At 36.7% G+C, this 72,089-nt stretch overlaps 2 protein-coding genes across 3 annotated transcripts in view; one reads left to right on the top strand and one right to left on the bottom strand.

Annotated features, from left to right (window-relative positions):
- Rab39b (RAB39B, member RAS oncogene family) overlaps positions 1–4,162 on the top strand; it is an 11,747-nt gene extending 7,585 nt beyond the window's left edge. Inside the window, exon 2 of the mRNA XM_003462120.5 lies at positions 1–4,162. This exon is cut by the window's left edge and continues 4,131 nt beyond it. The gene's annotated coding sequence lies outside the window, so the exon portion shown is untranslated.
- An 11,246-nt stretch (positions 4,163–15,408) lies between these two features.
- Positions 15,409–45,504, bottom strand: Vbp1 (VHL binding protein 1). 2 transcript variants are annotated; one of them, XM_013141207.3, is made up of 6 exons: positions 45,346–45,504; positions 42,718–42,842; positions 36,000–36,066; positions 34,742–34,840; positions 18,664–18,802; positions 15,409–16,439 (listed from the first exon to the last, which is right to left on the bottom strand). In XM_013141207.3, the coding sequence occupies exons 1-6, from the start codon at positions 45,436–45,438 to the stop codon at positions 16,360–16,362; spliced, it is 603 nt and encodes a 200-aa protein (XP_012996661.1). In that variant the 5' UTR covers positions 45,439–45,504; the 3' UTR covers positions 15,409–16,359. The 2 variants fall into 2 exon arrangements, with proteins under 2 accessions (XP_012996661.1, XP_003462169.1); XM_003462121.5 differs by having other exon boundaries at positions 15,409–16,430; positions 45,346–45,503.
- Positions 45,505–72,089: the final 26,585 nt, after the last annotated feature.

Below are 72,089 nucleotides of genomic sequence, written 5' to 3'. Positions count from 1 at the left end.
CCAGAGGGAGCCTGGCAAACATTAGTTATAATTACTCATAATTGTACAATTGTTATCCATTTCACTGTTTTAAATACAAAGTTCTTCCAATGACTTGTAGGAGAGCCCTTAGAAATGAATTCCATTTCTACACTTATCACTACTGTTACCCTATTTCTTACTGCTGAACCCTTCTTCATTTTACTTCAACTAGTTTCTTGTTCTTCAAATGCACCAAGCACATTCTCACCTCAGGGCCTTCGTACTTGCTCTTCTATCTATCTATAATTCGTTTACCCAAGATACTTAACATAGATTGCTCTCCTTGCATCCATGAAGTCCAAACTCCAGACTCTAGGTAAGATGTGGCTCTAGAAGTCATTGCTGACAGCCTGGAGTCTTACTTTAATATCCCCTGGGAACAACAAAGTTTAGGGTACAAAGGGAAAGAAAACTTAGAAAAAGACAATGGAAACCCTGAACAGTATAGTTTCATAGGAAGAAATGGACAAAAGTATTACAATTCAGCCATTGGTTTAGGATGATAAGAACTGAAATGTACCCACAGAACTTTGGGGAGTCATTTGCCAACATGTGGTTGGTAATATAATTCCTGCCTTCACCAAGCCTCTCAGGAAACTGGTGTTCTCAGTTCTGTCAGAGGACCAATTCTTTTTTATGGCTATTCATCCTCTCCACTACAACCATACCCATTCTCATAACTTCAGTTATTGTCTGTACCTTGCTAAATCTCAAGTAAAGGACTTCAGTCTACTCTTCTTTGTTTTACGCTGTTACAGCTATCTTTCCTATTACACACAACCACAAATTCCTCAAACTTACAATATCCAATACTAAAACCAATATCCATAAAAATCTTCTCTATCCATCCTAGTCTGTCATCTCTTTTCCTCTCTTCCACCATCTATAGCCTTGCCCAACACAGAAACTTAAGAATTTACCCATAATTCCTCACTTGTCTTTACCTCTCATATCTAATTCATCAAGAACTGTTAATCTGTCTTTAAAATATGTCTGTCCACCATTTACCCCCATTTCCATCTTTGTCCAAGCCACTAGCATCTCTTAACCTACTTTGGTATCTTGCTAATTCATCTCCTTATTTCTGCTCTTTTTCACACACTCAGGATTCCTAACATAACAGATTAATCTTTTCACAACATGCCATAGCAAGTCATTGCCCTCCTTAAATTCCACTGATGGTTTCTCATCACATTTGGAACAAAAGCCAGATAAATCTTACATTTCTTCACATGGCTACAAGGCCCAGCATGATATGGCCTCTCATATGAGATCATCTTGTTCACCAGTATTTATCCAAACTATAGCATGGATATGTGCTTGAATAACCAATAACTATGATTTTCTTGTCCTACTTAAATCTGCTGACCTTGACTCTTCACTTCAGTAAAATCTACACATGGCTCTGTCCTGAAGCACTACTAAATTTTATGCAGCCTCTGAAATTCTCTAATTAAAAGCTCTAGTTGTCTATCATCTCCCATGAGCCATGATTTAAGTTTTTTTTACAACCTTCAGGCAATCAACTATTTCCCACTGCCAGTTTATCAATGTACCCTTCACTTTGTCATCCTCCTTCCTTCTCTTGGCTCTTGTCATCAGTAGCATTCATCCATCAGTTCCTAAAGATGATGGTTTAAGGTTTGGTCCATTTCTTTCTAGATTTTTAAATTTCACTTTTCAAAAAATTATTTTACAAATAAAGGGTATGTATTTTGGAGTAAGACTGACCCAAGTTCAAATTCTGACTCTACCAGAAACTATATGTGTGATTTAATATCATTGAGTCCCAGTATATCCACACATATAACTGGGTAATAGTAGTAGTTAACTTGTAAGGTTGTTGAGGATTAATTTATATATTCTATATAAAGGTATTTGTTAAACATCACATGATACTCAGAAAATGTTAGGTATTATGATATGTTTACACCTAAATGAATGTTTTTCATAAATGTAATCATGTAATCCATACTGTTACTACTTTTTTCACATACAGTATATTTTCTGTAAATATATGAGGTTAGGGGCTATTATGCCCATCTTTGCTAATTACTGTAAACTACAATCGGTCAGTACCTGTACATATTTGTGGAATGTGACCAGATGGAAAGTTAATTACCATACTAAAGATAGCAGAGATTGAAGAAAACTGGGTCCTTGATATCATTTTGTGATGGGTTTAACTACACTGGAGCCACCTTCCTTATATGAAGACTGTTTGTAACATGAGATAGTAAATCCCCTTCAGTTTATTCCACTTTTCCAAGTTTTCTGATATAATACCATCACTGTATGAACGTATAGTAGTTTATTTAATCAATCCTCATTAGATTGTAATTCTTTGCTGTTATAAATTACTTTATCAATTCTACAATGATATATATTTGTGTATTTGACCAATTATGTCCTCAAATCAAAATCCTAGAAGTAGAATTTATGAATCAAAAAATATAGTTCAGATTGCTCTTCAGAAACAATTTACTAAATGTCTATGGGCAGTGTAATATTTACATTAGGCATTATTGTCAAATTTTTAAATCTTTGAAAAAACAGAGAAGTAAATAATGTATCAGTATTTTTATTTTTTGTATTTTGGGTACCAGGAATAGAACTCAGGACCTTGTGCTTGCCAGGCAGGCGCTTATGTCACTGAGCTATATCCCCGGTCTTCAGTATTCTTAAATGTACCTATCTTTGTTTTTCTGTTTCTTGCAGCCAAAAGTATTCCTTAAAGGGTGCTTAACTTTTTTCTTATATTAGTAAGATTTCCCTAGATATAAGGAAATTAGTTCTTCATACATCACATACGTTACAATTTTTTCTGGTTTTTCAGACATTTTAAACTTTCAGCTATTTGGCAATATAGAAGTATCTAATATTCAGTGAGCAAATCTATTGTCTATAAGAAATTAGAAACACTCTTTAAATGGTTGGAGGACATAGTATGAAAGAACTTTCACTGTATAAGATTTTCTACCTTTTGATTTTTGTACATGTATCCTATGCTACTTTTCTTGTATCATGTTGTCTTAAAGTTTTGTAACAATAATGTTAGGTGTAAATAGGTCTTCTCTATCCAAAACTTAGAAAACCATTTTTCTATAATTTCCTATAATGAATTTGGGATTCCCTAAGAATTATGTATAGGATGTCGAAATGAGGACAACTATTTTTCCAAGTGAATAGCTACTTGTCTATGCACCATCTGTAAAATACTTCTTTAATGACTGGGAATTCTACCCTTTTGAAATATTAAATTTTCATATATGTCCAAGTTGTTTAAATTTACTAGTCTTTCTACTCCTGCCCTAATACTACATTCTTTTAGTTAAAGTCACTCAACAGTAGGACTTTATCTTTTCTCTTTAAATTGCCTTTGCTATTCTCATGCAGTATATTAAATCTTGAGAATAAATGTGTCAAGTTTCTCCTGAGGTAATGTTGGATTTTTATGGAAATTGCATTAGTTTGTTGACATTGATATGTGGCAGACACAAACATCTTTAAAAGAATTATATATCATTCCATTATTTAATCCTTTATGTCCATCAGTAACTTTTTAAATTTTTCTGTTTAGCCATTTCCTATTTATTCCTATTTTATAACTTCTAGTAATTGAATGAGTTCTTTTACTAGATGCATGTTTTAATTTCTTGTCATTAGTGTGTACAAAAATCTTGATTTGTTTATATCTTATAACCAAATATCTTACTAAGTTTGCTTATTTTAAATGTTTTTTCAACTAATCTCTTTGTTTTCCAGGTAAGATATCATAGTCTAAAAATAATGTTATTCTTTTTAATATTTATACTTCAATTTTTGTTGATTTACAGTGATTACAATTTAAAATTGTGAATAATAGCAGTGATGGTGGGTACTTTTCTTTTTCCTTCTTTCCAGCATTTCAATCGTGTTATTTTTACTAGGCCATACAATTCTTCATTACATCACTACTTTACCAAGTGCTTTTAGAAAGAATGTGGTTTTTTTTTTTCAGTATCTTTCTTGTATCCCTTAAGAAAATCAAATTATTTTCTTTCTTTTAATCTATTTATGCAATTAATTATATTAGGAAATGTTTATGTTTAACCATATTTTACCACATTCTTAGAATAAATGCCTTTGTTCATTTTTAAAATACTGCTTGGCCTTATTTATTAATACCTTACTTATGATCTTTGCACTTATATTCATGTTTTAAAATGGTTCATAACTATTTCCAGAAATGTATTTTATGGGGATTAAGAGGTATCTAGGGTTGAGAAGCATCTACAAATAAATTTGGAAAATTGTGGGTTAAGCAAGACAAAATAGTGTTCTGTAGGACTACACTAATATATATGGAAGTTTTCCACTGGGAGGCAATTTTATACAGTATCCTCTCAATTTATGTATCAAAATAACTCATATGTCCTGTTCAGTGATAAACACATTGAAAATTTTTGATGGTTTGACATTATGGTTATGCTGGCCACATAAGATCATTAATAATGTGGAGATGATCTCTATTTCTTGAAGGTTTGATAGAAATTCACTCAGAGCTTTGGGATTCAGGATTCCTTTCTTTCCTTTTGTCCGTTTTTTTTTTTCTTTCTTTCATGAAAAGGGATATAGATCTTTGACAGTCCTTTGAATTTATTCATGTTTGTGGGTAGATTTGGTTCTCCACCATACAATACTGACTGTTTTGTTTTTCACATTATGTTCACTGCTCTTCTTTGAAGAATTATATTTCATTTCCATGGCTTGGCCAAGTGACTCAAAATGTTCCAGTTAGAGGCTTTTCTATCAGCTTGTATAGAAGCTGAATTCAGGAGTAAAGTCATCATGGAGCATAGCCACCCTTGACCTGCAGTAGACATGTGGTCACCAGGTCTGGTGACAACTACTAAAGCATCATGTAGCCTATATAAATTGACACATAAATTCACATGAGTAAATTTTGGTAACATTTTCCTTGAAAATTAACTACTTATATATTTTCAAATGTATTGGCATATAGTTACAGTTGGTATAATTTTATGGTCTCTATCAGTGGCTAGAAACCTTTCACTCATTTTTCATGTTATTAATTTTTCTATTCAGAATTGTTACAGGCTTATCTATATTTATCAGTATTTTCAAAATACAAGCTCTTAGTTTTTTAAACAAGAAAGAATAAAAATGATGATACAGAATTTCAAAGCAAAGTAACAGATTAACAATGGTTAATATATTGCATATTGTTATCTTCAAAGCAGTTGCTCAGATTACAAGATACAGGCATGAAAATGATCAATGAAAACACAAGTTGTTCTTAATGAGCTAACCAACATTAGTATAATTACCTATCTTGTACATATATATGCAGTCTTTTCCTGTCTTTCTTTTCTCCTTTCCCCCATCCCAGTTGTTCTTTCCTTTTGAGCATTTCTTCCCCTTTCACTTTCACAATATCTATTGTACATTTCGGATCTTACTCTTTCAGTTTTTACACTAGAAAGACATACAACGTTTACACACATAATTCTGATTTATTGCACTTGTATGGTCTCAAGTTGCATCCATTTACCTGCAAAAGCCTTAAGTTTATCCTTCTTTATAGCTCAGCAGTTCATTGTATAAAAATACATTTTTAATCCATTCCTCAGTTGATGAGCATTTGAGTTGTTACAAATTGTGCTGCTATAAACATGAGTGCACATATATTGGTTTCAGTTCTTCTGGGAAAATACCCAGAAGGGGAATAGCTGGATAGAATGGGACCTCCAAACCTAGTGGAATCTCCACGTTGATTCCCACAGTGGTTGCACCAGTCTACACTCCCACCAACACTTTTCTTTTTTCCCCCACCGCCCAGCTAGAATTTGCCATTGATTTCTTGATGGTAGCCATTCTTTCTGGGGTGAGATGGAGTCTGAGTCTTGTTTTAACTTGCATTTCTCAAATGACCAGTGATGTTGAACACTTTTTTCATACAACTATTTGCCATTTGTATTTTTCATCTGAGAAGTGTGTATTCTTCTCAGATTCCCATTTTTGGACTGGGTCTTTGAATTTTGGGGCCTGATTTTCTTCAATTATATGTTCTAGATAGAAGTCTTTTATCTGAGGTAGAGTCGGGTAAATTTTTTTCCCAATTCATAGGTTTTCTTTTCACTCTGTTGGTGATTTCTTTTGAGGTGCAAAAACATTTTAATGGCATCCTAGTTATTGATTCTTTGAAGTACTTCCTGTGCAGTTTAGGTTTTGTTCATGAATTTTCTGCCTAGCCCTGTCTTCAAGACTTTTACCTACCTTGCACAAGCTTAGTTTTATCAATTTTCTGCGTTCTAATTTATTATGCTAGCTACATTAAGTATATATTTTGTCCTTTTTGTGTGAATACTTCCCAGGTTCCTCATATGCCAAGTAAATTTTTATTCGTTAAACATTTATGTATAATATAGTGACATTGTGAAATTATGGGACTTGTTTAAAATACACTGGAGAATCTTGATAGTAGGCAATCAGCCTGGCAAATTCAGGTCTTGAATTGGAGCCTGTCTTCTGTGAGCTGTGACTCCAGTGCTAGTTCATGTTTGAAAGCTTTTCTGTGTTCATGCACCACCCAGTGACCGGTTTTGGAACTGGGTAGTGTTCTAGTCTTTTGTTCAGTTGAGTCTAGGAACATATCCAAGCATGTGGAGCCAAAAGTGAATGAAACATGGGAGTTCATAATCAATGCTATAGGGTGGCTTTCCATAGTTCCTCCTGCTCCATGTACTTTCCATTTCCCTAAGGTTTCTCTTTTGGGTACCACAGGAAAAAATCTGGGACTTTACCCTGCTGTGCTGGACAACATCAGGGTCATGTGGTTGGAAGAATTGAAGGAAAAAACTGGCAAACTCAAAGCATACTCAGTAGTACCTCAAATTCTGTTCTCTTACTAGTACTTTGTTTTCAACATCCCTCAAAAAGCTATCCTCAAATAGCTATTGTTCATATTCTGCCAGGTTTTATAGCTGTATTCAGTGGAGGAGTATAGGTCAAATTTTCATCAATTTATTTTTGACAAAGGTATCAACATATTTTAATGAGCAAAGGAGGATATTTTTAACAAATGGTGCTGAAAGGATTGGGTATGCATATGCAAATAAATGAACCTCAACTTTTTTTTTTGTCTTTTTGAGACAGGGTGTCACTGCAGTTCAGGCTAGCCTTGAGTTCACTTTACAGCCCAGGCTGGTTTTGAACTTGCAACAATCCTCCTGCCTCAGCCTCCCCGAGTGCTGGGATTATAGGCATGTACTACCACATACGGTGAACCTCAACTTTCAAAAAATACTCATTATTATATGTTTGTGATTTATAAAAAATATATTCATAATGAGGTATTGGCACAAATGCATGTGGAATCTTGATCTTTTTACTCCCCTTCCCTGTCCTCAACTTTAACCTCACACTATACATAAAATTATAGTAAAAATAAAACAAAGACTTAAATGTGAGAGCTAAAACTAAACTTCTAGAAGAAAACAAAAAGAAATTTTGATAGGACAAAAACACAAGACAGTTTTTAAAACTGATAAATATAACTTCACCGAAAATTTAAAATCTTTCCAAAATCAATTCTCAAAAGTCAATAATATGTAGATAGCCTAATCACTTCATGTGATATGTATTAATTGGAAAGCTTGTTATTCCCTAAAAGTGTAATTCTGTTTCACAATTTGGAGCTTTATAATTATATAGCCAGAAAACAAATGTGGGAAACTCAACCTAACTATGGAGGTGAAAGACTTCTACAATGAAAATTTTAGCACTCTGAAGAAAGAAACTAAAGAAGACACAGGAAGATGGAAAGACCTCCCTGTTCATGGATCAGAATTAATAGTCAAAATAAGCATATTATTAAAAAACATACAGATTGAATGCAATTCCCATAAAAATTCCAATGATGTTCTTCACAGACCTACAAAAAACAATCCTAAAATTCATATGGGAACACAGAAGACCTAGGATAGTCAAAGCAATCCTCAGCAAAAAGAGCAAAGCTAGAGGCATCACAATACCCAATTTCAAATTTTACTACAAAGCTGTAGTAACAAAAATAGAATGGTACCGGCATAAACCTGGACACATACACCAAAGAAATAGAATACAGGACACAGAAACAAACATATACAACTATAGTCATCTGATTCTGAAACAAAAAATACCCCCATCTTTAATAAACAGTACTAAGAAAACTGGATATCCACTTGTAGAAAACTGAAACTAGATACCTATCCCTTGCTCTGTGTGAAAATCAATTTAAAAGTATAAGATTTATAAGACTTAAAACTTTGAAACCGATAGAAGAAAACATAGGGAAAACACTTGAATTCATAGGTCCAGGAAAAAGACTTCCTGAATACAGGTCTGCAATACCTCAAGAAACAGCAAGAACTGCCAAATGAGAATGTATCAAAAAGGAAAAAAAAAAGTGAACAGAGGGCCCACCAAATGGAAAAAAAATCTTTGACCACTATTTATCCAACAGAGGATAATACCTTAAATATATAAGAAACTCAAAAAGCTATCAATATTAATCCAATCAATAAATGGATAATAAACTGGAGATATTTCTCAAAAGTACAATGGTCAATAAGAAAAAATATTCAGTATCTTCAGTTATCAGGGAAATGCAGATTGAAACTACATTAAGATTTGACTCATTCCAGTCAAAATGGCTACCTGAATGAATGAATGCAGTGAGTGAATGCATGCATGCATGTTGATGAGGATGTGGGAGAAAAAAAACCTTTATATACCATTCATGGGAATGTAAAGTAGTACAGTCACTATGGAAATCAGTATAAAGGTTCTTCACAAAAACTAAAACTACCATATAATCCAGCTATACTACTGTTGTATACCCAAAGGAATAGTATACACTACATAGTATACATAGTATACACTACATAGTATACACTACAATATACAGACATCTGCATACCCATGTATATTATGACGCTATTTAGAAAGAAAAGTGCATGCCTGTAATACCAGCACTCCAGAAGGCTAAGGTAGGAGAATGCGAGGTTGAGCCCAGCCTGGGCAATTTCCTGAGATCCTCTATGAAAATAAAAAAAGAAAGAACAGAAAGCCCAGGTCCTGGTGGTTTTATTGCTGACTTCTACCAAACATTTAAAGAAATATCAATTCTTCCCAAATTATTCAAAAAACTGAAGACAAGGAAATAGCTACAAACTCTTTTTACTAGGCCAGAATAACCTTGGTAATAAAGCCAGATAAGGATACTAAAAAAGAGAATTACAGGTAAATATCCCCAGTGAACATACATCTAAATATAATCAATGAAATGTTAGTGGACCAGATTCAACAGTACACTAAAAGGATAAAAGATAAATGATGAGGTGCATCACAACAGATGCAGAAAAGGAGTATGACAAAAGTTAACATCCTCTCATAATAAAAATTCTCAATAAATGAAGAAGGGATGTTATTCAACACTCCTTACATATTTGGTTACTAACGCATTATCAGGTAGAATTTGCAAATATATTGTCATTCTATACGTTGTCTCTGCTTTGTTGATTTCCTTCCTATGTAGCTTTTTAGTTTGATGCGATCCTTTTTTTTTTTTTGCTTTTGCTGTTTGTCCTTGGAATCATGAACAAAATATTACTACCCAAATGCCACCAAGCTTTCTCCATTTTCTCTTAGTATTTCTTACACTTTCAGGTTATAACCCATTGTGTTGTTTTTTGTATATGGTGAGATGAGGGTCTGATTTGATTTTTGTATTTGTGTTATACCGTTTTCCCAGCACCATTTATGGAAGAGTTTGCAGTCTCCACTTTGTATTCTTGGTATCTTTGCCAAAACTAAATTGCTATAAACATATGGATTTCTTTGCTGTCTATTCTTCCACTAGTCTATGTCTGTTTTTGTTAGTACCATGCTATTTTGATTAGTACAATTTTATAGTGTTTTGAAGTCAGATAGTGTAATGTTATTTTTGTGAATGTTGGAATTTTAATAAATACCATATTGAATCTATAGATGACTTGGGGTAGTATATTTTAATAGTGATTTTTCCAGTTCATTACTAGTTTCTTTTTACCCATTTTCTCCAATTTCTTTCATAGTTTTAAGTATATAGATCTTTCACTTCTAGTTATTCTTTGTAGCTATTGTAAATGGGATTGTTTTCATGATTTCTTTCCAGCTAACTCATTGTTAGCATACAGAAAAGGTACTGATATTTGTATACTGGTTTTGTTTTTGTTTTTGTTTTTGTTTTTATTTTTGGTCTTTTTCATTTTTATCGGTACCAGGGATCGAACTCACGACTGCCTGCTTGCAAGGCAGGCACTTATGCCACTGAGCTAAATCCCCAGCCCCTGTATACTGATTTTGTAAACTGAAATTTTTTTAAAAAATCATCAGCTCTAAGTTTTAGTGTAATTTTTAAAATTGTTATACATAAGGTCCTGTCATCTGGAAAATTAGATAATTTTGTTCTTTTCTAATTGGGATGCTTTTTACTTTACTAATTGTTATATTCACTATGTTGGATGGAAGCATCAAGATTTGGGCATCACTGACTTTTTTTGAAGTTAGAGGAAAAACTGAGAAAAGGTTTCTTTAGCTCACAATTTTGGGTGCTTAAAGTTCAAATGATGTAACACACAAGCTTGGCAAAGGCCACCCCTTACCTGCATCACCTCCTGGAGCAGGGAGCCATGGCTACAGAAAGCAATCAATCACCTCTCAGATCAGAAACAGACAGTGGGGTAGGGCCAGGCACACTCATTTTCATAACTCATCAGCTGGATCTGGGCCACTTTACTAACAAATTATTGCCTAGCCTAATCTAACACATGAGACTTAAGTAGCTGAGGACATGAGAATCAAAGTAAAGACAAGGGATTGTTATCCATTGACCTCAACCCCATAATTCTTAATCCACATCTTTTATTTAGAGGAAATAAATGTATTTAGTATATGATGGATTTATTCGGGGAACTAAAAAAATCTAAAGTTTCCTATATGGTCTTTGTCTATCTCCATATAAAGTGTCTCCATGTCTCAGTCCATTTTCTGTTACAAAATATTTGAGGCTGAGTGTTTATAAAAAGGTTTACTTAGCTCATAGTTCTGGAGGCTTAAGAGCATGGTGCCATCATCTACTCAGATTTGATGAGCTTACCCTTAGCTGTATCACATGATATATGGCATCACAGCAAGAATGTGTGCAAGAAGAGATCATATGGTAAAACAAAAAGCCATAGAGTCAAGGGTCAGGATTACACCTCTCACAAAAATGGACCATGGTGCCACAGAAAGCACATTAATCCAGCCTGTGGGCCATGCCCTTAACGACCTAATTTCCTTGCACTAGGCTCAAGCTCTTAAAAGGATCCATCTCCTTTCAACAATGCCACACTAAGAAGCAAGTTTCCAACACATGAACCACTGGAAGCCATACTCCAACCATAGTACTTCCAAAAGGAAAAAGATTTTCAGATAACCAACTAAAACATAAAATTATTCAAAAACTACAGTTGAGAAGTATGATCTTAGGAGGGTGAGGATATATTCAAGGTCAGATCACTTACTTGGCATACACAAGGCCCTGTGTTCTACCCCTAGTACACCAAAAAAAGAAGAGACACTTACTATCGTCTGTAAAAACTGCTCAAAAATACCATACACACCAGGTCCATCCTTTTATTTTCTGTGGCCATAACTACAACCAAACCTGGCAGAAAAATCAGAGATCTACAAACAAATTTATGCAAAACCATGTGCTTTAACTGAATTTCACATCACAATCCACATATTTTTATGTGTAATGAAACCCTGGACAACCTAACATTCCAAGCAATAAAAGGACTTCTGTGTACATAATATAGGAACCAATTATTCCAGCTTTGGACATTTTCAATCTTAAACTGGAACCTTCTCAAAACTCAGGTCTGAGTAGAGAAAAAGTGTTAATGTACAAAAATTATGGTTAATTAGTTGGCTTATCTATGACACTAATTATAATTGTAAATTTTCAAAATAAAAAATGTAAAAATGAAATGTTATTTATTGAGTAGTTTAGGCCACAAGCCTAAAAAGCTTATACTCTCTAATCATTTTGCAGTTTTACTAAATTTATAGCACCACTTAGTTTTGGGTTAAGGAGAAGTCTTCAAATACATATTAAGAAACTATGGAAACTATTTCAATCTACTAGCTGATGCCTTACTTTCACCTACCAATGGCAGAAATGTGTTCATATTTTAAGGTAAAACACCTAACAATATCTTTTTCTGTAGAAGCAGTTACTGGCTAAGACGCCTTTGAAAAGGAACTGAAAAAGCAAGCAGGCCAGTGTTAAAAACTGGGACACAACCCGGGAATAGTGGCACATGTTTGTAATCTTGGCACTCAGGAGGCTGAGGTGGAAAAACCGCTAAAAGTTCAAGACTAGCCTGGGCTACAGGTGAGATCAGGGCCCCCCTGAACTGCATAGCAAGACTATGTCAAAAGACAAAAAAATAGGCTGTAATTATGCAAGATCCAAAAGGTTCAGAGGGATGTTCCAATCCCCCTTTCTCCTTGAGGTATGGAACTGACTTCTTGGCTTTTGAAATGCTTCCCTGGAAATCTGAAGGTAGACAATTCACCTATGTGACTAGGCAAGGATGCTTCTGGTAAAATCCTCTGGGTGGCACTCTGTGTTCAAGCTGAAAGGGCTGTGAGTTACCATAAATACACAATAGGAGCCACATGGCTTCCTAACTACAGTACACCACTTCTTCCTAGGCTCTGTCCCTGGTTAAGACCTAGGGATGCTATATGCACAGAGGCTGGTCCTTTCTGGGCTCTAAAGCAATGACTCCTGCACCCTGTGCAATCTGTGTGGGCTTGTGTGATAATCCTCAGGGATAAACTTAATGTCTTTATGTCACTCCCTGGCATGCTATCTAGCCTGCCTCCTAACCTTTACAGTTAACTAGTGTCAAACATGGCCATTCTAGGTTTTTGGAGCTTAACTGTATAACAGAAACCAGCACCAGCCATGACGGGTATTGCACCTGCACTCAGTTGTGTCTTCAGAGATAACCTCATCCTACATTTACATGCTATGGCTTAGGTCTGGGGTCTCCCCCAAAAGCCTCATGTGTCTGGAAGGTGACTGGATCATGGGGCACTACAGTGAATGTACTAAATGTGCTGTTAAAATGCAGGGCCCAGTTCAAGGTAGGTCACTGGGGACACGACCTGAAAGGATGTATCTCCTTCCCTGGCTCCTCCTTTTCTGCTTCCTGGCCTCCATGACATGTATGGGTTTTGTCTACAGTAGGATTTTCCACCACATTGGTTCTGCCTTGGAGCCACAACCATAAGCCAAAATAAACCTCTCCTCTTTTAGGTTGTAGATGTCGGGATATTGTGTCCCAGAGACTAGAGAAGTGACTAAGACAACACCAAACAGGCATCAACAGAGTTATCAAATGGGTATGAGATTAGAACTGAAGAAGACGCATCTTTGAAAATTGGGTTAAGATCTTTAAAGGTATCGTGGAGGTTTACAGCTGAGAATAGCAAATGTACAAAGAAAGGGATTAGGAACTGACCTTGAACATTTTCATCACTTAGCTATTAGCAATCCCTAAATAACACAGCAAGTCATCATGGTAGAGAGAAAAAATTCACTCAGAATCTAGAATTGGGTTCTGTTCCGGTTAAACATGTAGCCAGTTTGTGGCCTTGGACAAGGGGCTTTCCCTTACAGACATCTGTATCTCTATATTGAAGAGAGATATGGGCAGCAGGGAAAGATGAGAAACAATATTCAAGTAAGAGAAAAAATATGAATTTAGAAAAATGTTACATAATAAACAATAGCTAGAGGAAAGAAAACATTATTTTTCCTTGTATCTGCTTTAAACTGTCATATCTGCAAAAGATGATCCTGAACATTAAGAATGACAACAAATGTAATTTTGTAAGCTTTTCCCTGTTGATCTTAGTTAAAAGAGCTTCACTCATTTCTCAACATACCTGAATACTCACCAGCCTCTGTGTCAAACAAACAAGCTCTATTTGACAAAACTATTAATTACAGATAATAAAATGCTAAAATCTTTGACTCCATAATTTCAATTTTTTTGGTAATCCAATTTCAGGAAAAATCCTAAATACAAGAAAAAAGCCTTCTGTAAAAACATAAATTGCTAAATTATTTACTTATAATAGATTAAAACTTTAGGTACAACTCAAATGTCTTATATGAGAGTGAGTGTATTATGGCTCATTCATGAAGACAGTACTATGAAACTAATAAAATGATGTTAACAACATTACAAAATAAGCCAAAAAACTATACATAGAAAAAGAAATGGAAGACGTACTGAGGAGGACTGCAAGTGGAACATAAACAGCTTTTCTACCTATTTTCTAAATTTTCTCAAATGGTATTTTTACAATGGAAAATAAGCCACTACACATAGAATCAATGTGGCAGAAACAAGATTAAAGTTTCTTTCTTTCATCTAATTAACCATTCTTCACACACACTGAGCTTATAAATTTGTTGAATAAACCTAATTTTCATCCTGTAACTCTTTTATCTAAAGAGTTTTATTTTTTCATATTCCTCATGTTCCCTAAATCTAGATCCTAGATCTTCATGAACTTTTAAGATAAAATAAATCTGTTCAGAGAAAATCATTCCTGATCTAACAGGGACATTTTGTACCAACATACTTACCATAATAAAGTTTGGGGGAGAAATGGCTCTTATAACAACTCAATACATTTATAAATCTCAAATTCTAAAATATGAGAGCTTAAAATTATGAAAGAAAAATTGAATCAAAGAACTTTAGTATCTTTCAGGTTAACCTGTTAATTGCTTGCTTACCTGTATTTCTTCCAAAGTGATTTTATGTTGTTTCTATGTATATAAGAAGTTCTTAGAATATGCTAGTTATGCACAGATAAATAAATTTTACACATATGTGAAAAGACCCTTGTTAACTTTATAAAAATGGCTATGGTCTGAATGTTTATGTCATTCCCAAATTTAGATGTTGAAATCCTAAGTTCCGGGGTGATGGTAGTAGGACATAGGACCGTTGGGAAATGAGCAGAGCCTTAATGAATGGCATTAGCACCTGTAGGGAAGAGGCCCTTAGTCCCTTCTACCATGTGAGGACATGGCAAGAAGGTACTATGAACCACAAAGAAACCCTCACTACACACTGAATCTATCAGCACCTTGATCCTGGGCTTCCCAGCTTCCAGAACTATGAGAAACAAATGCCTTTTGTTTATAAGCTACCCAGTCTATGTATCCTATTATAGCATTCCAAACAAATTAAAAGAATAGCTATGAAAAAGTGTCAAATGCCACAGTTTCAACATCACTATTTTAATAACATGAAATACAAGTACAAAACATTGTACAAGTATAATTTTTATTACACAGAGATGAAATAATACATTTGTGTTTTTACTCAAATCTGTATTACCCAGTACTTGCCACTGTACCAATGGCTTTCCATGGGGATTTTTTTCTTTTTACTATTCCTATGCAGGTTTATCATGAATAAAAAGGCTCACAATTCTTTTCAAACATGGCAGATTTATATTTATCTTAATATTACTGTTAGAGAACTGTTAAGAAATATAAAGTTACCTTAGCTAAGGGTTTTGAATGTGTAGTACTATTTTACATTGGCAAAGATCTCCCTTATGGTGGCACTGGAAAGACACTGTGCACTTATTTGGTGTTAGAAGTGTTGTAGCAGTAGCCCTCTTACTATGTAGGAAGGCAAATTAGCATTTTCTGAAAAGTTCAGAATATTGTAATAATTATTGTCAAGCAGTAACTCACAAAACTCCAATGATATAAGACAACAACAGTGGACTATAAAGTCCTACAAGGCCTAAAAAATTTAAGTTTACAAATACTGAAACTGCCTGTCTTTTCTACTTTGAAAATGGTTTAACCACGTAAGTCAGTAAGAAAGTGTGCTAATGCCCAGCATTCAGCTTCCATAGTATATCTCAGTTTTCCACTGATTTTAGTTAAGAGTTGCCTTTATAACAGACGGAAAACAAAAGAGGAATGTACGATTAATTTTGTTTGGAAATGTGAAAAAATACTGTTAATCTCATAAAGTATTTGAAACTAATTTTGTTTTTATAAATAAATAAAATGGTATTCATCTTTTTTTAAAGTTTTAATCATTCTTGATCTTAAAAAAAACACTCAAAATTATATCAATCTTGAAGAAAAAATGCTGGGGAATTTAAAGTTACATTTTTGGAAAACTGAATCACATTTTTAATTGCCAAATAATATTATGCTTTGTTCTTGGTAGAATCATCTTTATTTCTTCTTTTGACATCCCAATTATAAACTCTGGCCATATCTGTAAGAACTGTCAAAGAAAATGTAAATACATTTCTAAAGATAACGTGCAATGACAAAATGTCATGAACAAAAAAATACAGAAATCACATACAAATACTAGTAACAACTACTACTGCCAGCTACCTTGCTATATTCACTGCTAAGAAAAAGTCAGAATTAAATTCTACCAAAACTAAGTCAAAACCTCCAATCAATAATTGTTTAGAATATCTAGTTATTAAATATGTATTATATTTAATAAATATGTACTATATACTCTCAACATCATTTTTTCTTTTTCTTTTGTTGGTACTGAGGATCAAATTCACAACCTCACACTTGCCTTTCAGGGGCTGTACTTCTGGGCTATATGCAAGTCCAACTCAACATTATTTTTGAGATAGTTCTTGTTACGTTATCCAGGCAGCCCTGGAACTTACAGGCTTCACTGTTCCTCCTGCCTCAGCTTCCCAAGTAGCTGGGACTACACGTGTGTGTCACCATGCCTGGCTCAACAGTTTTAAAGATAGTCCTTAATCCATAAAATTTCAAAGATCACTCAACTTGTATCCTGCCATGCAATATTTAATAATTAGTACAATTATCAATGACTATGCTTACTCTCCCTTTGGTTTAAGAGGAAAATCATTCAGTTTGTTAAGCATCTACTGTGTTTTAGACTAGGTATACTACAAAGCCTTGAGTAAGACAGGTGAAGTCTTCCACGGAGCTCAGACTCCAATAGATTGGTATATATATCAGATACTGGGTGCCCTAGCTTTCTCTGATGTCTGTACATCACTCTACCTCCAGTACTAGCAATATCATACTGTATTTCCTCTAAGCTTGTAGGACTCACTTTAGATGATGTCCTCTCTTTTGGTTTCTAGAACTAAGTCACTATTTTTCTCTCATATCCTTCCACAAACACCAGCTCTCCCAAGTCCTTGTCACCTCATAGACGAATAATCTCTTCATTACCTGTTAGATAATACTTGTACTTGGCCTCAAACATGCCTGTCTTCTCTCTCAGGTACTAAGCACCTACTACAGTACACATGCTGGAGAAAAAAACGAAAGTGTTCCTATACTTAAAGACCTCACAACTGGGCAAGGAAAACAAAAAACAAAAAACAAAACAAAAAAAAACTGTGCAAAGTGCTAAGTAAGCAGAGAAAAATAACAAACATCCTGAAGAGGTTAGAAAATGTAAGGAATATTCAGATGCTTGAACTGAGGTATGAAAAATAAAGGAATACCCCCAGGTGAAGGAGAGTAAATCATTTCAGGTAGGAAGAACACAGTGCAGAAATGCAAAAGGTATGGTATACTTTAGGGGTGAGGAGAAACACTGACTACAATTATCCGGAACCTACAGTGCAATGGGGAAAAGCCAGGGCAGGAAAAGGTCATGGCATGAGGTAAGACTGGTCAGAGGTACTTGAGTGGCTATATGCATAACTTACATGCAATAAGTAACTGTTGAAATATCAAAATCAGAAGACTAAACATAAGATACATGATTTAGTAACCTCATGCTATAGGTAGTATGAAAGACATACTGAAAATGACTGTGCATGTCCTGGAGGGCTAAAACTAAAGTAAGAGCAATACACAGAAATTTATGAGGAAAATTTGACAAGAACTTGGTGATAGGTTTACTCTGAGTAGTGAGGAAAGTGAAGTGTGAAGGATGACCCCCAGAGTTTTACACTGAGTGACTAAGGCAACCAAAGAAAGAGTCAACGAAGAAATGTTAAAGAGCCTTGTTTCAACATGCCTGCCCACCTTCTTAATCAGAATACTTCACTCATTTTTTCTCTCTGGTGATTCAAATTCTATATGGCCTCTGAAAACGGGCTAAGTTTCATCTTCTCAACAAAGGCTTCCCTGACCTAACTCCAGCTCACATTCGTCTTTCCAAACTTTAAACTGCCTTGGGGTTATACATGATATGCACTGACTTAACAGTTCACTATGCAGTTAACATTTAGCTCTTTCTATGCGCAGCTAAACAGAGAAACACTTTGCAACTCAATTTTCAATATACAGACTTCCACGCTTAATGGGTTACCACGGTTGCAGAAATGCAAAAGAAATTCTTAATAAATGTTTAGTTTCAAACTTATTAGTTTCAAAAATGTTATTAAATCTGCAGACTCACATTAGCCTAAGGACATTCTATTTCAACAATAAAAGAATTTTTAAAATTTCTGCCTTCTTTCTTCTCCTTCATTTTTTTTAAAGGATACTGACTTCTGTTGTAGTAAATTGATCTCGAAGAAAGTCAAGGTCTTCCTCAAGAGAATCAAGGTTCTTCGTGGCAGTTGATAAATTCTTTTCCAACAAAGCCTGAGCTTCATCAATATCATACTCAAGCATTACATTAGCCTGAAGAGAGAAAGTCATGACAATTACTCAACATTTGCACAGTGCTTTATAGGTTACAGTTAGGTGCCTTTAAACTAACTGCCGTCAAGGCAAATCCAATATGCTGCCTTATTCTTCCTGCTACAGGGGCAGACCTGAGAAGTTGGGAATGAAGACTATGTGATCTATAAACCAAACCAAACCACAATTATGTACTACTTTGGCCTATTAGAGTAAGTCTCCTGACCTCCAGGTTAGAGAATGTACACACACACACACACACACACACACACACACATCATTTAATCCTCATTAACAACCCTAGTAAGGCAAAAGTTTTATTCACAGTTAAGAGAATGGAGGCTTAGAGTCATCAGGTTGCCTACACTCCCACAGCTTGTAAATAAATGAAAGAATCAGACCAAAGAATGAGAGATTCAGAATTAAAACCAGTATGTTTAGATATAAAAATCCTATTTTCCTGATATAGTTAATGTAATCCCAATCAAAATATCAAGAGCCTTCCTCACAGAACTAGAAAATAAACAATCCTAAAATTTATATCGAACCAAAAGAAACCCAGAATAGCAAAAGTATCCTGAACATCTAGAGGAAGGCAGGGGGCATCATAATCCTGGATCTCAAAGTTATATTACAAAACTACAAAGATGAAAAGAGCATAGTACTGGCACAAAAACAGATATGCATTATGAATGGGACAAAATAAAAGATGCAGAAACAGACCTGGGCATGTTCAGTTATCCTAGGGGCCAAAAACAAACTTTATCTCAGTGGTGGTGAATCAAGGACACTTGTGTTATTCATTCTTTTAAGACAAAAGATGTTAATTTACTAAACTAAACTAAACCAAACCCTCAGTATTTGGGCTTAAATGCAATGCTAGCACTTTGTGATAAATAAGTGGGTTTGGGATTGCAACTTGGGCATTCATCTCTAAAAGCTTCCATCACTATCCTGGAAGAAAAATCACCTCTTTGTCAAACAGGCCTGAGAAAACTGGTTATCCACACCCAGAAGAAGAATCTAGACCTCTCTCTCTCTCTCTCTCTCTCTCTCAACATAAATCAAAACAGACCAGAGACCTGGATATCAAAACAGAAACAATCTGCTAGAAGATAAAATAAGTAAAACTCTTGAAGACTTAACCTAACCCTGACTGCATCAGAAATAACAAAAATCACCAAATTACATTAAATTAAAATGTGTCTTCTGTATATCAAAAGAAACTACCAAAAAGACAAACTATACAACAGAAAAAAATTTGCCAGCTACAACTCAGAGTAATAATATCTAGAGTATATAAAGAACTCAAAAAATTAGATCATTCAAAACAAAAAGACTCAATCAAAACATAGACAAATGAAATGAACAAACATGTCTCAGAAGTAGGATAAATGGCCAATTAAATACACAAAAGGCCAATTAAATACACAAAAAATGTTCATCATCTCTGGTCATTAGAGAAATGAAAATTAAAACAGCTTGGAGATTTCATCTTATCCTAGAAAAAAATGGCCATCATCAAAAAAAATAATAAATAGTGAGGCTGTGAAAAAAAGAACTACATTTTTGGTTAAGAATGCAAATTAGTACAACCATATGGAAATCTGTATAAAGATTCCTCAAAAAGCAGAAAGTAGAAATATCATTTGACTCAGCTATTCCCTTTCTAGGTATCCTTCCAAAAGAGTTAAAGACATTATATTACAGTGATTCATGCATACTTACGTTTGCAGCAGCACAAATCATAACAGCTAAATCTTGGAAGAGACCTATACATCCATCAACAGATGAACAGATAATAAACAGCTGTCTAAAAGAATAAAAAAATATATATATATATTATGTGTGTGTGTGTGTATACACATGCCATAAAGAAGGATAAATATGGGTCATTTGTAGAAAAATGGATGTATCTTGAGACTATAATGTTAAGTGAAATAAATAGGGGACACAAGCTTAAATACTGCATAGTTTCTCTTATATGAGAAACTCAAAATATAAATAAAGAACAAAATAAAAGACAATAGGAAATAATTAGATCTTTTGCAAAAGGGAAGACAACCAAAAGATTTGGAGGAGGGGCCAAGAAAAAAAAAACTAAGATGTGTTATATACATGTACCAAGTCCCCATAAGGTGTGTAGTCATCATATTCTGCAAACAGATATACAAAAAGAAATACCATTTTCCTACTTCCCTCATGACACTAAAAAATATTAATGTGACTCAATTTTTTTTAATTTTATTTAAGGAGAAAAAGAAAAAAAAAGCAGAAAAAGGGTACAAGTTATACAGAATTTCAGAAAAAAAATAAACAGGAAATCACTAGTTAATAGATTACATATTATCATCTTAGAAATATTTGTTCAAGTTACAAAATTAAAGCACATAAAGTGGACATTCAAAGAGTGAGACTGCAAACAGTTCTATCCAATGATCCAACAAAACTCAGTAATATCATTGTCTATCGTATACACTTAAATATACATGCAGTTATATCATTTAGAGCACTTTCTTTTCCTCTCTTTTGTACAATGACTATTACACTTTTTGGGTTTTGTTACTCCCACAGTTCTTATTACTTTTTTGGAAGAAAGTAAAACCAAATGTGACATAACAGAACAGAGTTGGTCAAATCAAAAGGGTGGACATAATAATGTAAAAACATAATACAAGGTGATCAACAATGGTTAACATAATGCCTCCCGCTATCTCCAATAGAATTGCCTATATAATCAGTTATAATAAAATTGAAAAAAACAGTAAAGAATGAAACCAACAAAACCAAAACATTGGAGACATTACAGGTCTTCAAAAGTAGGTAATAGTCAACCAGAATGGGCATCATAATGAATCCCACTATCTTCACAGCTGTTGCCTAAACTTTCAAACCTGGTACTATCAAGCAAAACAGAATAGAGAAACATCAGTCAAAACAAGATGGTGAGAGCAATACAGGGCTTCAAATCAAGTTAATAGAAAATCAAAGTGGGTTACTAAAATATATCCTGCTATTTTTTAATTTATTTTTCCCTTAATTAAAAGGATAAAAATAAAAAAGTAAATAATAGAGATTGAGATAAAAGAGGGCATAACAACAAAACAGCACAGATCAAAACATAACCATTTAAGCAAAAGTGTTTCACCACAAGATAATCCTGATATACAAGTAGTTACCATATTGTCTCTTTCCTTGAAATCTTTTGAGTATAACTTCATATATAGTACAATCAAATATATCAAAACAATGTAAAACCATTCAAGAGAATGACAGTATTACAGGGTATTTAGAATCAACTAACAGAAAATGAACAATGGTTTCTGTATAATCTCCTTGTCTATAAAAGTTTTTGTTTATACTATCACATATAATAAAATCCAGTAAGATACAACATGTTAAGACCTATGGAGACAGAAGAACAAAAGCTTGATGGGACTTCAAAACAAGATGATATTAAATCAACATTACCTATTATGACATCATTTTCTCCAAAATACCTATTCCTATCGTCCAATCTTCTCTGCCTCATTTCTGTTGAGCTCTTTTTTCTGTCATTAGTTGTCAGTTTGTCTTCTTCATTTTGTTTTCTGCTCCATTCATTGTGGACTCTCTGCCACTATTTCTGGATTCTTTGTATTTTTCTTTTTTAGAATATCCTGCAGTATTCTATGTAGGGTTGAATTGGTGGTTGCATATTCCCCTAGTTCCTCTTTATCCTGGAAGCACCTTGTTTTTCCATCAATTTCCAGGGATAGTTGTGAAGGATATATCAATCTTGGCTGGAGGTTATTATCTTTCAAAGCTTGAATTATTTCCCCCCACACTCTTCGTGATTTGATGGTTTGTGCTGAGAAGTCTGCTGTAATTCTGATGGGTGTTCCCTTATAAGTGATCTGTTTCTTGTCTCTGATAGCTTTTAATATTCTGTTCTTATATTGGATTTCTGGTATTTTGATTATTATATGCCTGGGTGTAGCTCTGTTTGGGTTGTAGGTGGCTGGGGTCCCGTATGCTTCATACATCTGAGTATCTTTACCTTTTGCTAAATTAGGAAAATTCTCCTGGATTATTTCTGCGAGTAGCTTTTGTAGTTCATTTGTTTGTGTCCCTACCTCTTCTTTTATGTTCTTTATTCTTAAGTTATAGATCCTCTTATCATCTTTTAGTCTTTGTATTATTGCTGTTTCTTTGTTATTTTTAAGAAGTTTTTCATTTCATGCTCCCATATTACAAATCTGGCCTCCAGTTCAGATAATGTATCCTTAGTTTCTTTCAAGCTGTTAAGCCAGTTTTCGATAGAGCTTTTAGCTTCCTGGTAATCTCTTTGAACCTGCTTCACATATTCTATGTTTTCTCTATTTTCTCCATCAAACAATTCTGCCCTATTTTTCTGTTCACCCATTCCACCATCTGTTTTTTCCTGGGTAGTGCTTAGCATTTCTCTAACTATTCTGCTTAAGTCTTGCTTCAGATCATTAATAACTTCATTCCTGAACTCGTCTATGAGGCTCTGGAGATAGCGCTTTATGTCTATTGGTACTGTGTCTGCTATTGCCTTTTTCTCAGGATTGGGGGCCGAGGAGCCTTTCTTGTTGCTCCCTCTTCCCATATTCTTTGTTCCTTAAATACAAGTGTATATAGAAGGCCCAGCTTCCTTCCCTGTTGGCCACAGTCTGAATTGCGCTGGCTAGGTGTTCCCGCCCACCGCAGTGCACCAGGGAGTTACAGACCATGCAGCCTATGCAGGGCCTGCCCCTCCAGGTCAACCTACCGAAGGCTTCACCAGCAGGGTGCACCTCTAGGCACTGGGACCTGGGCTGTGCTAGCCTACTGGGTCTCAGCCAGCAGCGTCACGTAGGCTAGGCACTGCTCACCAATCCCGCTTGAGAGGGGGATATGTGACTGAGGTCACTACAGCGCCCTGTTCTGGCAAGTCTGCCTGGTCCCAGAATGTCCTCTGTTGGAGCCTCCTAGACCTTGGAAGAGTCCCAGTTTCCCTCACTCACCGCAGGTCAATGCACAGCTCCTCGCCAGTCCCACTCTCAACTCCATTCACCGATTCCCGTTCTCAGAGCCTTTGAGCATCTCTCTCCCTGCCAAGCTGATTCAGACACAGCAGCGGCAGTAGGAAACCCAAATCGTGTCTTCCAATGGCACGGGCTCCAGCTTCCACGCTGAGGCTTTATCTGTTCCTGTTATAGCACCAGGATTGCATTCCCAGTTGGTTTCTCTCAGCCCAGTTGGTTCTTGGGTCAGCAGGGTATATCTCCTCTTGCTTAGGATTCCTCACTCCACACCATTCCTGGATTCTAAGCTGGGTCTTTCAGAGAGCCTCGGCAGCTGCTGCTATCTGTCCGCCATGTTCTCCTGGAAGTCAGTTGCCTGTATTTCTAACTAACTCAGCCGCCTTCACTACTCCATAGCTTGGAGGTCTCCCAGGTTCTTTCTAAGCAGTCCACAGCAAACAGAAGCCACAAAACGCAGTCTAGCAAACATCTAGCTCTCCCTTTTTTGCCCAGGAGTCACAATTGACGCCATGACACTGGAAGCGCAATTGTGACTCAATTTAAGCAGTTATTTCTGAGCTTTGAATATAGTATTAATTAGAAGTTTTTAAGACTTTTTTACTACCTACATTTGATCAGGTATATAAAGAAACAAGCTAACTTTTACTGGCCCCTTCCTATAACACAGATGCTAGGGGTAAAGACAAACTGATGGGCCTGGAATTCTGAAAATATGTTGTTACTGCAAATATCTAGAAGTGCAGATTAAGTACTTATTTATTGAACACCACAATATAGAGCAATTAGAAAACTATAAAAATTCAAACAGGACAAAAATATTCAATCAAAACAAGTCTCTCCAATTGTAGGTGGATACCTGATCTTTTTTCTTGAGGGTCAATTATTGTTGTTTTTTTATGATTTATCATCCACAGTTTTTCTACAGTTCATTTACTTTCTACAAGCAATTATAGACTACATTTAAAGATATGTCACTTATGACAAAAAACATTCATCATGCATTCAGCAATGCCAATTATTTGTCCTTAGTGACTCTCCTCAAACATGGCCTTCTCAGCCTCTCCACTTGTGATGTGTCAAAACTGACACACCCAAAACATTATTTCTAAGTTACCCTCCACAAACCTGGCTGTTGGCCATTCTTCCCTCTTCGAAAATCATTACCCACCCAATGACTCAAAGCCTAGAGGGTCATACTCCTTGGTTTCTCTTTTTTTTTTTAGCCCACACTCCATAAGTACATGACCTCATGATGATCTGATAAAAAGAGAATGGGACAATAGTAAGCTCTCTAGTAGGAAATAGAGTTGAACCCCACATTACACCCCACAAGAGGACAAATTCTGAATGGATCAGATATTTACAAGGAAATAATGATACCATCGAAGTATTACGTCAAGTCACAGATAAATTTTTTTGTAACACTGGACTAAAGATAGTTTTCCTATCTTTCTGCTGGGTATGATAGTGGCAGGCCTGTAATCCCAGTTAGCCTGGGCAACTCAGTAAGGCCCTGTCTCAAAATAAAAAATAAAATAGCTCTGCAGTAGAATGCTTACCAAGCATGTGTGAGGGCTGGAGGGAGGTCCTATGTAATAACCATAAGCAAAACAATGAACAGGAAAAAATGTAACTAATTCTCCCTAATATATAGAGCTCCATAAATCAGACTTTAAACAAAAGACCAAGCATGTCATAGTCCAACACAAAAACACGGCAAAGTATATAGACAGAGCTCAAAGGGGAAGCAGGGAAGAGAAAGAGGACAAAGGAACAGGGAAAAGAAACCAATAAATAAAAATAATACAGAATCATTATAAAAAGATTAAATATATCTCCCATCACATAACAAAAGCAATGCTAGACAGGAACAGTGGCACACACCTATAATCTCAGCACTCAGAGAGGTTGAAGCAGGAGGATTGCTGAGAGTTCAAAGCCAGCTTGGCTAGCTACAAAGTTAATTCAAGGCCAACCTGAACTATAAATAAATGCAAATCTAATAAATGAAAAAATACTGTTTACCTTCAGAGTGCTTAAAATACTTTACAGTACTATGAATGTGAGAATATAGGTATTAAAATATTGGTAGTAAAAACTGGTAGCCCCTTTTGGCAATTGGGCAGCACAAATGAAAGTCAACTCTTTGAGCTGGCAATTCCATGTACCCTAGAATTACACACTTATGCAGAACTCAAATGGACTAGATTAACCTGTACAACAAAACGTGGAAGCCAAATGGCATAGCTACACAAGTAAGTTATAAAGGCATGAAAAATGGAAATGAGATCCGCTACTCACACTGATGCCTGAAGATCTGCACTATGAAATGAAAAGGGTAAAACGCAGAGCACTGTGCAGAGTATGTTACCATTTGTGTAAATGAGAGGGAAGGATATATCTTCATTTGTCTATGTATGGTAAAAATTTTCTTTAAGAATACCATGAAATGAAATGCTGGTTGCTTAAGAGGGAGATATATTGCACTTGTGAGGAAAAGTAGACTTTTTCACAGTACATCCTTGCTATGGTTGGGATGTTTGTCTCCCAGAATTTGGGTATTATAAATTTAATAACTAAATTTGTATATTAATGGCATTTGGAGGCAGGGCCTTTGAGAGGTAATTAGATAAGGTCATGGGGATGGGGATCCACCAGGATGGCACTGGAGGCTTTGTAAAAAGAGAGAGTCAAGACAGCAAGCTTGCTGTGTCTAGTCACATGTGAGTCCCCATCACATTATGATGCAACACATGGCCCTTGCCAGATGCCAGAGCCACGTTCTTCTAACTTCTTGGCCTTCGGATCCATTAGCCAAATAAAACTCTATTCTTTTTAAATTTCCCAGTTTGCGATATTTAGTTAGAGCAACAGAAAAATGAGTAAGACAGTCCTTTTGGACCTTAATTACATGTAAATATATTATCTAGTCTAAAAGATGTATTAAAAACAAAAAAGACAAACTACTGTTCCCACAAAGAAACAAAGCTAATTTGAAAATGGTTTATCTAATCAAATATGTACTACTGTACAACCATTCAAAAAGTGAATGGACAATTAGCAAAAGGAAATAAATTCCTACAATTTCTATAAAAAATCCTTCAACAGCCTCCTATTGCATTTACCTTGAAACCCAACTACTTACCACAACTAGTTCTACTACCTTTTGTCCTACCATTTAGTAGTCTTACCCTCTTATTACAGTACTGAAACTACACAGACCTAGACTTCTTTCTGTCCTTTCAAGCTAGATTCTGCTTTGAAAGCCTCTACATGTGCTGTTACATTGCCTGGAAAACCCTATTAACCTTTTACATAAATAAATCCTTGTTCATTTTGACAGTGATAAGGAACAGACAGAGTGAAGAAAACCCCAAACTGCCTCCAGGCAGAAAAGGAAACTCAACTGTAAAAAAATGAAAACAATTAAACAAACGTTGCTGGGACTATTAGCTATCCATTTGAGAGAAAATCAAAGCTAACACTTTTCCTTCATGGTATTTATTATAATAAATTCTAGGTCATTGAGAACTCTAATAAAGCCAAACCAGATAGTTGTAGGAATATGATGGCAGCAGTGGCAGTTTTTTAATCTTATTAAGTCATTTTTTCAACATTAAAAACCAGGACAGGAACATTTGTACAGGAGTAAGCAGAGAAAAGCAATGAGCAGACATCCAGTGGAACTCTAAAATAATGAAGTATATAAAAGGTCAATAAGCTTACTAGAGCATAGTAATTTCAAATCAGACAGAAAAACAAATCAAACATGGACACTTTAAAATGTCGATGTGAATAGAGATTAGTAATTACTGAAGCTTGGGAAGGGCAGGGAGTGGGAAGACAGGGAGTGAATAATGGTTACAAAGCACAGTTAGTTCTAATGTTCTAAAGAACAGCAGGGTGACTATAGCTCACAACAATCTATTATATATTTTATGAAAAGTAGAAGAGCTTAAGGTATCCAAACACAAAGTAATAACAGGAAATGGAAATTTGACAGGGACAATGGAAATTGCCCTGATTTGATCATTATGCATTGTATATACACATCACACTGTACCCAAGTAAGTACAATTAAAATAATAATTTTTTAGAAGCCTGAACAGGTCTGGCATGCTCCCACAGCAGGGTGGTAGATGACAAAGTCTGAAGGGGCTGAAGAAATCTAGATACTATGAACTCTCTCACACACAGGGCCCCCACACTGAGGGAAATCTTCATTGTGGGGATAGAATGCAGAGATAGGGGCAAAAGAACAAGACAGAATACTCAGTAAGTATGTTGGGGGGGGTTGGACGACTCAGTATCCCAACTAATACATATTGTTATTGCTTTACCTTACATCTAGTATCATCCGTACCTTCTAAAAAGTCAAGAAAATTAATTTTACATAAAAGTGCTCATATAAATGAAGCAAAGTAAAATCCAATGGAAAGGTACCAGAATAAAAAGAGAATAAGGAACTGAATAGCATCTTTAGAGATAAGATTAGCAAAAAGGAGATGCCCTCAAAATAAATGAAAATAACATAACATGTATCCAAAAAATAAATATCATTAAGAAAATGATACAAGTTATGAAAAAACAAACAAAACCAGAATTAGGAAATCCACAAATAAAGTGACCAATTCAGGAAAGAATTAGAAATAAAAGAAAATGTTACTTCAGAAAATACTAAAATGGAAAAAAATACAGAGGCAAATAATTACAACATACATCACCTTAAGATACAAAGAATATGATGAAATTTCTTAAATTTAAAAAGAAATGAATATCAACAAATGCTGAACATAGGCAAAGACTGAATAAATATATAGGACCCTCCAAAGAAAACCAAAGCTGGGGGCCACAAAAATATCCTCAACAGTTCATTTTAACAAAATGTTATTGAAATGTCACACACAGGAAGGGATTTGCCTGCAACCATATATGCATGCATGGGTGTACCACACACGCACACACACACACAAAATGGGGCACATTGTATGCTAGGGAAATTAAATGAGAAGTTCTTTAAGTATCCAGGCCAAAAGAACAAGTCGTTTAGAAAGAGAAAAAAATCAGTTTTATCATCAGACTTTTTGACAATAATACTTGATGACAAAAGAAAATGAAGCAATGTATAAATATATAAGGTACTCAAAAAAACCATATGAGTTAATGGTTCTATATACAAAAAATTGATTTTCAAGTACAAAGGATATAGAAAAGTTGTCAGTAACACCCGAGAACTTAAGGAATATTGTTCTCATAGATCCTAAAGGAATCCAATAAAGAATGAGTATCAGACAATCAAATTAATAAGACGGACACCAACATGAATGACGTGGATCCAATACATATTTATACAGAGAACAAGGACACATGAAAGGCACCAAAGAGTGACAGCATGCAGAGTATACAATGGTTCTGTGCTCCAACAATCAGTATAACTCTGTAAATAATGGGAAAAGAAAGGAAGAGCACATGCAAAAGTCAGTGGTAACAATACTGGGTGGTGGTATTATAAGAGTGCTTTGTGTCTGGTAATACAGCAAATGAGTAACATATAATTCTATTACTCCTGGCATTTTTAAAAAGCAAAATTCCTGGTATGAAAAAGAAAAACAAATTCAATAAAACTGTTTTCCTGAATTTGAATAGTAAACAACAGCATGAATTCATGAGTTACTACATACAAATACATACATCAACTTTCACCTTAGCACACAAATTAATATTTAGGCTGGCTACATGCTACTAGTTCTGTTTCTCTTATTGAACCCCCTAAGCAACAAGAAGTACATTAATTTACAATTTGGTTTGTACAGTTCTGACTTGTTAATACTCAAACATATATACACACAGAAAAGTATGCACATAATAAATACACAGCTCAAAGCATTTTCAAACCACACATCCACAGAACTGACATCAAAGAACACATCACCAGTAACACCAAAGAAGCCAACTCATGCACCTTTCCCTTACCACAGCATCCTTACTCCAAAGATAACCATTACCTTGAATGCTAACAGTAAAGATTTGCATGTATTTGAATTTTACATAAATGGAATCACATACTACAAGTTCTTTTGTGACTGACTTCTCTAGTGGCAGCATTATGACTCTGTGCCCATGTTGTCTCACTCTAATCACCGGAACCTGTGACTTTATTTGATAAGATACAGTGAACCCTTTCAAGATGAGTGCCCAAACTGCAACTTAAAATCTACTGATTTATTGCAAAGTGACAACACTGCATTTAAACCTGAATACTGAGGTTTTAGTTTAGAAAAAATGACTCATATATTAGTATCTTCTGTCTTAAAAAAGAAAAACCCGTGCCATAGGGTCACCACCACTGAGATAAAACATTTGTCAGAGATGACCCTAATATACAGAGATTATCTGGGTAGGCCTAATCCAATTGCAAGGTCTAACTTTCAGAGTAGAGAACTTGTTTTGGTTGTTGGTAGAAAGAGAAATTGGAAAGATATGAAGAAGAATTAGTTACACAACAGTTGGCCTTGAAGACAGAAAGGTTCACAAGCCAAGGGACACAAAAAAATCTCTACAAACCAGCAAGGAAATAGTACCTCAATCATGTCACCATACAGAATTGCAATCTGCAGACATGAACAAGGCTGGAATTAAGTTTTCCTCTAGGCTGATAATAAAAAGCACCACTTTGCTGGCACTTTAATTCTGGTCTTGTGAAACTGAACAGAAGACCCAACTAGGTCCATTTGGACTTCTGACATAAAGATCTGGTAAAAGAGATGATAAAAGGGTGTTATTTTAACTTCCTCAATTTTGTTCCCCAAACTTTAAAACATCTTGAGCGCTAACATGATGCTAAAAGAGTTGTGGATTTATAGACATTCACAATTTCAGATTTCTGAATCAGGCATCATTACATGCCTATAATCCTAGCACTCTTGGGATTCTGAGGTAGAAAGACCACAAACTTGAGGCCAGCTGCAGAGTTACACACTGTGTTCAAAGCAAGCCTTCACCAAACAGCAAGAGCATGTCTCAAAAAAAAAAAAAAAAGCTAGGTCAGGGTTATAGCTTAGCAGCACAGTGCCTACCTGGCAAAGCGTGAGGTCCTGGTTAGATTCCTGCTATCAAAAAACCAAAAACAGCTGAAGATATAGTTTAGTGGTAGAGTACTTGCTTATCAGGTACAATGCCCTGGATTCAATCCCTAGTACCAGGGGGAAAAAAAAGAACAGGAATTTTGGATTTTGGATCAGGGGTGCTCAATCTGTATTGCCCCACTATTCCGATGGATGCAAGGTGCAAGTGCACCGTGCTTTTAATTTGTAACTCTCCTAACAAAGCTGAGTAACTTTTCATACAGTTATTGGGCATCTCCTCTTTTAGGAGTCACTCACCTCATTATTCTATCAAGTAGCTTGTCTTTTCATGTTATCCTTAATAAGTTCTATAATTTGTTCTTACAAGAATGAGTTTAAAATTTTAACCAGTAAGTTTTAAAATATCAGAAATGAGAAAATGCTAACAAATTTGGTGACAGAAGTGCACTGTTAAAATAAAATTATAACTACCTAATAAACTGATCACATTAAAATTTAAAACTTTTTTGTAAGTACCATAAACAGAGACCAGGAATTTAGCTCAGGAGCACAAGTGCTTGCCTGGCAAGTGCAAAGTCATGAGTTCAACCCTTGGTTGCAAAAAAAAAAAAAAATTATCATAAAAGACAAGTGACAGATCAGAAAGGAAAATATATGCAACAAGTAACAAGACACTGCATCCAAATATGCAATACATAAAAGAAGATTAAGGACAAAAAAAAATTCAACACAAAAATGAACCACGGACATTAGGCAGACAAACAGAAGAAAAATACAAATGAATACCCTGTCAAACAAAAACAGTAAAATACTATTTATATCTACAAAACTAGCAACACTCATAACATGTGGGTGGGGTTGTCACTAAAAGGATAAATACTTCTTTTCTATCTTTTTTCATTTTTTTTTGAGATAGGATCTTGTTATTTACTTCAGGAAGGCCTTGAATTATGTAGTCTAGGCTGACCTGGAACTCACACACTAATCTTCCTGCCAGGATTACAGGCATGCATCACCACATCCAGCTAATGAAAGAAAGGTTTTTTGTTTTTTTTTTTTTTTGTACCAGGGATCACACTCACAATCTCATGCTTGCCAGGCAGGCACTGCGCCCCTGAGCCATATCCCTGGCAAAAAAATGTTATTATATACTGTTGGAGAAATGTAAATTGGTACATTTATTTTGTAGAAAAATTTGATATACCTATTAAAATATTAAATGCGGTATACACATTCTTAGACCCAACAATTTCATCTCAAAGAATACAAAAATGTCTTTATGAATTGATATGTGCAAATATACTTGGTACAGCACTGTTCACTATGTAAGAAACGTGAGAATAATCTCAATACCACTCAACTTCAGAATATTATATCATAGCCCTATCACAGAAGATTAAGAAGCCAACAAAACTAAGTTGGTTCCATGTCTACTCACAAGAAAAAACATGTGATTCTAAGTGAAAAGTCAGGTGGTACCAATAAGGAAGGAGGTTAACTATGACAGGAGAAACCACTGGTGTCCTAGGCAGAGAATAACATGAGCTGACATGTTTTAGAAATATTATTCTAGCAGTTCAAGCAAAAGAAAGAGCCAAAATAAAGGCTCTGAAGCAGGGCCATTCTCATCATGGTCTAGGCCCAATAAAAAATCTTTCTTGAGTGGTCAACGAAGAAGGAATTAGTTAAGGTAAGTATCGAAGAGTACCAGGCTGTGTATAAGCTTGTCAGACAACTCAGGCTTTACCTTGGAATGAAATGAGAAATCTATGTAAAATTTTGGATGGACTAGTGGACAGATTTTAATGTATCACTCTGCCTGCTGTGCTGGAAAGGCTTTAGGAAAACAAAGGCAGAAGCAAGAAAATGAATTAGGATGTTATATATGATGAGCTGAACTATGTCCTCCAAAAGATACACTAAAGCCCTAACTCTGGGTACATGTGAGTGCAAGCTTATGTTGAACATTACAGAATGAACTGTGTCTCACCAAAAATGCACTTGAATTCTTACCCTGCATGCCTCAGAATGTGAGCTTATTTTGAAATAGTCATTACAAAGGTAACCAAGTTAAAATGAGTTCATAAGGGCAGGCTATAAACCAGTGTAGCTGATGCCTTTATAAAAAGGGAAATTTTGACACGTCACCTACATAAAGATGAAAGCAGAGATCAGTGAAACATCTATACATCAAAAAATGCCAAAGACTGACTGTTAGCAAACACCAGACGCTAAGTGAAAGAACTGGAACAGATTTTCTCTCACAACCCTCAGAAGCTAACATTGATCCCAGGGTTGATCTCGTACTTGTGGCCTCTGAAACCCTAAGACAATCAATTTCTGTTGTTTAAGCCATCTAATTTCAGCACTACAACTGTAACTTTGCCAAATTATCTAGAGACCTGTTGTCATTTTTATCTTCAGTAAAATTTTTTTCCCAAGAAAGACAATATTATAATTTTTCTACAGATTGAGCTGACATATTGTGTTCTTAGTTATCAAAAATTACTTTTGTAGCTTTGGGATTTTGAATTGGTGAATATTCATGATGTGTGGAAAAGCATGACATACACTGTATAAACTCAGTCACACAAAATGGCACGTCATATATGTACATATGGAAATTAGAAGAACATTCAGCTAAGCTGCTAATGACTCTGCATAACTTTGTACCTTATTTTTTGTGTTTTTGTTTCTTGTGATGTACATATTAGCAATAAAAATAAATAAGGATTTTAAAAACTCAAAAAAAGCCATCTAAGCAAGAATTAAAATGTGTTATGTAAATGTACAAACTCCCCATGATAAATGTAATCATTATATACTGTGAACATGTACTAATGAAATAAACAAATAAGAGTAGGGAAAAAAGCCATCTAGTTTATTGTACACTTGTACCTTAGTACTTGCAGTTAATTGGTTCTGAAAGGCACAATGAGTACCAAAACAAATTGTTTTAGCTAGAACACAGTAGCAAGTCATGAAGCTGTCAACACCAAGTTCTACTTTGTTCACTGAGTACCAGCTATTAACAAGTACCAGGACAAAATCTTCTCATCAAAGGTAAGATTGGGGCAAATGCTGGTCTACAAGGGAAATCTGGATTCAAACATTCAACTAAGAAGTATAAAACAAAACAAAAAGATGAAAAGAAATAGAATTAAGCAAGGAAAATGAAGAAGAGAAAAACAGTTATGAAAGACAGTAGACAAAATAAAACCAAATAGCTCTTAAGAGAAAATAGAAGGTCACAAGAAAGTGGAAAAGACCTAATATCTAAAAATAGGTAAGACCATAGATATTGAAAACAAAGAAGATCAAATACATGTATATTTATTATTCCCAAAAATGTTAACAGAAAAAAATAGGTGTGAATCTACACACACACACACACACACACACACACACACACACACACACATCCCTTTCCTGAGTGGGATGTGGTGGCCCCTTAAACTCAGGGGCCTCTTTCTAGAACTATTAAACTCTGTCATAGAAGAAACAATGGAAGTTCAGCAGTACTTTCTATTTTACTTCTATCGCTCTTCCTTCTATTATATTTAACAGAGATAAAACAATTGGAAAAGTAGGATTTGGTCAGTTTTGTCTTGATTAGGAGAGACTTCACCATGCTTTTGCTACTATCATTACCACATTCCTAATTCTAGTCAGCTTCTCATAGAGACCACTGTAATTCTGCCCTTTCATTCCTTCTACAATGAAAAGGAGATCAATACTTTCCACAGCTCAAGCAGTCCTTTTTTCCTGGGCAAAATACACTGGTTTACAGACATATCATGAAATGTCAAATATAATTTACTTACCCCCAACCACAAACACACTTTATCAGTAGGAGGAACTGAAGCTTTGCAGTACAGGTTATCTGCCAGTAAGAATCTGGTTTCCAGTGAAGTGGTAGACTCCTTTAAAAAAAATGACAGTACCAGAAATAGGCCAGTTTGATGTTAAGATTATAAAACTCAGATTCTACAGCTGAACCTAAGATATTTAAAATACTACCATCATACAGACTAAGTATAGCTAGAAAAGAAATGAACAGTACCACCAGACAGCTGGGAATATAAATTTGCTCATTTAATCTCTCCATATCTCAGGTTCCTCATCTATAAAATAATCTATAAAGTAACAGAGGTGGGCATGGTGGCCCATGCCTGTAATTCCAGCACTTGGGAGGCTGAGGTGGGAGGATCACCGTGAGTTTGAAGCCTGCTTCAGTTATAGTTAGTTCCTGGCCACCCTGTGTACAGTGAGACCCTGTCTCAAAATAAAAGTCTGTGCGCATCTACCAAGACACTGGTAAGTACTGAGTTCACTAACACACACACACACACACACACAAACACACACACACACACACACACACACACACAACCTCGCTCACAAAGTACTATATGCAAATTATATAAGTGCTATGTAAGAATTAGCTATTACCATTACTTTACTGATAATTCGTTCTCAAACAATCAGTTTCTGAAATCCTCTTATAAAGTTCACCATACTATTATATACTAAAAATAGAGGTAGGTATTTTATCATTCAAGTAATAAATCATGTGTGCACACAATCTTTTGAATACAATACACTTATGAAATTTAACTAGCTATGTGATATTGGTCAAGTGTTAACTAACCTCTCTGTAATTATTTTACTCAACTACAAAATGAGAACCTGAAATAGACTGTCCCTAAGATTTTTCCAGCTCTATAAATTTTACACTCACTTCTAATTCTTAGGGAGGATGACAGTAACCAACAAAAATCCCTACGTGCTTGTTATTTCAAAATAAATATTTTCTTTTTGTACCAAAATGCAATCTCTAATTGAATTAAACTTTACAAACACTACACATAAATAAAGCAATCCAAGTGGGCCTTAGAATTGAACATAATTTTTAGGGAAAGCCTGTTTTTACAGAAGCATTTTGAAACATTAGCGTACATGCTCAAGAAGTCACCCTGGGTCATATAACATAGATTAGATACCAACAACCAATGAGTCGAAGAAGACAAGTCTGCCAAAGTACCCTGGTCTGGTCAAATTTACAAACAAAAATGCACTTACTTTTTTCTTCTGCATGTATTTTAGAATTTCCAAAGTCTGCTTGATTTCAGGAATCTGACTTTTCAATCTGTGAATAAGGAAAACGGGCAGTAGTATTTTGCAGGCAAAAATACCAGCACATACACTTAATAGTTTTGCATTTTCCAGTGATATGTTCTCATTAGGACTATTCACAAATTTAAAAATATCTTATTTCATATGTAAACTCTGACATTTTACTTTCTGAAGTATTTACAATATTTTAGACATTAAGATACAAATATGTATAAAACAACAGTATCTAAAGAGCCAATAAAATCCCCATCAAAATATTAATGAAATTCTGCACAGAACCAGAAAAAAAATCTTAAAATTCATATGCAAGCACAAAAGATCCCAAACAGCCAAAGTAATCCAGATCAAAAAAGTAACACTGAATGTATCACAAAACCCAATTTCAATTTATACTACAAAGCCTTAGTAACAGAAACAACAGTACTGGCACAAAAACCATACACAAATGGAATGGGACAGAAAACAACCAGAAACAAACCTCTGCACTATGGCCATTTCATATACTAGAGTAAAGGTTCAGAACATGGCTGTAATCCCAGCACTGAGGGAGGCTGAAGCAGAAGGATCACAAGGTCAAGTCCCACCTGGGTAACTTAGCAAAACTGTCTCAAAATTAAAAACTTAAAAGGGCCAGAAATGTAGCTCATTGTGAAGATCCTGGGTTGAGTCCCTATAACACACACAAAAAAGACATGCAACAGAGTATTATTCAGCCATAAAAAAATTAAATCTTATCATTTATGACAGCACTGATGAATCTGGAGGACAGTATGTTAAGTGACATAAGCCAGATTTAGACAAAAATCACACATGGCAACTAAAACAGTTGATCTCAAAATAGAAGACAGTAGAATAGTGAAAGGAAGGGAAGGGAAAGGGGAAGACAGAAGAAGGTTGAATATTTGGTACCAAAACAGTTATACAAAGGTAATAAGTTCTAGGGGTTCATAACACAGTAGAGTGACTATAGTTTAGAATATTTTATATTTTATGAAGAACTAGAATAGAGGAGCTCAAAGCCTCCAAACAAAACAATGAGATGGAAATGCTAAAATATTTATTTGATCATTATAAATTGAATACATGTAATGAAATATCTCATTATACTCCATAGATATGTACAATTATTATGGGTCAGTTACAAAAACTAGAAAAAAATTTTGATGATTAGGTTAATGGTAAAAGATGCCCACATGGAGATTATGAAATACTAAGAAACTTTTATACAATTTGAAAGTAAAGTTAAAAGATAGGCTACAAGAAAAGATTTACAACTTAAATAAAGAAAAGATTAGGGTTCAAACTACATACAGCCATCTGCTGCAAAGCAATTAAATCATGCACAAAAATATGACTGCTGCATAGCCAAATCATGTGGGTGAGGAAAATTTCAGAAAAATAAAAAGGGAAAAAAACATAAAAGGTTTTGGGCTGAACACTAAGGACTGGCAAAAGGTAATGTTAGGAGGGAAGGTGCCCATTCCAATTGGGCCTCGTCCTTGCATCTCAGTGGGTATTCTGAGATGAAATACAAGAACCTAAAACTAGGTTCAAATGGTCTAAGGCTGGTATCCCCTCAGTAGCTCCTGGCAAAAACAAAATCTTCTATGGGAAAAGGTAAACTAGACAGGCATCCATAGTTATAGGAAGTTGACATATATTAATTAAGAAAAGCATGAAGATATTCACTCATAGACAAATTATATTGAAATAACAACAAAAGTGGGTGATTTTTAAAGTTCCAAAAATTAGTTTATCTAAAAAGGATGAACTTAAAAACAACCACATGTTGTTCACACAGAACATCCTTAAACGTAAGTAATAAACAGTTTGGAAGTAGAAACTGTAAAAGAAACACACCAAGGCAAATTAACCAAAGAACAACCAAGCATATTATAAGTATCCAACAAAACAAAATTTAAGACAATAAGCCTTATTACATATAGTTAAATCCAAGAATACATAAAAACCCTTAAATTGCATGTATCTAACACACTGAAACATAAAACAAGACCAAAATTGCTTTGTTAAGATGAATAGCTGGCAATAAGCCAGCATTCGCACCTCAAACCATTCCAAGGTCCAGAGGAAATTCAAAATTCCTCTGTTGGAAGAGAACACAGAGCTGCGGGGATGAGGGGGACACAAGGATAAGACTCCTGCCAGGGTAACACACTGAGCAGTGAACTGATTTCCTACAAGTCAAATTTACTAAACAGTACATGAAGTGACATTTCTCTTTATAAAAATAGGCCAGCTTTTTAATAAATGAAAAAAATGAATTTGAATATCATCATTTTCAACTCAAAATTAATGGATGTGTGCATTGAACATCCTAAAAAAGGGACACAACTAGATATTCTCTGCCTCTTCAAAACAGCAAAGAAACAAGCCTAAAAATCACAGCTTTTAGAACAAAACATAAGGACTTCATAAACTTGGGATAGACAAAGATTTCCTAAACAGGCTAGAAAAAAGCACTGAGCATTACCGAATCAGACTACATTAACATCAAATGGTTCCTGGGCATGGTGGTGCATGTCTGTAACACCAGTTATTCTAGAGTCTGAGACAGGAGGATCACAATTTCAAGCCCATCCTGGGCAGATAGCAAGACTCTGTCTCAAAATTTAAAAAGGGCTGGAGATGTTACTCAGTGGTAGATATCACTAAGTTCAAACTCTAATACAGCAAAAAGATAAAAAAAAATGGTCCTGAATCAAATATTTACTTATAGATAAAAAGAAGTTTTAAGGAACTAAGACCTTACATATGAAAAGCAAAAAAACTTTTAGAAGAAAATAAGTGTTTGCTTTTTTGAATGTGAAATATAAGAAAGAATTGTAAACAAGATACTTTTTGTACTAACTATAAAGGAGAATTTTTCTGGAAATATTTAAATTAAGAACTGCTAGTCAGGGGGGTAGGGATTTAGCTCAGTGGCATAAGCGCCTGCCTTGCAAGCAGGTAGTCATGAGTTTGATCCCCAGTACCGATTAAAAAAAAAAAAAAAAGAAATGCTAGTCAAAAAAACCACAAGCAATAAGAAAGGACATTTTACAAAAGGAAAAACACTTTCTCATACATACAACCTATTTAAGCTTGATTATGTCAACTTAATTGGCTTGGAATCCATCTAAGGGATCACACGAAGGCGTGATCTCAGGTTCTGTCTGTCTTGTCCTTTCTCTATGGCACTGCTTCTCTGCTCTGTCTCTGAGATGTCATGAGCTAAAGCACTCATGCTCCAGATGGCCCTTCTGCCACGATGCCTCTGCCTTAGAACTGGCCAACCATGCACTGAATTCCCCAAAACCAAGAGCCAAATTACACTTCTCCTTTTAAATTGTGGGAATCAGATATTGTGCCTCAGCAATTGGAAAACAGACTAATACTTAACCTTAAAGGATTAGCAACTCTTAACCACATTCTCATCATTAGGACAAAATACCCAACACCCACAACTTAAAGAAGTAAAAGTTTTATCTTGGAACTTGGTTTTCAGAGATTCGGTCCACAGTCAGCAGGATCCAAAACAAGAAGGGCAAAATGTTAGGGCCTGACAGAGGAAAGCTGCTCACACATTGGCAGCTAGAAAGCAAAGAAGAGATGAGTTGGAGAGGGAGATCCACCTTTCCAGATCACGCAGTAGTGACCTGCCTCTTCCAAGCAGACCCCCATCTCCTAACAGTTCATTTAGCTATAGAAACTCACCAGATTAATCCACTGATAAGTATATCACCCCATGAGCCACTCATCTCCCAGAAGTCCCACCTCTAAACACATGAGACTTTGGAGCAAATGTTCTAGTTCTAAACCATAGCAATACCCAATGCATAAAAAGAATTCATACAAATAAAAGAGAACCAATCCACTATTAAATGGATAAAACTCAGTTTTCTTTATTCACTACATCTAGTTATTCTACTACTCTGTTTTAAAAATACTTTCACAGGTGCTGTTCCCATCTAAAACACCAGTAACTTCCACTTTGTGTAATTCAAGTCCATTCTCAGTTCTCATTTTACCTTAGCCATTAGCAGTTATTTCACACAGATTTTATTCCTCTGAGATTTTCCTAATTTGGCTTCCAGAACTCTACAGTCTCCTCGTTTTCCTCTGACCTCACTGGCAGCTTCTTTTTAATCTTGATTTTTTTTCTGGATGATTCCCCATTTTTTATCTGCAGCCTAGACCTCTTCCAAATTTCAGACTCATATTTAATTGCCTATTTAGCATTTTCACTTGGATGTCCAAAAGGATTCTCAAATATGTCCAGAACTGATCTAGTTTTTCCCTCAAACTGCTCTGTCCACCCTTGCCCATTGCAGAAGACAACTATTTTCCCAACAATTTTGACCTCAGAGGCCTTTCCATACCTCACTTTCACAGTCCAGCTCTAATCCACCAGGATCATGCTGGTTCCAACTTCAAACTAAATTCAGAATTTGACTCTTACCTACCATCCCTCACTGCTACCACCCTGGTCCAAGTTATCACTAACTTTACCTTATTAGGAAAAAGGCCTTGCTTCTTCCCTCGAGATTATCAACCAACAACCCAAATGATTCATAGTCTGATCATGTTATTCACTTTCTCAAAACCCTTAGCCACTGCTACCTACTGACATCCACACCCTCTCCCTTTACTTTATTTCCTATTTGCATAGCACCTAAGCACCTTGTAACCTACGATATAAATTTTTGTCTCACTAGAAAGTCAGCTCTATGAGGACACAAATTTTTATGTTTAAGTGCCTAGGATGATGCCTGGAACATGTTAGGCACACAATAATTATAAAAGTTTTACTGTCTAGATCCCACTAGACTGTTATCTCCAGATCCCACTAGACTGTTATCTCCCCAGGGCCAGATACATTCTTAGATTCACTAATGTTTCCCAAGTATATCTAGTTAGGAAGGGTGCAGGTATATGCTATAATTGTTACCCCCACATTAGGCCATAAAGTCCTATGCAAAGTTGCATTGAGTGTTCAACTGTACCACAGTACTAGAGTTAGCAATATTAACTTTTTTTGATAGGGAAATTTCCCCCTCTCTCCCAAGGCTTATTTCAAATTCATTCTCTTCTCTATGTAACCTCCCTGCAGGCTATCTCTAATCTAATGCTTTATTCTTCTTTTTAAAGATAAAAATAAACTTTTATCATCACAAATGCAGTATATGTACATTGTCCATTAACACTATCTTTCCATGTCAATGACTTTTTACCTCATCTAATATTCAACCTATATTCAAATTTCTTCCATTTTTACCAAAATCAAATAATATTTATCTAAAAACAAAATTATGTACCTTATATCCAGACTACCTTTCCCTTTCATCTGCTTTCAAACTTGCATCTTTGAAATGTTAGTCATCTGCTACTCTTAGAAGCTTCCTTTAGATTCATGCCTTGTCCTGTGCTAATAGTACTTTGTACCAAAGCATCTCTACTGCTCTGTGTGGTACACTTATTCTATTTACATACCTAGCAAACACCCTAGACTATGTCCTTATGCTGTGCTGGAAGCAGTTATTGAACTTTATTTCACATATGGTTGATATTTCATAAATATTTAACCAACAGTACAATACTGAGACCTACACAACAAAAATATCCACAAAGATTATAGCAAATTCACTTTAAAAGCTATATAAAAATATAGTAAGGGCTGGGGATTTAGCTCAGCAGCACAGCACCTGCCTGGCAAGTAAGTGCAAGGTCCTGAGTTGAGTCCCAGCACAAAAAATATAGTAAGAACTGAGAGCAAAGATTTTTTTTCACCTATGCCTATTAATCACTAAATCTTAGGAAAGTCAATCTCTTATGGATCTTTCATTAGCAAAATTAAAAAGATCAATGCTATGATCCTAGACAATTTGGTATGAAGTTTTCAATATTCATTCTGTTATGTTTGCAAAACTACCTTTATAGTAGCAACACCAAGTGCTAGTAAGGATGTGAAATAGTTGAGACTCCTGTATACTTCTGGTGGGAACATAAAATGGTATAGTCACTCTGGAGGGCCTTGCTAGTTTCTCATAAAACCAAACACATGGTTCAGCAATTCAACCTCTGGATATTGAAATGAAAATATATACTCATATCAAGACAAAACCAAAAGGAGGAAAAAATCCAAATGTCCACCAGCAGACAAACATTAAAATATACTAAAACTGTAGCAAATCTATACACAATGAGACACAATTCAGCTCTTAAAACTAATTTACTAATATACACAATATTGAAGAGGATTTTCAAAGTATTATACTAAGAAAATTGAAACAAAACAGCTACCAGTACTTCCATTTATTTCACTTTACAACAAACATGGTGGAAAAAATGGTTATGGAGGTGGGGAGTGTGACTAGAGTCATGAATTTCCTGGGGTTATGGAATATTCCGATCTGGGCAAGAATCAATTCTGGAGAGAATTGGATACATTTGTCAAAATTCATCAAACTAAACATCTGATATATGGATATTTTATTGTATGTAAGGCTTGAGGTGAAGCTTGTAATCCCTGCACTCAGAAGGTTGGAAGCATAGGATCAAGACTTCAAGACCAACCTGGACCACATTAGTGAGACCTTGCCTCAAAAACAACAAAAAAAGTTCAAGCCTTGTAAGATTTTTTTAAAAAGATTTTTTTTTTACTTACCTCCGTTTCTTTTGAGCAAGATTGAGTTCCATAAACTTATACTTCTGGTACTGCTCATCCAGCTTCTTTAGTACTGTATCTGCAGTCTCATTCCCAGGCTGTTTCATGAAGGAGTCTACATCTTCCTTTAAAAACAAGAATATATTACAAATTTTAGAGTTTATACCACTAATCTGATTGTTTACTATTTTCTTTTGAAAACATAAAAGGCTTTCTTTTTCTCCAAAGGCTTGTTTTTAACTATAAAAATATTTATAAAAACTTAGAGAAGCTGTTTGTTTGGAGCTCACCCCAGTAATCACAGTGTTTTAAGAACCTGAGGTGGGAAGATCAAGAGTCAGGAGGTGAGCCTGGGCAACTTAGCCAGGCATCTCAAAATAAAAAATAAAAGAGGGCTGGTGATATAGCACAGTTTCCCTGGATTTAATCCCCAGTAGCACAGGAAAAAAAGTAGAGACCATTTCAGACAATTTATATACATTATATACCTAATTTATTTTCCTTCACCTTTTAATTTTTATTCATTAAGTATGGAGAGAAGAATGACCTCATTTGCTTTATGTATTTCCCATGTGGTCCTAGTAGCACTGTACATATGAAAATTACCTGTCATCAAAGACATTGCCTATTTGTGTGTCATAAAATGATTAAACATAGTGTACATTGAAATTAGTGACTTGATTACTTATTTTTAATTCAACAAATTCTGCAACAGAAATCATGCCAAGTAGGGTCACCAGGTTCCCAAGGTGAGCCACAAATGCTTCAAGTATAGAGCAGTTGTGATAAAGTAGTGTAAATCTAAAAGGTAAACAGAACAATCTCTTGAAATAAATAAGCAAAAGTAGTTTACCATTTAAAAAATTTTAATGTGCTATGGGAATATAAAACAAAATACCAAGAACTTTGTTCTAAAATACAGGTCAGGAAAAACTTCAAGGAGGTAATATCTAAACCAGATAATGAAAAATGAAGAGTTTACCAGATAGATAAGGATAAAAAGGACAATTCAAGCACTGAAAGAAAAAAATTACTGTACTAGGAGAGCTGGGGAAAAGGCCACATGAAACTTTAATAACCGTGGTATACTACCTGCTATTAGCGTAGAAAGTAATATCTATTAAGCACCTACTATACTTGCAAGTTAAAGAAACAGGCTCAAAGTGGCAAAGTATTATGTTCAAGGCTAAGCCACAACTGGGAAACAAAGGTGAGTTTCAAATTCTCATCTATGTAGAATCTAGTGTTCGTTCTACCTATGATGGTGGACGTTTTAAGGCCTAGAAAAAATAAGCCATTACAACTTTAGGGGTCAAAGCATTATAAGACTTTATAAGATTTTCAGATAAAGTGTATTTTCCTGAATTAATTTCTTAAGTTGTCTCTAACTGAGCACTATGGATGTTGTACTAACTTAGGAGTTTATACTATGTGTCAGGCTCCATGCTAAGACCAGAAGAAACTCCAGGGAATCCAGTATGAAGAAAGAGAATTACCTTACTATACTCCCAGCAGCAGCCCAGGAGAGTAGGTAGAAGATCTGGCACCCACAGATGGCCCAAACTCAAATTCACCTCTACATCCTGTCCTACCTGGGGCGGGTACCTCAAGGGCTCTATTTCTCAGTCTCATTATGTACAAAATGATAATAATGGTAACAGTAACTACCCCTAGGGTTTTGTAAAATCATTAAGAAAATATCTGACATTCAGCAAATGTTGTTACAATCAGCTGAGATAAATATAAAGAAATAAATGGCACAGCTCAAACAGAAAACAATAATGAAAGTAATTACAAAATTCAATAAAAATGCAAATATACGATAGAAAGTGTGGTCTAAATAAAAGGAATGTGTTGAAGAATGCTAGACATGATTAACAAAACAGTAGAGAAAATTCCCTTGAGATTTTACAGTGGCTCAGTACAACTAAAGAGGAAAGCCATTCAGAGGTTTCTGCCATTATTTTAACAGCTTCCCAACACTATCTGTGGATAGCTCGATGAGTGGCTAAGGTCGTAGCTTCTACCACCTTCTCTTTATTTGATGGCTTGGTCTCCCGATTCTGCGACAACCTCAAATTGCATTCTCCGCCTCTGCTCTCAACTGCGTGTAATGCCTTCTCTATCACGTTACCTGAAAAACGCACCTAAGGGCAAGTAGGGCCACGGGGTGGTTTTTCTAAGACACCTGCTAGCAACAGCCCTCTGCCTACCGGACGCGTCCGGACACCCGAGTCCCACCCGCACGGCTTCGGCACAGCCCATTTTTCTTCGCACCACTGTCCTCTGCCACTCCCGCAGGGACATTCCGAGGTCATCTCTTCCCTACAGCCTGTCCTCTAGGGGACTGCCCGGCTCACTCAGACCCATACTGCAGATGCGGTTCCGCCTGCCTCGCCCTCCGCGGGTGCCCTCTCCGCACCTGCTGCCTCCGCTCTCCTAAGGTCTTCTCGAGTCGCGTTCCCTCAGGACTACCTCAGACGGTCCTGAGGGGGAAGGAGAGCGGCCGAGGGCTTGCTACGTGGACCTTCAGCTCAGGTCCTTCCCCCCAATACAGCTGAGGGCGAGGGCCAAAAGGAAACAGTCCTCAACCTCAAGCCAAGACGTCAGGAACAGAGGGACTCTTACCACAAACACGGCCTCAGGAATACCCAAGTGAAGCCGCCGCCCATTCCCCGTAGCCGCTTCTGCCAAACCACAACCGTCCTTGGCCGCCGCCATCTTGAGGACGCGAGAGCGTGAGTGAGTGCCTTCTGCGCCACCAGTCACTGGAGACAAGTGATTGGCTCATTTACAGCTACAGGCCCGCCCTCACAGCGTAAGTCTGCGCATTTATTGGTGCGAGGGGAGGAACTGCCCCTTCTTTGGTGCAGTAGGCCAAGCTAGAGGTGCTGATTGGCTATACGCAGATGAGCGACAAGCGTAGCAAGAACGCAGAGTAGAGAAAGAAGCTGCAGAGTGGACCAATAGGGAGTCCCGGAAAAAAGGCTCTTGGTGTAGATTTTGTGGTTAGGCAGGGCTATAGCCCCGAGAATGGAAACCACGCCGGGCCCCAGCCCCGCCCCCAAACAGGTTGCACCCTTCGGAATGACTTCTACAGTGACTTATCAGTCCCTTATCAGACCCATGCGAGTCTGGGCCTGGACACCACCTCCGCGCCTGACTCACTGTTCCCGCGAGCTTTACAGGACCTTGTTTTGGGTCTCTTTCGAAGAGAGTCCCTCCGTCTGATAACAAACTCAGCCCATTGCTTTCTAGAGGCCACCTTTTGCGTAAGAATTTGTCGGCCTAGCTCAAAAACTTTGAAAGCTTTGCACGAAATCTTAATTCCAGCCGGATGTGGTGGCGCACTCCTGTCATCCAAGCACTAGGGAGGCTGAGGCAGGAGAATTGCTGCGAGTTAAGAGTCCAGTGTGAGCTACATAGTTCAAGGCCGGTCTGGAATACACAGCAGACTGTTTAAAACAAACGAACAAATCTGAACTGTACATGAGCCCCAACATTGCCTGCTGCTACAACCTTTTAAAAGCAAGTGAATCATAAAGCAAGTGAGTCAGACAGACCCATGTAATGCTATTTAGCTGTCTTTCCTTCTTCCTTCTCTCCTTCCTTTCTTGGCAGTACAGGGGATGAATTCTTCCCATTGAGATGCATTTCTAACCCCTTTTTCATGTTTTCAGACAGGGTCTTGCTAAATTGCCCTGGTTAGGTTCAAAATTACAATCCTCTCTGAGCCTCCCAGAGTTCTGGGATTGCAGGCGAGCACCACACTGCTTGGCTTTTGATCTCCTTTCTGACATTTAGTCACCTCGTCTGTCCCCTGCCTCTACTTTCACTGAAAGTGTTTCCTGAAGTGGGTTCATGGACAATATTGGAATCCAAGCAGCCTGATAAATTTGGGGTTTAATTAGCTGAGCTCAGTGACCACTCGCGGAGAGACCTGTGTTCCAGAGTCCCACCGAGTGGCCCTGAACTGGAAAGTTACAGATCTTTTAAAAAAGAAAACCACAAAAAAATCCTGTTTGAAACAATTTAGCTAGAATTTTATATTAATTTTTGGTTGACACCTGTATCCTCTTTCTTTGTTGAGCAGGTTAATATTTTTCCTGTGGGTGCTTTTCTCATGGGACTTGTACCCTGAGTAATTCTCCATTTTCCTGGGTCAAATACAGGATGTTAGTTAAATGCAGAGCTCAAGAAGGCGTCAGTTATGCCAAGCTACAACATTTCCCAGTGAAGCAATACTTCTACCATGAACTTAAGGAAAAAGTCCCTCTCCCTTCTGAGATATGTCACTGGTCTGTCTCCACAGATAATGATCAGGCAAGGACAAATATCTGTCTTTATATATTGAAAGTCATTCTCAGCTTTATGTGATAAATGAGGGAACTAAAGCTCAGTGAACTGGTACTCCCCCAAAACCCTATCAGGCAGATGTTAATGAAGCCTTATCTCTAACCCTGGCTTCCATGCTCAGTCTTGGAGGAATAAAGACCTATCAGTCAGCCAACAGTTTGTGAATATCATGTCTGTTCCTGCAGAAAAAAAAAAAGAGTAGATGGGAACCCTATATCATCAGTGCTCCCCACAAACACCTTCCAAAAAGAAAAAAAATTACTTTGAAAAATAAGTAGTTACTACAGGAAAACAGATTACCCCCCCCTCCACACACACACACACACACACACACTCAAACATTTGGTTTCTTGGGTTCTTTTTTCTTTTTTTCTTTTTTCTCGTCTTTTTGAGATGGGTTCTCATTATGCAGTTCAGGCTGGTCTTGAGCTCACTTTGTAGCCCATGCTGGTCTCAAACTTGCAACGATCATCTTGCCTCAGACTACTGAGTGCTGGGATTATAGGCTTGTGCTACCACATCTGGCATACATTTGGTTTCATTTCACTAACCCATATCTATTTTAACCACTAACTGAAATCTTTACACAAAACTCTAGAAAGCCTTTTCCCAAACCATCACTAATACTGATCTGTAATTTGGTTTTTAATGCCAGGTTTTTCTGTTTAGTTTTGACCAGTGATGGTGAACATTTTAGAGACCAAGTACCCATGTTGCAACCCCAAACTCACTTATTTAATACAAAGTGCCCATACTGCAAATAAACCTGAATATTGAATTACAAATATTTATAAATACTGAACCTCAGTATTTAAAAAAAAAAAACTGTTATCCAATGCTCAGCTGCTGTCACAACTTGGCTCAAGTTCCAACAGAGATCTCTGCACGCCCGCTGGCACACATGCCATAGGTTTGCCATCACTAGTTTAGAGCAAAAACTTTAACAGTGGGGCCTGAGATTTAGCTCAGCAGCTCAAGTGCTTGCCTGGTAAGTGTGAGGTCATGAGTTCAATCCCTGGTACCAAAAAAAAGCTTTAAAAGCCTAGTGCTTACATTTTACTTCCTTACAAATATAAACAAATAATTTCTATATTACATTGCTGAATGAATTTCCTTTCTTGGCTTATTTTAATTAGAAAGCTATAATGTCATTTCCTTCCAACTCCTATATTTCTTTCCTTATATGGCAATAGCTTTCCTAAGAGTACACTAAGCTTATAAAATCTAAATGTGGTCATTTTCTTATCTTCGGAGGGTGGGGGGAGAACATTCTGCCAGCTCCATATCTAGTAATTACCTAAAATTCATCTTCAGATTGCTTTAGTAAAGGCATTTATAAAATTGGATTTTAAAAGATTACAGCACTTTATCATGGACACTTCAAAACAGAAAACTTAAAACACATTATCAGTAAACAACTTTAAAATAAATATTAAATTCTCACAGAATGCTCATTGATTTTTGCCAACCACTTGTATCTTTAGTTTATAGTTGCTGTTCATGAATTCATGTCCTCACATGGACATTGGTTGATATTTTCACTTAGGTTAAGTAGTAAGTTTTCTGACAAAAATTTATATGTTGATGCTTTAGTCACTCATCAGTGGTATCAGTGACTTTTAGCTGAGCTGGATAATCATCTTAAAATTCAGAAATTATTGCCTCATTTTTGTGCTATTCACAATGTAATCCCATTTAAACTGAATCTACATTTAATAAAATTTTCTTCTACTGGGGACCTGGCCAAGTTCTCTAACTGCCTTGTATGGGGGGGGTACAGTGAAGGACAAAGAAAAAAACAAATTTAATAACTCATAAAAAGGAGGTAGAGGGGCTGGGGATTTAGCTCAGTGGCATAAGCACCTGCCTTGCAAGCAGGCAGTCGTGAGTTCGATCCCCGGTACCAATAAAAAGGAAAAAGACAAAAAAAATTTTTAAAAAAGGAGGTAGAGAGGTCAATGTCTCAGGATGGGCAGAGACAATGACATTCCAGGCTAGCAACTATTTATTGGGTGTATGCCACAATCTGAGGGATTATCAGATGACTCAGAGGGTGGCAGTGATTTTATGCTGAAAAGGATCTTATGTTGAGGGTCAGTTCCAATGACTCAGAAGGCAGCAGTGATCTTAAATTGATGAGGATCTTATGTTGATGTAGTCTTCTAGAGCATCACAGCATCAGGGGACGATTAAGGTCTCTGGGTCTAGCCTCAATTTATAATTTGTGGTCCCAAACATTTCCTCCTTTTGTTTTAGGAGTTATACTACTTAAAAGATCATACAGGAGTGATGGCCATCATAGCAACAAACATATCCTCAGGAGATTGAGGGAGGCCCTGTCACATCACAAATGTGTGAGCCTTCTGTGTTGTCATATTTAGTTGTCCTCATGTAATGGATTTTGTAGCCTGTGTGGATCAGTAGTTGAGGTGTTGGATTCCCCTCCAGGATCATTCTGGAGGATGCTTGCAGTAGAGGGCCAGATGGGAACAGGCTCCACCACAGGGATGGGATGTTCCTCTCTCCGTGGTCACATGTTCCGGGAGAGCAGCCATAACAGCAGTCCACTCTCTATTAATACACAAGCATGCCCTTGACACTGTGTTATCAACAGTACTGTGCCATTCCACTTTCCTGTTTGGATGTCTTTCTATAGGACTTGAGCTGTGGCATGCTTATTGGATTTATCCTTTTGCTAATGAAGTTCTGATGGAGGATATTAACTTTCTACAACCAGGTTTAAAACTTTTTAAAGATATATGATCTAATTGCGGAAGTAACCATATTCCCCGTTTTTGTTTTTGTAATTGTGTTTGAAAACAAATGTTTTAAGAAATTAGAGCATGTATAGTAAAAGCATGAGCATTAGAATGGAAAGGCAGATTGGGAAAAGTGCTAAGTCTAGAAACTGTTCCTAAGGAACTGGAATAGCGATTTTAATCCCAACTCTTAGCTGCCCTTATTGATGAAATCTGATATTTTGTCATAAGTCTCTCTAGTTTTAGTCAATTTTAGCTAAAGAATTTAAAGATTTTTTTTAGTTTTTATTGGTTTTTTATGTTTTTGTTTTTCCCATAACTGGTTAACTACCAGTGTAGCTGGAAACTGTCAGAAGGATCAGTGATTGGACCCCCTTTTATATCTAGCCTATTATTATGGCATTGTTTTATATATTTTATGGTTATATTTTTCTGCTGAAGACCGAGTTAAAGTGATACCTATGTTAACCAAATTAACCTCTTGCTATCTATCAAGACCATTTGAGTCTCCTCAGGCATTTTTTTAGAACCATATATGGAGCTTCTCAGCTCCTCTGTCAATTTCAGCTGTCAGGATGGGTCATGGCCTTGCTTGACCATGCTACTTTCTGTGAAAGCATGGGAAACGTTTTCCTCTTTGTGACCCTCCTTTGACACACTGTACCCTTGTTGATTCCTGTTCTCTGATGTCCAGCAATCTCCTTGTTTAGGAGTTTGGGTGACTCACCAGAGTTTTAGGATCTTCTAGAAAAATTTCCTTCATTTCCTGGATTCTCTTTGACCTTGGAGGTGCAGGGCAAAAATATTAGCTATCCTCTTGGCTCAGTTATATTTCTAATTCTGGTCTCTAAACTTCAGTTGTTGAACACCCAGAAGAGATCAGTGGTGTCAGCAGTGAGCTTAACTATTATAATTTTATGTTAATATCAAGCACTTTGAAATATAAAGCATAGCCAGAGGACTATTATTTTTTAACAATTAAGGTTGTTTTAGTAGCTAAATCTCTGCAAAATATTAACAGACAACAGTTATATAAGTTTGATGGAGAAAACTTCAGATCAAGAGCTATATCCGGGCAGCTGCTCCTTTATTCACCAAGATGAGTCTTATCCGACAGATTTACTAAGCCTAAAGGGTCCCCATTCAATTATCTTAACAAATTTTTTATGATCAATTAGAACCAGATCATAACAACACATTACTTCTAACCAATGAAAGAGTCTTGAGTTATTGTACACATACAACAATATGTATTACATTTGTAAAACCAATATTGACATCATTTTTATCAGCTGGAAACCTGGGTGGAATCATGTCCTTAGTTATAATGACATCTATAAATCAGCTTAAGTTATAGACAAATGTTTTAAAAATCCAAAAAGACAGAAAGAAGAAGGAATTGTTCAGCTCAAACAAAACAACTATAAGTATGGTAACTAGTTACAAGTTGGATAGACAGACAGACAAACACATATAGTACACTCAGATGTTTTTGGCCAATTCGAATTATAATAGTTTTTATGGTTTTTAAGTTTGTAAGTATAGATAGACTAGTCAGAACTTTTATAGGTCAATTAACAGAGATCTCTTGTAACAAGAATTAAAAGGAATAAAATATTTTACTACATATTTTACTACAATATTTCTTTTGTATTTTGTCTTAAAAATTTGGCAATTCCATGCCCTCTTTTTTCATTTAGCCACTGGTCAGTCGCTATTATACCTTCTATAACCTACACAGACCTCCATTTCATTCTAATAGCATTTGTGAGATCCCCCTCTGTAAGATCTAAGGTAGCTTTGGTTAACATTGAACTTCAGTAAGATTTGATTTTTACATCTTGACAAGCTCTTAGATAATAATTAAGATTTTTTGTGGCCTTGACCACTTTAAGGGCCTGTTTTTAATCTTTATTTGTATTTACTATTATTACCATTATTGGTACTGAGGATTGAACTCATGAATTCATGCTTGTCAAGCAGGCACTGGGCTGCTGAGCTATATCCACAGCCTTTATTTAAAAGTCTACTTTTGGCCACTTGTGAATCAGGGATCTGTCTGAATTGCCTCCTGTGTAGCTAGGACTACAGACTCATGCCACCATGACCAGCATGACCAGGGAAAGCATAGAGGGGGCAGCTGGCTCTCTGCTACATGGCTCCACCACTGACCCAACAGTGTTGCCTCCATTACACAATAGGAGCAGAGGATTGGTGTATGGGGTGGGCAGAGACTAGGGCACAAAGCCAGGATGTTGTCTGCATCTCCCACCACAACCAACATGATATTTTCACAAAGCAGGCATTCAAGCTCTTTGCACTTCCTCCGGTAGCTCAAACTCACAACCTTGGCATCACCATTATATATACTAACCTCTAAAATTTCCAAGATGCAGGCCGTAGAGTTCCCTTATAAATCTCATCCAACTCTGGGTCGCCCCCAGGGGTCGGTGGCACAGTGGGCACTTTTTTCTTTTCTTTACAGTGTTCTTCCTTGTCCTGCTCTGAAACGGGAACTTTGGGGTACTACTAATTAGCAGACCTAACAGATTTTACCAGGCTCCAAGCTGAAAAGGTCTTAGGAGAAACAGTTTCTCCTCTGCCATGAGTTGTCTTTAAATTTTTTTCCACCTTGTCCCAATTTCAATATCCAAGATTCCTGCCTATGGAAACCATGGATTATATTTAACAATTTATTGTAACATTTTTGTCAACTTGTAGGTGCTAACTCAAGCTCCAGCTTGCTCCAACAACATATGCAACAATTGTACATATCTTTGTTCTTTTACTGACAAATCGTGCCCCATTATCCCAGCTGAGAACTTTCCATGGTGCCACATGTTTAACCTTTCACTTTCACTAAGGCATCCCCAAATCTGTCCTACAAATTCCTCTTGCCATCATATGACTTTTGTCTCTTTGAGGCCTCAATATAGATGGTCCCTGTTTGGGCACTAAATATCAAGGACCTGGTCAAGATCCCCAACTGCTTGTATGAGGGGTACAGCAAAGGATTAAGAAAAAACAAATTTAGTAATTCATATAAGAGGGGCTGGGCAGTCAGTGTCTCCAGATGGACAGAGACAATGACATGCCAAGCTATTTATTAGGTGTTCACAATAATCAGAGAGATTATAAGATGACTCAGAGGATGGTGATGATTTTAAATTGATGAAGATTTTACATTGATATAGTCCTGTCCTGGAGTGTTATAGAATCATGGAATCATTAAGGCCTCTGGACCCTAGCCTCTATTTATAATTTGTGGTTCCCAATGTTTTCCATCAGTTAAGTACAGAGTGACGAAACATAAATAAAGTCTTAGTTTGGCCAAATGCTATGGTATGCATCTGTAGTCCCAGTTACTCCAGAGGCTGAGGCAAAAGGATCATTTGAGTGCAGGAGTTCAAGGCCAACCTGAACAATACAGCAAAACTCCATCCCAAAATAATACAAAACAAACCCTATTTTGTACTATTTGCCAGATTTTGTGAGGTGAACCCTTCTACCAAGGCTAATTTCAAGTCATGTAAAGTTGGGAAGACATGCCCAGTAGTATACCATTACAAAGTATAGTAAAATAAATAACCTCAAAAGCATGTGGAACACTAAAATGTAAAATCACAATTAGAAAGTGATGAATTTTAATATTACTTTTGTTTTTGAAAGAATCTTACAATAAATTTTTATGAATTAATTTTGAATGATGGCTGTGTCTAACAACCATCTTGGAAATTTCTGAAAATTTAATTATTGGTTCTTACAAGCTGGTACAAGCCAGATCCAGGGAGTCCACTTGCTCACATTTTGAAAGCCAAAGTTTAATGATATCTGTGAATAGTACCTTCAATGTCATGGTGCTATGCTCTACAAAGAAGGAAGAAGAGGATATTATATCCAGTTGGAATCCCCTAGAAGATGTGAGTGATGTTGTTAGCATTTTCTAGATTATAGAGGACTATGAACTGATTAACATTTGTAGAGCTAAAAAAAAAATCCCAGATAACAACTCCAACTTCATCTCTTTGCCTTTGGTGCAGGCAACTTGTTCTGTCCCAGTCTCTGGAGCCTCAGTAACTACTCTTAAGAACTTGTAACCTGAGTCTGGAGGAATGTGCTTCTTGTTTACTTGTCCTGGCCACTGGGAGCATTTCCTCCCAGGAAGACCACTGGGAAGAATTGAAATCCTTCAGGTGGATGCTAAGTATTTCAAGGTTTCTGAGATAGCCTCTACTTGACCTTCTTATCTACTTCCTACTCTCTATCTTTGAGAGTGGAAAGTGCAATCTCTGGAGAACCTTTGAAATTTTCCTGGGGAGTATATAATTTTGTTCATGCCCCTGAGTACATAAAAGCCTCTTGGATTTGTTTCCTAGGAAGTCAAGATTCATGCAAGTTTATTTCCAGACATCGCAATGAGCCTCAATCATCACTACTCTGCTTGTCCCCATTGTATCTTTAGTGCTTTTGTTCTGTTTATATAAGAGAAGGCAACATTTTTCCAGACAGTCGTATTTAGAAATACATATTCCTTCTTCCCAGGATTGAACTTATTTATCCAAGATAATGTGTAAAACTTCTTTGTTCCAGGGAGCTACCCCTTCTACAACTCCCATCCCATCACCTCAGCACCTCCCAGTATTCTAGCCCTGAGAACTGCCAGGAATTACTGTGCCTTATCTCCATGAATCTTTCCCAAGTTGGCCAGTATAGTGGACTTAAGAAGTTGGAGTCCAGTTTAGCTCTGACATTAACAAATTGTGCCTCATTAAGCAAGTGTCTTCACCTATATAACTCAGTGTCCTCACATGTGAAACAGAGTTGGGACAACAGGGTCTTCAGTGCATTTCACAGTTTTCAGTGGATTCTTCTGGATCCTTCTGTAATTATGCCTTTCTCAATTTAGAAAACCTAATCTTGACTCTTGGTGTTTTCATGTCTACCCAAGCTCTTCTTTTCCCATTAAACACAATAAAAAGAATGGGTGTTCCCGAGTTCCTTTTGGGCCTGATTCCTCATGCTTCTGTGTAAAGATTTTCAGTATAAGCCCTGGTAAAATTATGGTATCCTGATGCATCAGCCCTAACAAATTAATAGCATACAGAAGGCATCTGCCACAGAACTCATCTACAGTTTCATGGAAATTTTCTTCTAGAGTCTACATAGGCTGAAAAGAATCTTCCCAACTACTGTGCAATCAGTAAAAGGCAGCTCTTCCATACAAGGCTTTGAGTCACTGGGGCATACCCTCATAGAGGCTTGCTGAACCCATCTCTTCATATTTCTCTCTTTCTCTTCCCAGCTATGAGATGAATGGCTTTGCATTACCACATATTCCCCACCATGGTCTGCTGCTGCTTTCACTACAAGCCCAGGAACACAGGGACCAACCTATCCCGACTAAAGCTTCTAAAACTGTGAATCAAAATAAACTTTTTATTTATAATTTTATTATCTCCAATAATTCTTATATGAACAGAAAGCTGATTAACACACTTATCTGTAGATGTGAAGAATATTCACTCTTTTTCCCCAAAAAAGCTTTGAAGGACTGAAGATAGATATCTCTAAAGGACCTTGCAGATCTCCCATGGTATGAGCATGTTGTGTGATTTCTTTCCATCATTAGGCTGTTAGAGTTATGGCTCATGTCCTAAAATTCTTCTTTGATTTCCTCATGCTATACCATGCCAAGGACAAGTATTTTACATGTGTACTTCAATTTAACCCAATAGTATGTGCCCGAAGCCTTATCATTTTGAAGCCTTATTATTTTACAGCTGACAAAACGACATAATGCTGTTAAAATAACTGGCCTAAACTGAGTGTGGTGGTACAATTCTGTAATACCAGCACTCTAGAAGACTGAGGTAGGAGGATCATAAATTCAAGCCCACACTGGGAAATTAGGAAGATATAGTCTCAAAGTAAAACATAAAAAATGCTGGAGATGCAATGTAAAGGCAAAAAAAGTGACCTAGAATTCCATACCTGAGAAATAATCATGCTAGAACTGCCATTTAGCTGACTGTGACTACAAGGGGAACTGATGCCCCAGGATTCATTTCACTGTTCTCTGCTGTCCAAGCATTTAGAGGCCACTGCAGCCATGGCTTAAGAAGGCTCAGCTACTGCCAGAACTTGTGGCAGATTTTGACATTGTTCACTGATACTGATTGTGTAGATATGCAGAATGCAAGAGTTGTGAGTCATGGAGGCTTCTGCCCAGGTTTCAGAAGGCCTTGGAGGCTAAGTAATGTACACCTGAAAAGTAGGTATATGAAGCTGTGAGAATGAAGCTCAAGGTGCAGTGTCCCCACACCATCCCCCAAACCAGGGAGTTTGGGATCATTGCTCCCACCAGCCTAGGAACTTCACAGCTTCCTGCCACACTCAGCCTGCACCATAGGGCTTGGGCCTGCCTGCTCCACCCCAGGTGATCCTCTCTCAATCCAGGGAACTGGACTGCCCAACACTTAGGAGCTGAGGGCATAAAAGAGGATTTCCAACAGGCCCTGGGAAAACCTTGAAACATGGAAATATAGGGAAATGACAAAATGAAAGAACAAAATACAATCTCAAACCTCCAGCCCATCCTAAGAAACCCTAAGAGCTATGTACACAGAAGAAAATATATGCTACACACCTGAAATACCTGAAATAATAGCAACTGAAATAAAGAAGCAACTCCGGGAAGCTTTAAAGGAATTCAAACTAGAAATAATCTCCCAAGTAAAAGAAGAAATGATCAAAGAAATTAAAGAAATGCTGAACATATCTAAAGAAGACATGGTTAAAAATGGGGGGAGCTAAACAAAAAGGTAGAATCCCTGAAATGAACAATATAAGAAACAAATAATACATAAAGCAGGTACAAAGAGATATATACAGGAAATCAAAAATTTCGTCGAAAGTTATAAAAATATGTAATCTATTAACAGGTAATTTCTTACTGTTATGTTTTTTTTTTGTAGTTCTGTATTACATGTACCCTTACACCGCTTTGTTTTGTTTTGTGTTTTTCTCTTTTTCCTCTTAAATAAAATTTTAAAAAAACAGTATCAATGAAAATGAAGATAGAATTTCATATCTTGAAGACAAGACTGCAGCTAGTGAACAAGAAAGGAAAGATCTTTTTAAAATAACAAGAAATCAGGAAATAATTCAGCACCTGCAAGATAACGCAAAGAAAAACAACATAAGATTGATGGGCAAAAATGAAAAAGAACAGGACAAAATAAGGATGTCAAGAGGATATTTAGAGAAGTAATAGCCAAAAATTTCCCAAACATGAGAATGGAAACTGACATCAGTGAAGCATACAGAATTCCAAATAGGCATTACCAAAATAAAACTACACCCAGACATATAATAATCACCACCCAGAAATCCAATATAAGAATAGAATATTAAAAGCTGTCAGAGAGAAAAGACAGATCACCTATAAAGGAAAACCTATCAGAATCACAGCAGACTTCTCAGCATAAACAATAAAATCAAAAAGAGAATGGAGTGAATTATTTCAGATCCTAAAGGAAAATGATTTCCAGCCTAGACTGATGTACCCTGAAAAACTGTCCTTCAAAACTAATGGAGAAAAAAGATACTTCCATGACAAAGAATAGCTAAAGAACTTCATGATGACCAAGGCAACCCTGTATAGAATACTGAAAGACAGTTTAGATACACTTAGGACAAACCCACTAAGCAAAGCAGACAATTAAACAGAATGGAAAGATAAAGATGCAACAGCAGAAAGATAACATGTCAACAATAAACCAATATATAACAGTTATAACCATTAATGTAAATGGTCTCAATTCACAAATTAAAAGAAACAGACTGGCAGAACGGATGAAGAAACAACATCCAACCATATGCTGTCTACACGAGACCCATCAAACCTAAAAGGATACTAACAGACTGAAAGTCAAAGGATGGAAAACAATACTGCATGCAACAGGAACTGCAAAAAAAGCAGGGGTAGCTATTCTGTTTGCAGACAATGTGAGCTTTATTTTTTTTTTATAGGTACTGGGGATCGAACTCACAACCGCCTGCTTGTAAGGCAGGTGCTTATGCCGCTGAGCTAAATTCCTAATCCAAACAACGTGAACTTTGAACCAAGAATGATCAGAAGAGATAAAGAAGGTCATTACATACTGGTTAGGGGAAAACTTAAAGAGGAAGAGATGACAATCTTAAATATATATGCACCTAATTACAGAGCACCCAGTTATATAAAGCAAGTATTAACAGAAATGAAAAACCAAATTAGCAGTAACACAATCATAACAGGAGATCTTAACACACAATTGACACCAAGGGACAGAAAAACCAGACAGAAAATCAGCAAAGAAATAACAGAACTGAATCACACCTGTGAACAAATGGACTTGATAGACATATACAGAGTGTTCCATCCAACAACATCAGAATACACATTCTTCTCAGCAGTACATGAGACATTCTCTAAAATAGACCATATATTAGTCCACAGAATGTACTTAAATGAATGCAAGAGTTGAAATTATCCCATGCATGTTATCAGATCATAGCGCCATGAAATTAGACATTAATGATAAAAGACACAGCAAAAATCTCACTAACACATGGAAACTGAATAACACACTCTTGAGTAATCAGGAGGTCACAGGGGAAATTAAAGAAGAAATTAAACAATACCTGCAAGCAAACAAAAATACAAGTACAACTTACCAGAATCTGTGGGATGCAATGAGAGCTGTCCTCAGAGGAAAATTTATTGCACTTAGTTCCCATATCAGGAAACAGAATGAATAAAAATAAATAACTTGATGCTACAGCTCAAAAAGCTAGAAAAAGAAGAGCAAGTCAAGCCCAAAGCCAAAAGAAGGGAGGAAATTATAAAAATCAGAGGAGGAATTAATGCAATAGAGACTAAGAAAACAATCCAAAGAATCAATGAATCAAAGACCTCATTCTTTGAAAGAATAAATAAAATGGATAAGCCTCTGGCCAACCTTATTTTTAAAAAGGGAAGAAAAAGCTCAAATTCATGCAATAAGGAATGAAAAAGGCGAAATCATGACAGACTCTGCAGAAAAATAGAAGATCATCAACACCTATTTTGAAAACCTCTACTCTCATAGGTTTGATAACACAGAAGGAATAGACAGGTTCCTAGAAACATATGAGGTACCAAAGCTAGGTCAAGAAGATGTAAAATTGCTGAATAAACCAATTTCTATTAAAGAAATTGAAAATGTAATTAAATACTTACCTACAGAGAAGAGTTTGGGCCCAGAGGAATTCACTGCAGAATTCTACAAGATGTACAAAGAAGACTTAATGCTGACACTCCTCAAACCCTTCAATCAAATTGAAAAGGAAGCAATCCTTCCTAAGTCATTCCAGGAAGCAAATATTACTCTAGTACCAAAACCTGAGAAAGACCCAACTGAAAAAGAGAACTAGAGGCCAATCTGCCTAATGAACACAGATGCAAAAATCCTCAATAAATATTGGCAAATAGAATGCAACAAATCATCAAGATTATACACCATAACCAAGTGGGATTCATGCCAGGCATGCAGGGATGGTTCAACATACATAAATCAATAAATGTAATCCACCATATAAATAAAGCTAAAAGAAAGGATCACATGATCATCTCTATAGATGCAGAAAAAGCTTTTGATAAGGTCCAACATTCACTTATGATAAGAACCTTACAGAAAATTGGAATAGATGGTCATTACCTCAATATAATAAAGGCCATCTATGACAAACCAATAGCCAGTATCATAATAAATAGCCAAAAAATGAAGGCCTTTACTTTAAAATCAGGCACAAGACGAGAATGTCCCTTATCACCCCTCCTATTTAATATAGTACTGGAAATACTAGCCAGAGCAATTAGACCAGAGAGAGAAATAGAAGGGGTAAAGATAGGAAAAGAGGAAGTTAAATTATCATTTGCAGATGACATGATGCTCTACATAGAAGAACCCCAAAACTCCATTGAAAGACTCCTAGATATAATAAATAAGTTCAGCAATGTAGCTGGATACAAAAATCAATACTCAAAAATCAATATCATTTCTATACGCTAACAACAAAATCACAGAGAAAGAAATAAGAGAAGCCACACCCTTCACACTAGCAACCAAAAAATGAAATATTTAGGAATTATTCTCACGAAAGAAGTGAAAGATCTTTTAGAGAAAATTATAATATAATGAAAAAAGAAATTGAAGAGGATCTCAGAAAATGGAAAGACATCCCTTGCTCATGGATAGGAAAAATAAATATTGTGAAAATGGCCATTCTCCCAAAACTGTTATACAGATTCAATGCAATCCCAATAAAAGTACCATTAATATACCTCATAGATCTAGAGAAATCACTCCTAAAATTCACCTGAAACCAGAAGAGACCTAGAATAGCAAAAACAGTTCTAAGCAGCAAAGGCAAGGCAGGAGACATCACAATCCCTGACTTGAAGTTATACTACAAAGCAACTGTAGTAAAATCCTAATAGTACTGGAATCAAAACAGAGCCAAAGATCAATGGAATAGATTAGCAGATACAACCACAACTACAAACACACTCAAACACCTTATCTTTGATAAAGGGACCAAGCATGTTCACTGGAAGAACGACAGTCTCTTTAATAAATAGTGCTGGAAAAACTGGCTCTCCATACGCTGAAAACTAAAACTAGACCCATGCCTATCACCATATACTAAACTAAAATCTAAATGGATCAAAGATAAGAATATTAAAAACAGAAACACTAAATCTATTGGAAGACGAATTGGATAAAAATCTTGCAGTCATAGGGGTAGGTAGAGAATTCATGAACAGGAATCAAACTGCATGGAAATACTTCCCAAATAACTGGGATCACCTCTTACTAAAAAGTTTCTGCACGTCAAAAGAAATCTCCAGCATAGTGAAAAGAAAACCCACAAACTGGGAAAAAATCTTAGTGAACTGTCCCTCAGACAAAGGACTTCTGTCTAAAACATATAAAGAATTTTTAAAAATCAGCCCCCAAAATTCAAAGATCCAATCCAAAAACGGGCATCTGAGATGAATACACAGTTCTCAGATAAAGAAATACAAATGGCAAATAAATACATGAAAAAATGTTCATCATCATTACTCATTAGAGAAATGCAAATTAAATCCACACTGAGATTTCATCTTACTCATGAAAGAATGGCCAGGATCAAGAAAACCAACAACAAAAAATGCTGGAGAGGCTGTGGGGAAAAAGGAACTCTCCTACACTGTTCGTGGGAGTGTAGACTGGTGCAGCCCTTGTGGAGGTCAGTCTGGAGATTTCTCAAAAAGCTGGGATTGGAAGTCCCATTTGTTCCAGCTACTCCACTTCTGAGCATATTCCCAGAAGAACTGAAAGCATCATACTACAGTGATATATGTGCACCCATGTTTATAGCAGCACAATTTGTAATAGCCAGATCTTGGAAACAGCCTAAGTGTCCATCAGCTGAGGAATGGATAAAAAAGTTGTGGTATTTTTATACAATGGAGTACTACTCAATATAAAGAATGATCATACTGACATATTTATAAATAAGTGGGTACAGCTTGAGACCATACTCATAAGCAAAATAAATCAAACTCACATATATAAATACCGAATAGTTTCCCTAATATAAGAAATGGTAAGAGTACATAAAAGTATGTGTTAATCATGATTCCCCATTATATTGTTTTGAAGCCTTATGTTTTCATTCATCAATTGGAATGATTTTATTCTGGGGTGTTTGATTTTATTGTCTGTGATGGTATGAACAGTTATTTTGAAGAAAATGAGATATTATAATAGCTAGTGCTGATTTAATATCAGTTTGTTTTGAAGACCCATCAAGCTCGTGTTCTTCTGTCTCCATTGTTTTTATCATATTTTATCTGATTGGATTTTATATGTGATTGTATAAACAAAAATTTTTATAGTCAAGGAGTTAATATAGAAACCATTGTTCATTTTCTGTTAGTTGGTTCTAAATATCTTGTAATACTTTTACCCTCTTGAATGGTTTGCACTGTCTTGTTATGTTTGATAGTATACAAATGCATACTCCAATATTTCAAGGAAAGTGACACTATGGTAAGTATTGTCATGTCGGGTTATCCTGTGGTGAAACACTATGTTGCTTAAATTGTTCTGTTCTGATCTGTGTTGTTATGTCCTCTTTCATCTCAATCTAAATAAATAATAAATAAAATAAAATAACAGTCCCATTCGATCCAGCTATTCCTGCTGGAGGTATTTTCTCAGAATTAAAAACATCAAACCACAGCGATATATGTGCACCTGTATTTATAACAGCACAATAACTAGATCTTAGAACTTTAATGCCCATTAATCAAGAAATGAATAAAACAGATGTGGTTTTTTTATACAATGAAGTACTACTCAATCATAAAGAAGGATAAACCAGGGTCAAGCATAGAGCTCAGCAGCACAAGTGCTTGCCTGGCAAACACAAGGTCATGAGTTTGATTCCCAGTACCAAAAAAAGGAAATAAAGATAAACTGGAGACTTTTATAAGTAAATGGGGATGCAACTCTAGACCATCCTCATAAGTGAAATGAATCAGATTCATTTGTATAAACATAATATTGTCTTCCTAGTATGAGAAGCTGAAGGAATAAATGATACAAAATGTACAACAGATACAATGAAGTGGGAAGAAACTGTTCAAAAAGAGAAACTGGGATGAGAGAAGGAGAAAAGAAGGGAAAAACAAGTATGTATGTAGAAGGGAAAAACAAGTATGTATGTATGTATGTGTGTACAAGAAAGTTAAGATATATTAATTTGTCTTTGTTTAAAAAAGATTTGTGCTAGTATTATTTGGACAATTAAATGACTGTATCTTGTACTCTGGGTAATTTGAAGATAACAATATGCAATTAACTTGTTACCCTCTTATTATCTTGTTTTGAAATTTTATGTTTTTTCTCTGTAAAATAAATTAGGGCCAGAGATTTAGCTCAATAGCATAAGTGCCTGCCTGGCAAGAACAATGTCATGAGTTCAATTCCTGGCACCAAAAATAAATAAAAAATAAAACAAAAACAGTAACTCTTCACTTCAGCATACAGATGCTCAGCAGGTAACTAGAAATAAAGCATGACCTTCATTTTTGCATCTCTTTCATTATCCTAAAAACTTCAGATCAGACTAGTGCTCTGCCCAGCATGTAGGCCTGTTAATTATTGAGGGACTGTCAAAATACTGGCAAAACAAAACTGACCTTTGTTATGGCTTATATCTATGTCTCCAGAAGGCATCATGCGCTCATAGGTGGCACTGTTAGGAGGTGACTAGATCATGGATGTGTGATACTAAATCAGTGGTGTATGACAGTGGATTAGTCCACTGATGGGTTTATAGCTAAGGATGAAGTTGGGAAGTGAAGACTGGTAGGAAGAGTTGGATCACTGTGGACTGTTGGGGTCTGCGCCTATATCCCCAATCCCTCAAAGGGGTGCATCACGAAGGCTCAAAGGAATGAGACACATGGCATGGTCTTTAGGGCTGCAGGAGTGAGATCCTCGGCAGAGCTCGTAACTCTGCTAGCGGCTGGCCGACTGAAACTAGGCAGCCTGTGCTTAGTCAGAACAAGCAAGGAGCTGAGTGCACAATGGAGGAAACCTGAGCAGGATCTTGGGAGGGGTTCAAGGACCCCTCAGAGCAACAGATGATGCTAACTTAGGAAAACTAGCCAGAAAGTCTCCAACTGGCCTCAGCTGTGGCCTATTTTGCCCCTGAGGGGTCTCCTCATTCTCAGGTCAATCATGCCCAGTCCACGCCACGGCCCTGCATATGTATTCAGCTTCAACACCCTCCAACATATTCCTTTTGTTGTTTTGTTTTGTTGATACACAGGATGGGTGGCCAGCTGAAGCTGGAAAAGCTGTGTTAGGAGAACTCCCACATTTTATTTATTTGTTTGTTTTTTGGTGCAGGGAGGGGGGATCAAACTCACGACCTCGCACTTGCTAAGCAGGTGCTTAGGCCGCTGAGCTAAACCCCCGGCTCCATACTCCCACAGTTTAAACTCCACATAGTCTATCAGTTCATAACAGTAGTCAGTTACCAGCTTAGCCAGCAATTGTCACAGAGGTTAGTGATCAGAGTTTCCCCTACAGCCAACATTTTACATGTCATACCTCCAGAGGCCATACTTTTCTGCAGGGGGTTCAAGACCAAGCTAAGGTGAGAATTGCATTAAATACAATCGGCTTCTTACTTTCTATCAAGGTCAGTCATCTTAGAACCATGCACAGCACCTCTTGGCTCTTCTGTCAGTGTCAGCCATCTTGATGAGTCACAGCCATTGCATGACCAAATTGCTTTCTGTGAAAGCTTGGGAGGGTTTTCTCCTGGTGACTCTCCTTAGGCACACCTTACATCGAAGATCACTGTTCTCTGTGGTCTCATAATCTTCTTGGTCAGAAGACCAGGGACTCACTGAGTATCTCAGGATGACACAAGCAGAGGTTCTTTTATGTGCTGGGTCTCCACTGACCTTTAAGGGCTGGGGCCATAATATTGGCTATCCTTTTAGCCTATCCAACTCTCTAATTTTTGGTCTCTAAACCTTGGTTGTTGAACATCCAGAAGAAAAGACTGATAACAATACAGTATATTAGAGGCAGTAAGCTTAACATTACTATCTTATCTAAACATGAAGCACCTTAGAACATTAAATGAAACTTATTTTCTACTATCCATGGACATTTTAGCAATTTGAATACCTATAGTGTTACCAGTTACATATTTTACATACTAAATCACAAATTAAAACCATACATATTATTGTATCATGACATTCTTACAATAATACAAATTTCTGTTTTGACATAAAAAATCTCTTTTACAATCACCCTTATCTAATACACAAGAAGATCTTACCCAACTTATTGACCTTTAGTGGAATGTGAATCTCACAAGTCTGGTACCAGCAGAGGTCTGAACATGAAACAGAAGCCTATCACCCAAAATAATCCCCGTAATGCAATAGCTCCTACAGGACTATTGCAATCTAAATTATCTATAGCTTGAGTGACCACAGCATCATGATATTGTTGGAGCCACACCTGTTACTGGGTTGGAGTAACAATAAGGCTTTCTAATAGAAAGAGGTCATCTCAAAACTGTGACCGATACCCACAGTCATGCCAATTACAAAAGTACTTTTAAGTCAGTATTCCTTGACAGCCTTTTTAACTCTTTAAACACAGAGTACTGCAAACTTTCAAAGAGGGGTTCTTGTCCTTGATGCAAAACAGGACAAGCAATTAATTCCCCGTGTTGTTCACCTTCTTGGGCCAGTTTTTGTAAGGGAGTTAGTACTGGTGGGGAGTTGCCCAGACATTTTACAGGGCTTGGGTCTTGTGGCGGCAGTGGCAGTGGGGCAGAAGCATTATGGGGGGATGTAGAAGCAGCAGAAGCGGCACCCCCTGGGAAAACTGGGAGGCCGAGCAATCGGTGTTTCACTGCCCGCCTGCCAAATGTTGTCACAGCATCCTGGCAAAGGAACCAGGTGTGAAAGACAGAGATAGGAGCTCAAGGCTCCTCATGCAGCAGTTTGCTTATCTTTTCCCAATCCTCCACCATGAGCAGACACCCCCCTCCCCTCAGGATACCAAGGGCACAGATCATGAGCTTCCAACAAGAATTGCACCACATTATCCTCAGAGGTAACATGGCCCGCCTTCCTAAGAAGGAAAAGCAGTTCTGCTTTGTGGTTCTGCTGCACTTTAGACAGAGAATTCCCTATGACTTACCTGATGAAGGGATTTTCTGAAGAAAAAGAGGTAAGGTGAAGTAGACTTGCGTCGGGGCCGTGTTCCACGCCAGGAACACAGCGAAGGTAAGTCACCCTCCACAGCAGACGACTCCACTGTAGAGTCCCTGCTTGGGTGCCAAGCTGTTGAGTTCTGTGCCTAGATCCCCAGTCCCCCAAACAGGTGCACGACGAAGGCCCAAAGGAATGCAACATGTGCACGGCATGGTCTTCAGTGCTGCAGGAGGAGTGAAATCCTCAGTGGAGCTCATGACTCTCCTAGTGGCTGGCTGACTGATGCTGGGCAGCCCATATTTAATCAGAACAAGCAAGGAGTTGAGTGGAAAATGGAGGAACGCTGAGCAGGATCTTTGTAGGGGTTCAAGGACCTCTCAGAGTACAGACGATGCTTACTAAGGAAAACGATCCAGGAAGTCTCCAGGTGACCTCAGCTGTAGCCTATCTTGCCCCCTGCGGTGTCTCCTCGTTCTCAGTTCCATCATGCCTGGGCCATGCCACAGCCCTGCATGTGTACTCAGCCTCAATAGTCTCCAGGAGTGGCCTGAAAGAATACATATTCCTTCTTCTTCCTTGATCTCTCCGTTTTCTGTATGTCATGCCATAAGCAAGGTTCCTCTGCCATGCAGCCCTGTGTTGGAGCCAAGTGACTATGGACTGAAGTGTCTGCAAATTGTGAACCAAAATAAATCTTTCTTTCTTTAAATTGTAAATTTTGGGCATTTTCCCATAACTTACTTATTTTATCCTTCTTCAAGACTGATAACATCGAGATAAGAGATTTACAGAGACATTCAACTACAATTGAGTACCAAAAGACTCTGGTTATTTCCCTAAATCTGTCACTCTCTGCACAACTGATATTGCCTTAAGCACAAACAATCATCTTATAGAGACCACTATACCCCCTCAATTAATAAGGGCTTCTCAGAACCATCTTGCAAAACCAGGACTGAGATAATGATCAACCAGCTCCTCTCCCACCTCAGCCCCTCTACAAAAAACTGGGCTCATTCCTTTGTTAAAGGGACAACTCTGGTGTTATCAGAGAGCTAAATGCATCAATCCCTCAAGATTAAGTTTCTTTTACATCTCGTGCTTTCTAACTGTTCCTAGGAAACCAGCCTATTCCTCTCACTGATAGGTCCTGAAATGTTTTTTCTGCAGTGCTATTGTATGTCAAGAACCTGTGTGAGCCAATTTGAGGTCCCACCTTCTCATCAGGGAGACCCCCTTGGACTTAATCCAGGGACAATATTTTATTCCATGCATTCTAAATGCCCATTACTATTGTTTGTGTATTTATATATTCACATGTGGGCATATCTTTCCAACTTTGATTATACATTTATATATAAGAAGTTGTATATATATATATATATATATATATATATAACCTTGAAAGTACCAATTAAAATAAGTTTTTGGAAAAATTCATATTTGTAAGTGATATTGGTTGACACTGAGGATTGGCAAACTTTTTATGTAAAGGTCCAGACAGTAAATATTTTAGACATTATGCATAGCACAGTCATTTTTGCTTTTTCTTGAACTCACTGTGTAGTCCAGGCTGGCCTTGAACTCACTGCCTCAGCCTCCTAAGCACTTGTATTATAGAAGTGCACTAGCAAAACTAAAAGTCTTGTTAAAAATTTACCCAGAGCAAAAGGCAAGGTGTACAGAGTGGGTCTGAAAGACTGATGAGAGGGTGAGAGAAAAGAGGGAATGATGCAGGATGGAAGAGTATTAGCAGATGTATTAGTATTATACACCCACCAAGAAAATACACTCAGGTCAGGAAAGCAATATATCATTTTGGGGTCTTCTGATCACCCTCAGGGACCTGCAGAGGGAAAGGTTGGGATACACCAGGAGAATAAAGAGGTGGGGATGAAGGACAGTTTTTGAGCAGCCCGATTCAAGAAAGCATGGGTGTGTATGTGTGTGTGCATGTGTATAAAACAGGCCCTCTGAGCACCCTTAGTGAAGGGGTGGGGTTGGAAGACTGGAGGAAGGCTAGGTGAGTTATAGTGGAGGACAGGAGGTCAGGCTGGAGAACGGGAGGGAGAGGTCATTTTCAATGTAGTGGGGTTTTTTGCTTGGGTGCCAGGGATTGAACCCAGGCCTCTTTTTGCACATGTTGGGAAGAGCCTCTACCACAGGGCTGGAACCCTAGCCCCTAAATTTAGTTTTAAAGTAAGATAAACCCCTATTCTATGATGCAGCCATTCTAGTCTTAGGATTTGCCCAAGAGATACACTCATGGTTTGTTCACAAAAAAGGCATATATAAAAAATGTTTATAACAGCTTATATATGCATATCAATTTAGTTCAGTTTAAAAATGAGTAATATATTTCAGCTAAATGAAAAATTTATCACCAGCATAACTACACTACATGAACTTACAAAAGGTGTACTTCAAAGTGGGAATTTTGCACTTGCCAGCATGCATGAGATCCTGGGTTCCAGCCCCAGCACCACAATCAACCCGCCAATCAATCAATTAATGATGCACTTCAAAGAAGAGGGAAAACAACTGCAATGCACAAAGAAATGTTGAACAAAGAATTTGTAAACAAAAGTAGCTAATCTAAATTTTACATAAACTGCTACTATAAATATTAATACTTTCAATTTTAATTGATAGTATGCTAATAAAAAGGGTATTTACTGACAAGCTCCTTGTGTTATGTGGAAGAGAAGTTATGATATTAACTTTAAAGTTTGATCATTTTGCAGGATAAAAGTTCAAGGATAACTTTTTAAAATATTCAAATAGAATTTATAGTTAATTTTATATAATTTAATTTATGCTTAAAAGAAATGCTACATAAGAAACTATACAATACCCCTGAGGAAAAATATTCAAGGGTAACTATTAAGACAAATTGTGGTGCATGCTTGTAATCCAAGCACTCCAAGAGGCTGAGGCAGAAAGATTCCAAAGTCCAGTCCAGCCTGGGCAACTTAGCGACACAGTGAGACACCATCTCAAAATAAAATATAAAAAAGGCCTGGGATAGAGCTGAGTGTGAAGGGCGTAGATTCAATTCCCAATATTTCAATCAGTCAGTCAGTCAATTCAATTAGAGTACAATGCCTCTACAATATTGAAGACTCTGAAGAATACTGAAAGTCCAAGTGAGTGTTTATTGCACTTGGAAGATGTGGATGAGCCTTTTAAATGATCACCATTTTATTCACCTCTGAACCTGACTCTTTTTGCTTTGGTACTTCTACATGGGCTGCACCTGATTGAAAGAAAGATAATTTTTTAATTATTTCTGCATATCTTTATGATCATAAAATAAAATATAAATGTTTTCATATAAAGCTCTGGTCATTTTCTCAAAATATATACTGGAAACTTTGTGATACTTCCTAAAACAGACAGTTAGGACCCAGAGGGGCCAACAAATCAGCTGAAGACTTAAGAAAAAAACTCTAAAACAATCAATGACATTGGGATCATGATGCTTTCCTACATGCTTTAGCTAAACTCATCCACCTTAGCATCACCTGCTGCTGTTTCTTTGTTCTATTTTTTGTCTCTAGTGCCAAACTTCCATCCTCTATACATTCACTAGTTGAAGTCCTTCTCATCATTCAATATACACTGTCCTTATTCTGATTTCTACCTAGGTGTCTCAAGCCTGTGTACTCATAGGGGCCTTTCCTAAAGTGATTGGGTCACCTGACTCATAATCTATTAGGAGGCGGGGCATGGTGCGAAGAGGCGTATCCTGGGCGTGGCCTGCAGAATGACTCTGCCTCCCGGCTCCTCCCTTCTTGTGCTGATTCCTGGCTATCATGCTGTGAGCAATTTTTTCTCTGCCAGGCCCCTATGCCTCGAAGCCAGCCAAGTATGGAATGAAACGTCTACAAACTGTGAGCTAAAATAAACCCTTCATCTTTTAAATTGCAGGAGTCAGATATTGTGTCCCAGTAAACAGAAAGTGACTAAAACAGCCCTGAAAATTTCTGTCCCTGAATTGTTCCTATGGTACTTGGTCCTTCTCCCTCTGTTTATATATTATTTTCTGGAGTATCTGGGTATCCGCATTCTGTCGAGCGGCTATTTTTCAATCTTATCATTCAATTTAGGTATCTGTTCTCTAGTGAATAATCCCTGAAATCACCAGACTGCATTGCTTACCTCCAGCACTAATGACACTTGAGTTTTTTGAATGAATAATGAATGAATAAAAGATTTGTTAAATAGACATAAGAACCCAGTTGAGCTTTAAAAACATAAATTTATAGAGGTCTGCACCAGGTCTACACAGTTCTATGTCTTTTATAATAGTGAACATGTTAGTATTAGTTTTTCTTCTATGAGAGAACAACACTACACAAAAACAATTCAAGCCCATATATACCTCATGTCCTGGGGACTGAATGGAAAGATTGCTGGTCTTTATATGTTGATGAGTATAAAGTGTGGATTGAGTTGACATTAGGGAAGGAGAGCCCATTGGATTTGGAACCTATGAATTAGAATGGAAAAGAAACCGATGAGAACCAAGTTTTTAATTGATTTCCTAAAATAACTTCACCAAGAGAACAAGTAGCCCTTCCAGAGTAAATATGAAATTTAATAAATGTCATCTGAAAGGAATTTTAAATGCCAAAATACAAAGAAAAAGAGTACAATAGATCTGTGAAAGGGCTGATAGTGATAAAGTATAAGGAGGTAGATCTAAAGAGTTGTTCTTGAAAATAAGTGATGAATTAACCACAAAGTAAGGCATATAAAGAATTCCTTATATGAGAACTCTGCCATCTCAAGGCCAATACTTTTCATGAGAAAGAGAAAGGAAATCTTCAAAAGGACATAGAACATGTTAAGTATATGCTGGTATATATGTATATGTCTTTGATAAAACACTGTATAACAACTGTATGATTTGATAGGGCCATTGTAAAGTTAAACATGCAGGATGTGTAAGATTTTCCAGGTGAAAATAACAAAAGAAGGACATACTCCTTGAGTTAAAGGCTTTCAGGGCTGAGATTTAGTGTCTTATCAATTCTTACTTTAACATGTTGCCAGTTTGTATCACTTTCCCAGTAACCTGACAAGCTCATAGTTTATCAGAAGATGAATGAAGAGCATTAAATGAAGAACAAATATAAGACTATTGAACAAGCTCATTAATATAAGATTCTGACAATTTTTCTCCCCTGTTCAAAACTACTGAATGGCTCTTGGCTGACTGAAAATAGTGTAAACTCCCCAGTGTTTCTGATCAAGCCTACTGCTTCTCTCTGTCTCTCTCTTTTTTTAATCTACTGCACTTTTCCCTTCTAAATTGAGGAAATATGGATTTACTCAAGGACAACTGGATAAATTACAAGCTGTTCAAATGACTTATAACCAAAGACTGCGTTGACCTGCTAGAAAGTTTCAGTGATATGCTATCAGGCTACATTCTGGGTCTTTGTCTTTAACTAAGTTACCAAAGAAAATTTGTAGAGAATATGCTCATTTAGTAATTGAATAACATTTATTAGAAAGGATAATGAAATTATTAAATATAATCAGAAATATTAATGTTCTTGATAAGCTAGAGATAGAGTCCTAATTAAGTAAAATAAAGATTAACAGTCCTTGCCCTTAGGTTTTCAAAACTACCTACACATACATAGAATAGGTTGGAAGTGAAAAAGTAGTTTAAAGAATTTTAGTTGATGGTAATGTTAAATTTTCCTGGTCTTCCTCCTGTCTTAGTTTCCCTGATTCATGTTGCAGAAGAACTACCTATTAGGACCAAATAAAGAACCTAGGCAAGTAGGGTACCAAGACTTCTTTGCTTATACACCAGGGTACCTATAAATCCTTGCATAAGGATGGCAATTTTGGTCTACTTCTGTGATGTTATCAGACAGTACATCCTGGAATATCCTCATGTGGTGACTAGACTGAGTGCCTCAACATACTAGGGGACCTAGAAGTGTAAGTGTTTGACCCCCATGGATCTAAAGCCTGTTCACTCTTATTGGGAAAGAATCCATGAAGTAACCTGGCTCTCTATGTAGCTATTCACAGTTTTCACCCTGTAATACATACTTTTTGCCCTGTTATCCTAATAGATGCAACTTGGATACTGATACCTAACCTCTGCTCTACCATACTCCTTTCCTGGATAGAATTGCTAACCCTTCTCCTTTATATTCCCATTAAGTCTATTACCCTGGGCTTTGGTTCACTCTTGTGCTATACATGAACACATAATATCATACTATGTGCTAGTCTTCTTCTGGAATTAATTGGAAAACATAATTCATTATTATAGAGGTTATAGAGAGAATACCACAAGAGGACTGAAAAGTGGTGTAAGGTAAGAGGAAAATAAGACAGTATGATATTTCTAAATCTAAGGGGGCTGTTTTCCAAGAAGCATTCTTATTTCCATGTTGGCC

Source organism: Cavia porcellus, unplaced genomic scaffold, assembly GCF_034190915.1.
Source record: "Cavia porcellus strain 051 isolate PalLab524CR breed Dunkin Hartley unplaced genomic scaffold, mCavPor4.1 scaffold_3, whole genome shotgun sequence".
NCBI classification, from domain to species: Eukaryota; Metazoa; Chordata; class Mammalia; order Rodentia; family Caviidae; genus Cavia; species Cavia porcellus.
This window is presented reverse-complemented; position numbering and strand designations above follow the sequence as displayed.

Excerpts from the sequence above, each read along its gene's own strand:
- Vbp1 (XM_013141207.3), bottom strand. The coding sequence starts at position 45,438 with ATGGCGGCGGCCAAGGACGGTTGTGGTTTGGCAGAAGCGGCTACGGGG. Across the intron at positions 36,067-42,717 it reads CTTGCTCAAAAGAAACGGAG|ATTGAAAAGTCAGATTCCTG; the intron begins GTAAGTAAAAAA and ends CCTTATTCACAG. Across the intron at positions 16,440-18,663 it reads ATTTACTACAACAGAAGTCA|TTCTTACAGATATGGCCAGA; the intron begins GTATCCTTTAAA and ends TTTCTTTGACAG.